This window comes from Homo sapiens, chromosome 13, assembly GCF_000001405.40.
Source record: "Homo sapiens chromosome 13, GRCh38.p14 Primary Assembly".
Lineage (NCBI taxonomy): Eukaryota > Metazoa > Chordata > Mammalia > Primates > Hominidae > Homo > Homo sapiens.
In genome coordinates this window covers 109575011-109647099 of record NC_000013.11, presented here as the reverse complement: position 1 = coordinate 109647099, position 72089 = coordinate 109575011, and the positions used below count along the sequence as shown (strand labels likewise).

The 72089-nt window shown below is 41.3% G+C and overlaps 2 long non-coding RNA genes across 4 annotated transcripts; one reads left to right on the top strand and one right to left on the bottom strand.

The window, feature by feature from the left end:
* The first annotated feature begins 39951 nt into the window (after positions 1–39951).
* On the top strand, positions 39952–64851 carry LOC124903210 (uncharacterized). The gene is made up of 2 exons (XR_007063870.1): positions 39952–40891; positions 54752–64851. It is a non-coding gene; the product is annotated as an uncharacterized LOC124903210 (long non-coding RNA).
* On the bottom strand, positions 48358–56658 carry LOC101927627 (uncharacterized). Of its 3 annotated transcripts, XR_007063868.1 has the most exons (5): positions 56582–56645; positions 55771–55835; positions 52561–52599; positions 49849–49957; positions 48358–48416 (listed from the first exon to the last, which is right to left on the bottom strand). It is a non-coding gene; the product is annotated as an uncharacterized LOC101927627 (long non-coding RNA). The 3 variants fall into 3 exon arrangements; XR_007063867.1 differs by lacking the exon at positions 55771–55835 and having other exon boundaries at positions 56582–56658; XR_007063869.1 differs by lacking the exons at positions 48358–48416; positions 55771–55835 and adding an exon at positions 49012–49092 and having other exon boundaries at positions 56582–56658.
* Positions 64852–72089: the final 7238 nt, after the last annotated feature.

Here is a 72089-nt window from a genome sequence, read left to right as displayed (position 1 = left end):
AGGGGGCCCAGGAATGTGACTGGGCAAATCAGCTAGGCTAGAAAATATCATTACTAGCGGTTAAACACATGCTTTTCTAGATTAGAGTTTTTTAGAGTACTGCAACTATTGTTATAAGAAAGAAAATGTTACATTGTCCATTTTGATATTGATATTTACTTTTAAAGCAGTGTTTCTAATCTTTTTTTTTTAACCCTTTGGGAACCTCCTGGCTATTATGATTGAGTCCCTAGAAAAATACAGTTACACACAGTTTTGCTTACAATTTTGAGGGATTCAGGCAATCTCTGTACCTCCAAATGAGAACCCATGCTTCAAAATCCTACTCGATAACTTACATTTTGAAAGGCATGTCTTATATACTGTATAATTGCTGCTAAGTCTTGTTTCACAGATGTGTACTCTGTTAACCATGACAGTTTGGTTTCAATGCTATATAAATCCAGAGTCAGCAAACTATGGCCTAGGGCCTAATGCGACGCACCACGGGAGACTGCGTAGCCTGCAAAACTGAAACTGAAAACATTTACTTTTTGGATGTTTTTAGAAAAAGCTGACTGACCCCAGCTATAAAAATGAAATCTGAGAAAATGGATGTTGTGGCTTTATATTTTATGCATTCCAATAATGAGCTATATTTGAGAGATTCTCCAAATCACATGACCTTGACATTTCTGCAGGAGGATGCTCAATGCTGCTTTTCCTGTTTTTTTTTTTTCTGAATTTGAAGTCTCCAACTGAAGATAATGAGTGCTCCCTCCCCATATTATGCAGAGAAATACAAAACTCAGGCATGCAGCACTTGCAAAAAGATAAGTAAATTGTTGTTATGGTCCCCACCTCAAAGAGCTTGTCTAAGAAAACACTCAACATGTATTTTGTGGGATAGAAACTTATTTATGTGATTTTGTAAAGTGAAACTCGCTGGGCACTTCTCTGCTCCCACGTGTGAGTGAGATCTTAGGCCTGTGAGAATCCCAGGGAGAGATCTGGGGGTTTGTGAGAAGCGCAGCATCACTGTGGTTGCTGGCCAGTCGCTTGCTGAGCTCAGTGGACTGCAGGCCTGCTCAGTGCTTGTGAGAAGCGCAGCATCACTGTGGTTGCTGGCCAGTCGCTTGCTGAACTCAGTGGACTGCAGGCCTGCTCAGTGCTCCTGCTGAACTGAGGCCTGAGACTGGTCTCAGCAGATGTGGAACTGTGTCCTCTAGTGCAGTGGTCCTAGGGACCAGTGCCTGTGCCTGTCCCTGTCCTGAAGGTAGAAGGATACCTGTAGCATGGAGAAGAGGCAGAGGTCAACAGGTGGCCAAGCTGTTTGAAAGGACCATGAGTTTAGAAAGGACCATGGACCATGAGTTTTTCTGTGGGTAGTGAAGGCCAGGGAAGAGAGTAGAGCCCATCCATCTCAGAAAGACCTGAGTCAGGAGGGAGGGTTTCTGGAGCAAAAGGACTGCAGCAAAAAGGACCTGCAGGGAGACCACAGGGCAGGAGCTGAGGGCTGGGAAAGGCAAGAGAGCTGGAAGTGCCTTGACCCTGCCAGCGGATTGTGGAGACGGGGAGCTCCCGGGTGAGGAGTCAGAAGGACCCTCAACTGCACGCAATGTAGAAGCCAGCCTTGAATGGCTGCCATGACTCGGGGCCTTGGCCAATGAGAGAGGGAGGCCCAGCATCAGCTAAGTGGAAATATGTTTTCAGGTTCCCTTTCATTCCTTTTCACACGGCCTCCCTCACCTCAGCCTCCAGGGGAAGCTCTGGGGTATGAAGAGTAGGAAGCCTCACAGGGGTTTAGGGAGGTTGAACTGCAGCACGAAGGACCTTTCCCTCTTCTCCCCTTGAGGTCAAGCCAGAGTGAATGGAGGGAAAATGCACTGAGACAGATACAAAACCTAAGACACTTGGGTTGAACTTTCTAATCCTGGAAAGTGAGTGGGAAGCTAAAAGACCCAGCCGGGGAAGGGCCCCTGGTTGGATCAAGTGCATGTGAAGATGGGGGTGGGGTGGAAGCGGAGCTGTTCCTGAAGGTGTCCTTCCAGTCAGCGGATTCCATCAGCAGAATCTCCCCCTAATTTTTTCTTTCCTCCAAGATCTACATTCAATAACTTAACAAGAATTGTCTATGCCACCCCTTTCATCCCTTCCCCCCTTTTCCTTAATTATATTATCATTATTATTATTTTTTCTGTCGCTCAGGCTGGAGTGCAGTGACACCACCACAGCTCACTGCAGCCTCAACTTCCCAGGCTCAGATGATCCTCCTGCCTCAGCCTCTCTGAGTGCTGGGACTACAGGTGCATGCTACCATGTCCAGCGAACTTTTTGTATTTTTAGTAGAGATGGGGCCTTGCCATGTTGCCAAGTCTGGTCTCAAACTCCTGGGATCAAACAATCCTCCAACCTCAGCCTCCCAGAGTTGGGATTACAGGCATGAGACACTGCGCTTGGCCTCCTTACTATTTTGCAAAGATTTCTTGTAAGGATTGCTGAATATCCTATTACAGATTCTTTCCACTAGACATTTGCTTACAATTATCCAATACTCCTGCACTTTTGTCCTTGCCTCTGGCCTCAGAATGTTCCCAGTCTCAGTACATTCTCCCCAGTGATGCTGGAGTGACATTCTGAACTGCAAATATGACTACTTTATGCCTTTTCCTCCTGTTTAATTAGTAGGGAGCCCACTCTTCTAACTGTGGAAAACAAGGCCCTCTCAGGCCTCCACATACTTGCCAGCCTCCTTTCTGTGGCACTGTGGACCTGGACCTGGTGACTCAAATGAGAACAAGTATCTTGCCTGTCTGGTTTCTCTCTATATATTCCTTGCTCTTTAAGCACAGCTTGACACATGATGTTTAACAAATAGTTGCTGAGTAAACAAATGGGTAAAATACGACAAGTCACCATCATCTCATATTACTGGGGTGTAACGTATGCCCGGCTTCCTCTCATAACTGCTCTGAGAATCCAGTGGGAGTATATGTCTTAGACCCTAGCCATCACTCTTAGCAAATGTTTCTCAAGGATCTAGAACCAGAACCACCATTTGACCCAGCAGTCCCATCACTGGGTATATACCCAAAGGATTACAAATCATTCTACTATAAAGAGACGTGCACACATATGTTTATTGCAGCACTATTCACAATACCAAAGACTTGGAACCAATCCAAATGCCTATCAATGGTAGACTGGATAAAGAAAGTGTGGCACATATACACCATGGAATACTATGCAGCCATTAAAAAGGATGAGTTCATGTCCTTTGTAGGGACATGGGTGAAGGTGGAAACCATCATTCTCAGCAAACTAACAGAGGAACAGAAAACCAAACACTGCATGTTGTCACTCATAAGTGGGAGTTGAACAGTGAGAACACATGGACACAAGTAGGGGAACATCACACACTGGGGCCTCTCAGGGGTTGGGGGGCTAGGGGAGGGAGATCATTAGGATAAATACCTAATGTAGATGATGGGTTGATGGGTGCAGCACACCACCATGGCACATGTATACCTGTCTAACAAAACTGCATGTTCTGCACATGTACCCCAGAACTTAAAGTATAATAATAATAATTTAAAAAGTAGAAACTGTCAGACCTCACCTCACCGTGGAAAGCACCGGGAGGTTGTGAGAGTTTCCTTCATTCATTTACTCAGCAAGTGTTTATTGAACAGCTCCCAGATGTGCAGCTCTGTGGTTGGTGCTGGAAATAGAAAGCGGGTTCCAACATTGCTGAAGGTCATTGCAGCCTGTGGGAGGGTCTGTGAGCTGTCATTCCAGGTTCCTGTCTTCTTTCTCTTGACCAAGCATCAGGATGGGGGCTGCCTTATTGGTTGGGTTTGCTTTCATCAGTGAATGAGGAAGGCCTAGTGCTACAGGGGTCTCGTGGGTGGGGACCTGGTCATTCTTGTCTGAATCAACTTAAAAGAGTTTAAATGCATCTGGAATGAGCAGTACCAATATGAGAAGTGAATCTGCCATTTTGGCCGGTTTATGTCTCATAGTGAGAGAAGATTCCAAACACACAAACTGCAGATGGTGAGAACCTGTAATGACAGGCCAGCCTCATGCGATTGGGCTGCAGCATCCCAGGAGGGCCCCTAGGTTTCTTAAAGGAACACACGTGTGGGCGGTTACCACCCTGCACAGCCTATGGGTCTTTCACCATGGAGAGTAGCAGCAATTGCCAGGAGATAGGGTAGATCACGGAATCCACTGCTATCCACAGACTTTTGCTGGAAGAGTGCTCTCAGGAAGGGAAACCATGATGAGCCCCTTCATCCAACCTCGATCTGTCAGAGCCACAAGAGTTGCAGCTGGAAGGAGTTTTTGTTCTGAACCTTTGCAGGGTTAAGCCAGTGCTCAGCACAGGTTAAGATGGCACAGCCCTTACCCCTCACGTGAGGATAAGCTGTAAGAATCACGCCTGTGACCTGCAAGGGACAGTTTTTGATTAATGATCAAATGAGCTGCACATACCTGCTACTGGACATATGCTTATCGTTTCGGCCATCTGCTGGCCTGGCATCTGGCCCACGCTCAAACTTCAGTCACAAACACAGAGAGCAGAGGCATCAACCGAGGACAGACACAAGTGTGCATCGGCAGGGAATATACTCTGTTCCTGGCCGGGCTGACTGCTTCATGGAAACAAACTAAGTGGGGTCTGCTTCCTTCTGCAAAAAGGCCAGGAAGCCTCCCTTGTTGAGGGGTGGTGAGATACTGTGAGGCTTGGCATTAAAAAATTAATATGTATTTTATTTATTAATTCTTAACACCTAAGATATTTAAATATTCTTTATCATGGTATTACATAGTGAATTTTCTTTTCTGATTCATGATGCAAAGTGACTAATATGGTACTTGTCACTTGGTATAGGCTCAACAACATACTTGCCTGTTCCTCTCCTTCTTATCTCTTTTGTTCAATCCCCAACCAAAGTCAGAGACAGGGAAGATACGCTCAGCCAGTAATACATTTCGAAACTCTTCCATCCTCCAAGGGAAGATGTTGACATTTCTATCCATAGGAAAGTACACACACATCTCACCAAATTTTAAGATCAGGATGATTGTATATTAAGAACTATTCAGTTGGAAATAGAAGACAGAATTTCAAAAGATATAGTTGATCCCCATGCACCTTTCCTAAACACAGAATGGAGAAATCATTGATTATGTAGATCATGCATTCTTCAAAGGTGTGCTATTATCCCCAGGAGGCAAAAGTTGATGCTTGGCTGGCAAGAAAACCCTTAGATTGTGCAGTAGTTTGTGGGCCTTCAAGTGACCATAGCACACACACAGATATACCATATATCTATGATATTAAAATTTCATGAGGAGGGTTAAGAAAAAATGTCTTAAAAGGCTCCTTAAGAAGGTGATAATGAAAGCAGCTGAGGGACACTGATGCAGAGGAAGAGTGCACTGGTGATACTAAGCCACATATACATTGCTGAAATGGAGTCCATATGCAAATGTTGCAGTCTGCACCTCTCTGTCTTCCAGGAATGGGTTAACCAGGACACAAAGATGTTTGGTCAATTACCTAACCATTGATTGATCCCAAAACTAATCAAAGGAGAGCTGCACCTGCTGGGCCATGCACTGAGATAATACAGTGAACACCACAGACAAATAACTGCCTCCAAGGAGATTATACTCCAGCTGGAAAAAGGAGAGGAAATAACAAGTAAAATGTCAGTTAAAAAAATAGAATGTCCTATCCTAAGTAGGTGAGCAGGAAATCTTCTCTGGAGTAGTGACACTTAAGTTGAAATTCGAACAATGAGAAGCAACCAGACACGAGTTGTGGATGGGGAGAACATCCCAAGCCTGGGGCCTATGGGATATCCTGAGGGGCAAAGACCACAGCAGGAGCTAAGCAGAGCCCAATGTGGCTGAATATGGCAGAGAAGGTGCAAATATGAGCTCTGAGGCTGGATAGTTGTGCTGGGTAGAATAGTGTCCTTGTAGAAATTCACCCATCCTGAACATGTGAATGAGATCTTGTTTGGAAATAGGGTATCTGCTGATGCCATGAAGTTAAAAGAGGTGGACTAAAGTGAGCCCTAATCCAGTGAGTGTGTTTTTATGAGAAGAGGGAAATTGGGCACAAGAGGAAGAAGAGGAAGGCAGACATTGTAGCAATGCACGTGCAAGCCAAGGGACGCCACATCTTCTGGCAACAGTGGAGGCTGCAAGAGGCAAGTAAGGGTCCTCCCTTGAGCCTGCAGTGGGAGCATGGCCCTGAAAACTCATTGGTTTTAGACTTCCAGCTTTCAGAACTGTGGGAGGACACATTTCTGTTGTTTAAGCCACCAAGCCTGTGGTGCTATGTGTCAGTCCCAGGAAAAGATGCAGGAGCTAAACAGTAGGAGCTCAGTCAGGGCTGACCCTGTAGGCTATGGGAAAAGTTTGGATTTTGTTCTGCAGGCAAAGAGAAATCAGGTAAGGATTTTCAAATAATGTGGTCCTATGATCTGATTTTTATTTTAAGAAGGCCATTTGCTGCTGAGCGGCAAAGTACTATAAACAGGGTAAAAAAGCAACGAGGAGGCTGGCAGGCCTCTGCCCAGACAAGGCAGTGATGGTGCTCTATCGTGCATGGGGTGGTGGGGATGGTGGGGGTGACTGCAGCTGTGAGACAGAGCTTGTAGGTGGGGTAGATGTACCTGTCATGGGAATGATGAGCTGTCGGGGGCAGCAGTGAACCAGGGCAGCTGGCGATTCTGGGGAGAGCTGGTGGAGTCACAGACAAAGGTGGTCATGGTGGGAGATGGACAGATGGCTGGGGATGGGCTGGGTGTGAGGGTGATGGTGAAGGAGGCAAGAAGGATGATTCCTGTGCTTCTGGCTCTAGGTACCGAGCAGACAACGGTGCCGTGAACCAAGCTGGTAGAGACAGGGGTGAAACAAGACTGGAGGAAGATGGTTAAGTGTTCTGCGTTAGCCTTGTTGATTTTCAGATGCCTATAAATGTCCGCATAGAGAGTGTTCCCTTTTCTATCCCACTCACTTCTCAATTTCCAATTGCACTAATTCCCCCTTCCCCCCACCCTTTTTTTAGTGTACCGAAGAAAGTAACTTTCCTCTTTGCCCTGACTTGTTTATTGTGCATGTTGTATTTGGTGTTCAAGGCTGGGAAGCATCTTTCTTATTCTCAACCTGGGGGAAGACAAACATGTGATGCTGCCCCAAGACATTAGCCCAGGCCCAGTGGGGTGTGGTGGCTCACACCTGTAATCCCAGCACTTTGGGAGGCTGAGGTGGGTGGATCACTTGAGGTCAGGAGTTCGAGACCAGCCTGGCCAACATGGCGAAACCCCGTCTCTACTAAAAATACAAAAAGAAAAAAAAAATTAGCCAAGCATGGTGGTGGGCGTCTGTAATCCCAGCTACTCAGGAGGCTGAGGCTGGAGAATCGCTTGAACCCGGGAGGCAGAGGTTGGAGTGAGCCGAGATCACACCACTGCACTCCAGCCTGGGCGACAGAGCGAGACACCATCTCCATAAACAAAACAAAACAAAACAGACATTAGCCCAGGCCCAGTTGCAAGGCAGGCCCTCGTCTAGCAAGGCAGGCCCTCCTCTAGCAAGGCAGGCCTTCAGTGGTGGCAGGAAACTGTGGTGACTTCAGTCTCGAAAATGTTAACTTCAGCTTATGGCCTGACTTAACAAAAAAGATCTGTCTCCCTTTTCATGCTTGTGCCCCTTTGTGTATGGGCTGCCTCACACCTGGCTGCTTTCCTTTGCAAGCCAGGATTTTAGCAGAGGATGTCATCACCAGAAACACCCTTCTAGAACCCTCACGATATTTGCAAATGTGTCTCCACTCTCTTGTCACAATCAAGATTCTTTCATGTGGAGGCAATAAGGAAAATTTATAGTTTCTAATAAATTGATTTTCTCCAGAAACATAATAATCACATAAAATTAAGTCAAACAAACAATGCTACATTTATAATTATTTTTAATGTCTTTGATAAATGTTACTTTTTTCAAAAACAGGAACATTTAAGTGCTAAAACATTCTTTAAGTTGCCAGACACCAATTTGCATTTTGTGTATCATGACTCAGGGGTTTCACCAGGCCAATTGTATGAGTCTGTTCTCACACTGCTAATAAAGACATATCCAAGACTGGGTAATTTATAAAGGAAAGAGGTTTAATTGACTCACAATTCAGCATGGCTGGGAAGACCTCAAGAGACTTACAATCATGGTGGAGGAGGAAGCAAACATGTCCTTCTTCACATGGTGGCAGGAAGGAGAAGTGCTGAGCACAGAGGGGGAAAACCCTTTACAGAACCGTCATATTTCATGAAAATTCACTCATTATCATGAGAACAGCATGGGAGTAACCACCCCCATGATTCAGTTACCTCCAACTGGGTCCCTCCTACAACACTTGGGGATTATGGGAGCTACGATTCAAGATGAGATTTGGGTGGGGACACAGCCAACCCATATCAGCAATTGTCCTCTTTAGGCAGTCATTTTCCACGTAGAGAGAAATTTCTAAAAATATCAGAAAATTAGGGGTCTTCTCATTTTCTGACCTAGAAGAGCTGATTCAGATTCATTTATGTCGAATTTGACTTATGTAAACATTAGTGTAAATAGAGTGCTCTGAAGTGTTAGGCCTGAAGGCAATTGCATAAGCAAAACAACTGCATCAAAACAAACCAAAACATTGTTTTGGTGTCTGTGACAACCTGTTGCACAGTTTGAATTCATTGTACAGACCATATAATCAGTTGTGAAAATGCCTGATATAAGAGATAATCCGTGGTGTGGGGGCAGGGCAGATGCAGGAAAGGGACTAATATCACTAATGAAAAACTGCTTGTTTCTGCATCACCTAACTTGGCCTTCATTTCTCCCAAAGAGTAGCTCATTTGGACAAATGAAATTCCAAACTTGCAAACTCTTAAGAGTTTGCCAATTCAGTGAAACTAAGAAAAATGGAAAGATTGGTGGAGAAAGGAAATTCAAATCAATTAAACAATATAAAGAGATTGAAAAAAAATAGGTGGTGGGCAGTGTGAAAAGTAGTGAAACAAAAGAATAATGTGTGACTCTAGCCATCTGTCTTCAACCTTGGTCAGCCTGAGCCTCCTTTTCGAATGTGACGCGAGCACTGGAAACACAAAAATGAAATATGGCAAATTGGTACCCTCTGTTTCTTCTGCTTCTGAACAGCACAGACTTTTTGCTTATGATGGAAATCAGTGCACGACAAGAAATCAATCTGTCAATATGTTCTTGTTTTTCTCTACCAGCAAGGAGCTCAGCTTATTTTCAAAGCCAAAAGGAACATGGGCTGCCTTTTATAATTAAGTCCCTCCAGGAAGCTTAGACTTTGGAAGTCACACTTTCTTGGGGAACAATCATAGCTACTTAGCTTGTCTGACCTTGTAATGTTGGTGAAAGCACAACCACTTTGATGAGATGTGCTACCTCCGGTGCTGCTGAAGCCGGTCCTTTTGCCCACTGTGGAGAGTGAGTCAGGCAGAGGAATCAATAGGACCCCATGCTGTCTAGAGGAACACAAGCTCCTGCACAAGAAGAGGGATTTCAGGGAAGATAGGTCACCAGAGATCTGGGTCACCTTCTTAAACTCTCTTCCGAGGAGCTGTGTGATTGACACCTGGCTTACCTAGACAAATACACTAGGTGACAATTATTAAGTCCCCTGAGAGTTGAGGGAGCAGAGGCAAAATGAGGCTACTCTAATGCCAACTCAATGGTTTATTTAAAAAAATGTAGCCTTAATCTGTCTTCTGTCTACAATTCCCTTTCTCCCTGAGTGCTATTCTACCACAGATTTCTCATCTTGAAGAAAGCAAAAAAGAATTTATATCAAGCTGCAGGGTATTCTCGCCAGACCTAGTAGACTCAGTGTTCAAAGCTCTTGGACTTGTGTAAAAAAACATGAAAAGCAAAACCATAAAACCTCAAGCAATTTGAAATACACAATAAATGAGTGACAATATTTATCTTTTGGAAAAGACCTTTAAATAAAGGCTCAGAGGAAAAACAAAGAAAAATAATCTTTTGGTATATTTTCCCAACATATTGCCTTTTAAATTGTCAGTGTGTGCATTTTAACTTTGGCCAAGAAATCTGCATCTGTGCTTATTACTAAGGATTGAGCATCCCCAGGAAAGTCTGTTACTATGGCAAACACTTTTTATCAGAAGAGGAATGGAAATTAGAGTAACGCTGACAAAATGTACGAGTAAACCATGAACGCAGAAAAAACCTCATCATCCTTGGGCCTTAGTATCTTAAAGGAGATAGTAACAATTAAATTAGAGTCACAAATATTTAGCAGTTATCTATTATTTAAACAACCCATTTTAAGAGCTGTAGGAGATACAAAGGCAAAAATAAGATCTGGTCTCAAGGAGCTGCGATTCTGATTGGAGAACGGAGACATAATCACATGAGAAGTTAAAGATAAGTTCAAGACAACGGGCAGACAATTATCTTAATGCAGTAGATCCATGATTAACGGAGAAATAAATTATTTAGACAATAGCTGCCATGGGAGTCCAGATGAGAGAGATATAATGGGCAATGTTTGATCAAGAAAAATCTCACTGGGGAAGAGGTGTAGAAATTGATTTTTAACAGTGGGTTGCATTGAGATATTTCTGAGCGATCATATGGATTATAAGGAGGTTAAAATGTGTATTTGGGGGCTCAGGAAGTAAGGTAAAATAGAGAATCTATGTTTTATCTAAGAGATAAATTGGGATCCTCGATTTAAAAGATAAACAAGTTTATATTCTAAGGTGTCCCTTTTGAAATGCTAGGGAATTTGGATGTTATCCTATAGAAAAGGAGTCAATGTTGATGGGTTTTGAATACATGTTGGTTTTCCACTTCTTTCTAGATAATGATGACTGTCTAATTATGACAGTTGGGTGTACACATCTGGAGTCAGCTCTACCCAGCCTAGCTTCAGGCAGGGCGATTGAAGGATGTCCTGATTCTGTAGAGCATTTGTTCATCATCCAGCCTTGTTCCAGGTCCTGCTCTGAGGCTGGGAAACTAACCCCCACACTGTATTGTACTTCACGCTTTCTAGGTCACTCTCCACATAGCTCACACTCTGCAGAGTTTAGGCTTGCTGCCAACATGTCCTATAGCACCCATAATGCAACCCTCAGTGTCTGCTTCGGTATCTCTAAAATTCCTGCCCATCTGCTCGAACCTGCCAGTTTCCAATGGTATAGACACAGCCAGTTCCCTGTCCCTGCTATGCTAACTGTCGTGGACAGCTCCTGGTTTTTATTTGCGAGGCATGTACACTTCACACACCTTGAGACAGTTTTCCCGTTGCTACTCAACTTCTCAGACTCATATTTCCAAGTGCCTATTGCTAGAAAAGTAGAATCTTAATCATAGTTCTGTAGCTAAATGCTTAGGTTTAGTGAGTACTCTGTTTCCACCTGGAATCTTGGCTTAGCTCTTCCCCCATCCAAGCCATCTTTTAGTTAACTAACCAGTGGCAAGGAATATGATATGTAAAGCAATGTGTTATAAGTATTAAATGTACAACATGGTGCAAAATATACTAGCAGAAGAAAAAATGGAAGCAAGGAAACTAGTTAAGAGGGTTTAAAAGTCTTGTGAGGTAAAAAGATCTGGGTTATGGAGGTAGTGCTGAAGTTGAAAAATATTGATGGATATAAGAGGTATAAAAAAATTAAAGATAATAGACAAGGTTTGGTTATTTCCTAGCTCTAAGTAATGTAAAGATAATGGAAGAGTTTGTAGGATGGGAGATGGACAGAATGCTAGTGCCATTAACCAAAATAGGGAAATGGATGGAAGGGATGGCCACCTTGGGATGGAAAGGATGGTGACCTTGGGATGGAATGAGTGGATACCTTGGGATGGAAGACATAGTCATATTGGGATGGAAGGGAGGGTCACCTTGGTGACAGGGATACTCACCTTGGGATGAAAGGGACAGTCACCTTGAGATGGAAGGGATAGTCATCTTGGGACGAAAGGAGGATGGTCACCTTGGGATGGAAGTGGTAGTCATATTGGGATGAAAGGGATAGTCACCTTGGGTTGGGTTGGAGGGGATGGTCACGTTGGGTTGGAAGGGACGGTCATCTTTGGATGGAAGGGATGGACACCTTGGGATGGAGTAAGTGGTCACCTTGGGATGGAAGAGATGGTCATCTTGGGATGGAAGAGATGGTCATCTAGGGATGGAAGGGATGGTCATCTTTGGATGGAAGGGATGGTCACTTTTGGATGGAAGGGATGGTCATTTTTGGATGGAAGGGATGGTCATCTTGGGATGGAAGGGACGGTCACCTTGGGATGGAAGAGATGGTCATCTTGGGATGGAATGGCTGGTCACCTTGGGGTAGAAGGTATGGTCACTTCTGGATGGAAAGGATGGTCATCTTTTGATGGAAGGGATGGTCATCTTTTGATGGAAGGGATGGTCAACTTGGCTTGGATGGATTAAATTTAAGTCACAATAAAGTAAAAATGGAAATTTTTTTCAATATCTTCAAGTAAGAAGCTGGCTTGCGGATAATTTTTCTAGTGAAGAAAGTATGAGAACAAACCAGTAAATGTAAATGAATTTGCTTGGAAAAATGTTAATATTTAAGAAGTTGTTAGAGGGAGGAAGCAGGAGGAAAGCCAATGAAGCGATACAGAAGCGAGAAGCAAATTGAACCAAGGTAATTTAGGGCCACGAAAGTAAAGTAAATAGCTCAACATTTTAAAATAGTTTAGCTGTGTCAAGTTCTGAGGGGTTATTGTGAATATGAAATAAACACAGGTTTTGGAAGTGAGAAATTCACTGATGATCATTGGTGCAGGCTGTCTCTAGTGGCGGAAACAGAAGCCAGGCCAAGCTAGCCAGGAAGGCAATACTTGTAAATACCTCTCCATGTTTGCCACCTAGATTTTGGTATAAATAAATAGGAATGATACAGAACTTTGTCAATGACAGGAATGAGGATGAGATAAACAGGGCTATTGTTCTGGGTGTGTGTATACTGGCCAAAAAATAAGTCACTGAAATCATGAAGACTGAAAAGACAAGAGCTAAAGAATATGGTTATTTAGAGAGGAAAAAGGAGTGCAATTCTTTTGTCTCTCCACTTCTGCTTTGTAAATGAGAGCAAAATATTAAGGAAACTGCAGCTGCACCCGACCAATCTGGCTCGACGTTTATGTAACAAAGTTGTGAGTTGTTTTTTAGCTGCCATAGAACCCCAGGTTGAAGGTCATGGAAACTGAGCATGCCCAGATGACCCAAGCTGGCAAGCATGGGCAGAACCTAAGCGTTCAGACTGAGGAGAAGGGACAGAATTTAGAAGTGGACACAGCGTGGCAGGATCCAGCATCCAATCAGATCAAACCCTGGTGTCACCACATGGCAGGATCCAGTCAGATCATGCCTCCTGGCATCACCTCATTTGAATATCCAATTAGATCATATGTCATTATCCTATGCCTGTAAAACCCAACACATCCTCCAGCTCTGGAGACAGATTTGAGCCTTTCCTCAAGTCTCCTTACCAGTCAACTCACAATAAAGTTTTCTTTTCTGAAAAGCTAGTGCCATGGTACTGGCTTCTATGCGGATGGGGCAGTGAGCTCATTGATGGCTTAGTGACAAAATTAAAGCGGTAAAGCAGTAAAGGTCAATTAATCCTAGAGAATATATATTCAGAGTGGGGTCAAGCAGCTTTGTAGAAAAACAAGCTGAGTCCAGCAGCCGAGATAAAATATATAACAATAAAGATCACACAAAGTTTGACGCTGCCCTTGCAGACATGACTGCAGTTCAGAGGGAAGGAAGCCATGGTTTGTAAAGGTTAAAGAAGTGACTATTCAGACGAATCTGGACACACTTGGAAGTGCAAGGTTATCAACTTGGGGCTAGAGAGTAAGGTGCACTTAGGTGATAGGAAGACAAAGAAGACACAGAGTAGAAGATCTCCTGTGTGGCAGAAGGTAAGGGGGCAAGGAGGAAGGGGAAATTGAGTTGGTTCAGATGGTGGATGTGCGGTTTCTTGGTTGGTGTGGAGTATTTGGAAGGGTCTGTGGAATAATGAAGTAAAGAAACACTTAGGTCGCAGCCCTAAAGCACTAAATGATCCTGTTTTTTTGTTTTGTTTTGTTTTTTGTTTTTGAGACTTTTTTTTTTTTTTGAGACTGAGCCTCACTCTGTTGCCCAGGCTGGAGTGCAGTGGCATGATCTCAGCTCACTGCAACCTCCGCCTCCCAGGTTCAAGCAATTCTCGTGCCTCAGCCTCCCAAGTAGCTGGGATTAACCACTCCTGGCTAATTTTTGTATTTTTTTTGTAGAGACGGGGTTTCACCATGTTGGCCAGGCTGGTCTTGAACTCCTGACTCAAGTGTTCCACATGTTGGCCTTTCAAAATGCTGAGATTACAGGCGTGAGCCACCATTTTAAAATGGGCCAATCCCATGTTAAATACGGACATTATAGATCAAGATTTCTCAACCTTGGGTGATTGACACTTTGGGCTGGATAATTTTCTGCTGTAGGGCTGTCCTGTGCATTGCAGGGTGTTTAGCCGCATCCCTGGGCTCTCCCTACTAGATGTCAGTGGCACCCCCCAGTTGTGAGAGTAAAATTGTCTTCAGAGGTTCCCAAATGTGCTGGGGGTTGGGTGAGAATTGTGCAGAATCACCCTGGGATTGAGAACCACTGTGATAGATGATGAAGGATTTCAAGAACAAGAAAAAGAAGTTACCTAAGTAACAGAAAGAAGTTAACAAATGATATGGTTTGGCTGTGTCCCCACCTGAATCTCATCTTGAATTGCAGTTCCCATAATCCCTTTATGTAGTGGGAGGAACTCGGTGGGAAGTAATTGAATCATTGGGGCAGTTACCCCCCTGCTGCTATTCTCATGATAGTGAGTTCTCACAAAATCTGATGGTTTTATAAGGGGCTTTTCCCTCTTTGCTTGTCACTTCTCTTTCCTGCCATCATGTGAAGAAGGACATGTTTGCTTCCCCTTCTGCCATGATTGTAGGTTTTTTGAGACCTCCCCAGCCATGCGAAACTGAGTCAATTAAACCTCTTCCCTTTATAAATTGCCCAGTCTTGGGCAGTTCTTTATAGCAGCATGAGAATGGATTAATATAACATATAAAGTGACTCACTGAGTGGACAAACAAAATTACACACACACACACACACACACACACACACACACACACACAGGAATATTATTCAAGCTCAAAAAGGGAGGAAATTCTAATACATATCACAACATGAATGGAATTTGAAGACATTATGCCAAGTAAAATAACCTAGACACAAAAAGACAAATATATAGAGTTTCATGTATAGGAAGTCCCTTGAGTGGTCAACTTAATAGGGACAGAAAGTAGAATAATGGTGACTAGGAACTGGGGTGAGGGGAGAATGTGGAGTTATTGTTCAGGGGATTCAGAGTTTTAGTTTGGGAAGATGAAAGAGTTTTGGAGATAGATGGCGGTGATGGTAGTATGACAAGATGAAAGTGCTTAATGCCACTGAACTATGCAGTCCAAAATAGCTAAAATGGTACATTTTATGTTATGTATATTTTATCATAATACAAAGTTATTTGCATGTGCCAGCCAGTCATTATACTACGTTTGCGATAGTCTCTGGTGTAATAATTCCAGAAGGACAAATAAGCCCCAGGATGGTGATCTGGGGAAAGTGGAGCAGAATGGTCATGCACTGGCCACGGGAGTGAGTGGCACGTCCACCTCTGCACAAGTGAGCCCCGGCTGCCATAACAAAACACTGCAGATGAGGGCTTCAGCAACAGAAATGCATTACCTCACAGCTCTGGAGGCTGGAAGTTAGAGATCAGGATGCCAGCAGGCTCAGGTTCTGATGCAACCTTTCTTCCCACCTGCAGCCTTCTCACTGTGTCTTCATGTAGCCTTTTCTCCATGCATGATAGCTCCTGGTGTCCTTTCCTTTTCTTACAAAAGGACACACACCAGTCTTATTGGGTCAGGGTCCCACACCAATGACCTCTTTTTACCTTAATTACCTCTTTAAAGGCCTTATTTCCAAATACAGTCACATTGAGGGTTAGGACTTCAGCCTATGGATTTGTGGGGGCACAGTTGAGTCTATAACAGCTTTCTGCCCCTTTTTCTTTTAGATTGGGCAGTGGGCAAAGGCAAACTTGAGAGCAACTGGCAGCAGCTACTTCAGCATGCTGGTGAGTGCAGCACAGATTTTCCTTCAGGGAAGGAGCTGCTGGGGAGCACTGATGGCAGTGCAAGGAGGACCACTTGAGCCCAGGAGTACAGGACCAGCCCGGGCAACATAGTGAGAGTGTCTCTGTGAAAAATAAAACAAAATTAGTCAGGTGTGGTGGTGCACACCTGTGTTCCCAGCTACTGAGGAGACTGAGGTTGGGAGGATTGCTTGAGCCTGGGAGGTCGAGGCTGAGGTGAGCCATGATCGTGCCACTGCACTCCAGCCTGGACGATGGAGTGAGACGCTGCCTTAAACAAAAAGAAAAAAAAGATAAAGCCGCTCTTATCCATGAGAGCAGAAACTGCAGACTTGCCCAGGCATGGTAATGAGAACTAAATGCTGCCAGTAAAATGCATCATGGTTCATAACTTCAGGAATAAATGATGACCAAGGCCATTTGTTTACATAGCACAGAGCAGCTTAAAGCCTACAGATATTTACAACACTCAAAATATATAATTCCTTCTAGGGGAGTAAGATAACCCACGATTTCCCAAAGCCATTAAATATTAATAAGTGGGAGATAGCCTACCCTTTTAAAGCACTCATGGAGATTTCTGCATAGCAGGTGACAGAATTTGAGTTAGTCTCTGACCAGTGAGACCGAAAGTACTTGAAGCAGCAATCTGTACTGGCCCGGTGTTTTCCCCTGTTTGTGCTAAAGGGTTAATCTTTCTATGCTTATATTCTGATGAAGCTATGTTGAAATAAGTGGTACTTAGCTGTTGAACAAGATGGAATGCTAAATATGTTTTATGCCAGATTTAATTGCAACTACAAATGACACCAAGACTCTGTCCCTTGGCATGAAATTGGATGGCAGCTTGGCTGGTCTCATTTTGGTCATTCCTGTGATTGGTGCAGATTGCTGCAAGATTGATTTGACTGGTATTGATCGTGACGAGAGCAAGAGTGAACAGTTTGGCTGGACTAAGTCTGGTTCAGATGTTCAGTACAAACACAGCCATAACGTAGATGTACATTTTAAACTACCAAATTTCAGAAAGGAACAATAGAGGAGAAAAGATTGTATAGAAAATCTATTTATTTAAATTTTCTTCTAGGCAAATTGAGGCATTATAGTGTTGACATTCCAGAGCGTGCAGCCACTCCTTGAGTGATGACCAGGCTACTAGGAACTTTCATTCATTCATTTATGCAATAAGCCCTGATTGTTCCCCCTTGAACATTCCCTCCCCTCCTAAATAAGCTATCAAAGCTGATGTGTGAAACTGTTGGCCCAGCTCCTCGTACTGCCACCCTATTTAATTACAGTGGGTTTCCTTTCATTCGGTCGTCACTGCTCACAACTCAGGTAATTGTCCTCACAGGCAAACTCCTATGTCTGTTCCCATTCATCTCTTCCTTTCCCAGCTCTTGCTCGCTGACATCGGGAACACCTTCCTTTCTCCCCCTGTGATTACGTTTCCCACCGACAATAGAAACTGGGTTCTTGGAACTGAAGAGCTGTGTCTCCAGACTATCATTGCCAGAGAAGCAAAAATTAGACTTGCAGTGGCCTTTCCTTCCCAGGGGAAAGAAGGGCTTCTCAACAGCCTGGGCTTCTATGTCCCTTCACTCAGGTGCTGAGAACACACTAGTTAAGTTACAGAGTTTCTTGGAAAAACCGGTTGGCATCTGTATTAGTTCCTTCTCGTATTGCTCTAATAAAGCTGCCTGAGACTGGGTAATTTATAAAGAAAAGAGGTTTAATTGGCTCACAGTTCCACAGGCTGTACAGGAAGCATGGCTGGGGAGGCCTCAGGAAACTTAAAATCATGGCAAAGGTGAAGGGGAAGCAGGCACCTCCTACATGACTGGAGCAGGAGGAAGAGAGCAAAGGGAAAGGTGCCGCAGACTTTTAAACAACCAGATCTCATGAGAATTCACTCACTATCACGAGAACAGCAAAGGGGAAATCCGCCCCCTTGATAAAATCACCTCCCACCGGGCTCCTCTTGCAATATTGGGGATTGCAATTCAAAAATGAGAATTGGGCAGGGACACAAATCCAAACCATATCAGCATCATCTTGTAAGTGCACAAGTAAAGTAACAGCTTTAGCTTATTCTCTCTCTTTTCCGAAACACACTGAATCCTGATTAGGTAAACATTTCTGCTTTGGCAATTAGGTCATTTGTACTTTATGTCATGGGGTTAAAATGACAACAGCTCTGTAAGAAACCTGTGGACACGTATTATGGTATCATTAGCAGCATTCTCCTGGACACATTTCCTGTGGTCTCAGATATTAAAAATACATAAGGCCTGTGAATCACTCAAGTTCTATATCTGTACTAGACCTCTGGTTTAAATCCATGAGGATATTAACTCTTCACCCTTTTTATAGAATGTTGCTTTTTATTGTAAGGATGTCATTTATTGGGCTTGAAGTTGCTGTCAAACCTTCAGGAATGAGAGCTCTGTGCCAGTGCAATCCGTGTGATTCATGGTAGTCAAATGGTCACAGGCTGAAGAGTCATCTGGAGCATTCCTTGTACCTATGACTCTCCTGCTTATTTATGTTCCTGTTCCCTCACCCCAAATTCTCATAACAAAGAGGAATGGCATCCATGAACCAAAATAGAAGTAGCAGGCACTGAGGCAGTTCTATCAATGGATTTTTGAGGGAAATCATGTGGTTCTGAAATTTGGACCTTGAGGTCGTGCCAGTCCCCAGTGAGCAGCTTTTACTCCTTCAGTTCACTTCCAGCTGTGTGCTGCTACTCTGCTAGGTCTGAGAGAGACAGCAGAGAGAAACCATAAAGGGCACTTGAACGCTTAGAGTGATAAGCTGGAGATTAAATAAACAATGAAAAAAGTGATAACCATAACTAAGGGGGTAAATGTTGCAGTGTGAGCCTATCAGTGAGGTCCTTGAAGGTTCAGAAAATGCCCTCCTAAGGAAGGGACTTTAAAGTGAAGACTTGAGGGTGAGAAGGAGTTGGCTGAGTTAAGAGGTGGAGAGCTGGCTGAGAGAGCACTCTGGGCAGAAAGACGCAGAGCACATACATCTCAGATCTGAAACTGTATGAGGTTCAGTTTCAAGAAAGTTAAAAAAAAAAATACAGTACCACTTAAAGCACAGATAGGAATGAAAAAAAGAGTGACATGAGATCATAGAATAGAAGAGTCAGGCACAAGATCATGGAAGAACTTGTAAGAACCAGACTAAGGATGTCAGATTTTAATCACATTGGAAAGCTACTGAAGAGTTTTAAGTAAGACATATTTGTATTTCAGGAAGGTAACTACAACCTGGAAAATGGACTGTAGGAATCACAGTGAACTCAGGCAGACCCATGCTGCCACAATCAATGAGGAAGGTGTGGTCTAGCCTGCGACAGAGACACTGACTAAAGAACGTGGTAGACTTGTGTTATCATGCTGTGCACAGTTGAAGTTGTGAGCATGAATTTCTTGTGGTCTGATACACGTGGTTGTGAGACGTTCTCTAGCATCACTCAATATCTTATACAGATGCAAATCAGATGGAAATTTAGACTCATCCCACCCCCACCGCATCATTTTCTAGTTGGATTGATGAGTAGAAATTGGTTAGGATATTGGGAAGAAGGCAACTGAAATTGCTGACAAGAGAGTATAAGCTGAAAAGGTGGGGAAGTGAAGAGGGAGAGAGATGATGGGGAGAGGAAGAATAGAAGGTAACTGTACTAGAAGAATGGTTTTTGTGGCAGAGCAGCTTCAGGAGCTAACAAGTGGAAAATGAAGTAGAGATGAAGAGGTAAAGAAACGAGTGGTCAAGATACTGACAGTCTGTCTGCACAGTCACAGAATTCCTGCAGACTGATGGCAAGATTAGTTAGTGTGGAGGATTCTGACTCAGCAAAATCTCCAGTCAATGAGCAGGATTGATTAGCAAAATGGCAGGAAGAAAGCTGCAGAGTTTGGGTATGCTGCTATGGTTACTATGAGCCTGGCATTATTCTGGGGGGCTTCACATACAGCTCAAGACAAGGCAGCTGATGCCCGGCTTGCATGGAGTTTCCATTCTTGAGGGGAAAGGAGGACGGTTGCTTGCCATGCAGATAAATAAATGGAGCGGCGGGAGGGCAGAAAGCATGCAGAGAAGCTAAATATGGTGACAGGAGAGCCAGTGACTTAAGAGTTACCATTTAAGCTGAAATCTAAATGACCAGATGGAGTTGGCCACGTTGAGTTTTGCATTGCTCTAGGTAGTGTGAGGCTCTTACTCAGAGACACTGTCAGTCTCCTTACAGGCTCAGCTGTCTTCCTCAAACAGCAGGAAGCTTGGCTTTCTGACAGTGTTCTCTCTGACTTAAGGATTTCCCTGACAAGAATTGCCCTTGTTGGCCCAAGGTGTTTCGTGGGCAGATGATCCCTCTTGCCAGGCTGGATTTCACGTTTGAGTGGAAGAACAGAGATGGTGACCATCCCTCTTTGGGTATTTGTCCTTCACTAAAATGGTATAGAGTAATAGGCTTAAAATAAAACCAGCAATGGCAACCTGCCTTTGTAGACAGATGTACCACTTGCAAATATTTAAAAAGACCCTTTTAGAAAGTTTTTTAAAAAGTGAAAATGTAGATTTCATTTATTATCCCCTTAAGAATTATCTTTCTAAAAATAAGCCTAACTTTGTGACATCCCTATTGATTCCAGGACAAGTCCCAGCCCCATGGCATGACATCTAAAAGCCTCCAGGTTGGTCCTATAAATCTTTCCAACCACTCCTACCAGGCACCTACACCCCAGGCATCCAAATGCTTATCAGTGATAACACAGCTACAATCTATGATTCAAGAAAACTGTCCCCCTGCCTGGAGTCCACACCCCTCCTCTTTCTGTCTAGTGAATGGAACTCATCCTTCAAAATCAACCCAAGCATCCTCACTAGACCTCCTCAGACCTTTCAGCAGTTAGTGCTTGCTCACTAGTCTGCTCTGCATGCACAATTCTGAGTTATAATTTGTGCTGCACTATGGGACCAAGACCACTCTTAGAGTGAAGTATGTGAAACTAACTCTTTGAAGATGAAAAAAATCAGATATTAGTAATTTCATATATTAATACTTCAACCTAGTGGTTGTTTCTTATTGTCTATTTTTCACCTTAATAGAAATGGAATCCCTAATTTTCATCTGAGCCAGTGGCTACCCATTAGAAAGACTATATTTTGTAAGTGTAGCCATAAGAATAAATTCTGGCCAATGAGATATAAGCACATGCATTGACCAGCAGCTTCTAAGAATCTTACAAGACAGCTCATGCATATCCTTTCATATTTCTTCATAGTCCTGACTGAATGCAGTAGCTCACACCTATAATCCCAGCACTTTGGGAGGCCCAGGCAGGAGGATCGCTTGAGTCCAGGAGTTTGAGACCAGTCCTGGTAACATAGCAAGACCTCCATCTCTACAAAATAGAAGAACTAGCTGTGCCTGTAGTCCCAGTTACTCTGGAAGGAGGCTGAGGTGGGAGGATTGCTTGAGCCTGAGAGGTTGAGTGAGGCTGCAGTGAGCCATGGTTGCCCACTGCACTCCAGCCTGGGCAACAGATCAAGGCTTTGTCTCAAAAATTTTTTTCTTCATAGTCCTTCCTCCATCCTACTGCCTGGAATGCACTTATAATCACCAGAGCTCTGGCAGCTTTTTTAGGACATGAAGTTAAAGGGATACACCCTAGAAATTATGGAGTAGAACTAGAAGTAATGTGAGTTTCTAAGGTCTTTGGTGGTAAAGCCACCATATCAGCCTTGGACAAATAGAGAATTTCTATTTAATAAGCCACATTATTTGCAATGGAACCTACTCCTAACTGATGTATAATGAATTTTAATTATTTCTGTGTATTTTGCTTTGTCACTGGACTGTGAGTTCTTCAATGGCAGGGGATACATTTTTAAATCTCTGTTCCATCAAGCGTCAGGTAGCAAGTCCTGGGCATGGCACATGCTGTATACTCAAAAATGTTTGTAATATAAAACACTTCATTGTCATTTTGAACAGAGTGAGTCAAGTACAGATTATACAAATAAAGGCAGCTTTTAAATAGTATAAAAATAGACAAACTCTCTCAAAGAATACCAGTAAATGAATGGGAAAATAGATCAAAAGTATGGTCCATAAGCATTTTTCGCACAAGATAATGTCAATGCATAACGAAGCATGACAATAGGTATTTTATATTGGTGGGAAAAACTCACCTAAGGCTCTTATTTTGAGACTCAAAGGATTAAGGCCAATAAATAATAAACAAAGTAATGATCAATAAACCCTTCTGGAGAAAAATGGAGGGAAAAAAGCAATGATAGTTGGCGATACATGTAACTTCTTCCGGTAATTGACTTTGATGGGCCTAAACCTAAGTATAAACTGCAGACTTAGCTTCAATGGGAATCGATAATGTCTGAGCTTATGTAACTCCAGCAACCATCATCTCCAAAACTGAGAAGGTTAGAAACTCTAAATCTTCCCTTTGTAAATTATGGCTTTGTGTTTAACTGCCAGGAACATTATAAACTCTGCAAATAACAGACCATAAAATTATTATAAATCAGAAATCAGGCACACAGCTTCTCAATAACCATATATTATCGGATATCGCAGGCTGCACCCGATTCAATGCAGTCCACTAGGCATAGGCTTAATAATGAAATTATAGCAACTGCATTTTCACTTGATGTGAAAAGTTTATTAGTACAACGAAAACTATCAAAATAATCAATTTATAAATCTAAAGAAACCATTAGGGTAAAGGAGCCCTAGCAAATATTAGGGTCAATGTCTAAATCAATAACATTGTACATAACTAGTGACAAGTCAGATGCACAGTAGAGCATCAGTTTTGCTGCTGCAAATAAAATCAGTAGCAATCAAATATAATTTAGTATCACAAAAGACATGTGGCAGGGCTAATAGATCTAGTTCCCCTCCTCTGATCAAGGAAGAAGCAGGAGCTCAATCATTATTCCAGTCACTGGAAAACAACCTGCTAAAGAAAGTATGTTTTTGCTACATAAGAGAGAGAAATGCAAAGATGGCTGTGGCAGTGTAGCATTACAGAAATGGAAATTGATGGGGGCAAGAGAACCTGAGATTCTAATTTGGTCCTTCTTCTTCCTAGCTGGCTGACCTTGGACAAACCATTTGACTTCTCTTGGGGTTAGTGTTTTCCTGTGTGAAATAAGGGAGTAATGGTTTCAGAGAAGAGAAAATTAAATGAGTTGTAAAATGTTTTAGGAGGCAGCACTTCACCTGGCTAGGAGCCATGTGCAGGATTTGGAATTGTAGTGAGAGGGCTGGATGTAGGGCAACTCAGAGCTCAAGTAGTGTCTGGAAAGTAGGAATAAGCACCTGTTTTAGAGAACAGGAAGGAAACCAAACTGGCCAAGTAACCCGTTCAAACTCCAGTGCAATAGCCATTAACATTTCAATGAGAAGATGGGCCAGTGTGCTGGATCCCTCTTGGGCACCATGGTGAAGGCCTCCCTTTCTTCCTACTCCTTCAGCAGCCTAATCTGCACAATCTTCAGGTAGCTTTGTAAAGCTTCCAACTAACAGCACCCCATCTGGGGCCCACACCATTTGTTTCCAAGAGATACTGTCACAAATGACCACAAACTGGGTGGCTTAAAACAACAGAAATTTATATTCTTGCAATTCTGGAGCCCAGAACTCTGAAAATCAAGATGTCAACAGGGCCATGTCTCTCTGAAGGCTCTAGGGAAGAATCGAATTCTCCCTTGCCTCTTGCTAGCTCCTGGTGTCTCCTGGCATTCCCCAGCTTTCCCAGCTTGTTGGAGCAGTGGTCCCAACCTTTTTGGCACCAGGGACTGGTTTCATGGAAGACAATTTTTCCATGAATAGGGGAGGGGAGGGGAGTGGGGGGGAGTCGCATGGTTGGGGGTTGGTGGGGAGATGCTTTGGTGATGATACTGTTTCCCCTCAGATTGTCAGGCATTAGTTCAATTCTCATAAGGAGCACACAACCTAGATCCCTGGCATGCACAGTTCACAATAGGGTTCATGATCCTATGAGAATCTAATGCCCGCTGATCTGACTGGAGGCAGAGCTCAGGTGGTCATGCTTGCTCACCCACAGCTCACCTACTTCTGTGCAGCCCAGCTTCTAACAGACCACAGACCACTACTGGTCTGTGGCCTGGGGGTTGGGGACCCCTGTTGTAAAGGCATCACTCCAATCTCTGTGTTCATTTTCACATGGTCTTCCCTCCTTGTGTCTCTTGGTGTCCCCTCTTCTTCTTATAGAGACACCTGGATTTAGGCCCACCTTTATCCAGTATGAGCGCATCTTAATTTACCCAATTACATCTGCAAAGACTTTATTTCCAAGTAAGTTCATATTCTGAGGTTCTGGATGGACACAAATTCTGGAAACATGGTATTCAACCTATTATGCCATGCTTTTTTTTTTTTTTTTTTTTTTTTGGTTTGTTTTCTGCCCAGTGGCTTCTCTGACACTGCATCGGATACCTGCAGAATCCAGGTAGACACGTGTGAAAGCTGGACATGACCTCTGAGGGGCTGGGCATTTGGAGCTTGCTCCTTAGGCACTGGCAGAGCTGTCAGATTGGCAAAGTCATCAGAAATTGAGCAGCAGGTGGCACTGGGCTTCCCTCCGTGTTCCTTCCTTCTTCCTGGAATCTTAGATCTTTAGGTCCTGGCTGCATTGGTTGCTCTGGAATGCCTTGACATTGGTATTCTTTGGAACTGTATTCAGCTTTTATAGTTGTTCTTGGAAGGATTGTCCTAATACAGGCTACTTGTCGTAGCTGGGAGCAGAAGCCTGATGTCTTTGCAATCTGTCCTTCCTTCCGTATGTTTTACTTTTAGAGAGAGACAAACAAGTACTTCATTAAATTTATATATACTACACCTCTCCCCAATTACCATAATTTTAGAACTATTTCCAATCTATAAAAATCTGATAAAGTAGTTACCGGTAACTTACTTCATATCACCATTCTCACAATCTGTTCTGTGGAGCTGTTAATGTAGGTATTGTGTCCTCATTTCAAACATGGGTAAATTATGATGCAAAAAGTTAAATTATTGTTGCAGGGACTGTCACTAATCAATGGAAGAGCAAATCCACATATCCATGCTTCCTAGCTTCAATACAGTGCTGCGGGGAAGATTTATTAGATGACATTATTGGGTGGCAAAATAAAAACTAAAAATTAAGATGGATTACAATACTGGTTTTATGCAAAATAACTTATGGATACATTTTTCTCCTGTAGTTCTGTACCTGTAAGTTTCCATTGTGTTTAGGACACATCTAACTAATTAAACATTATTTAGTTAACGTTCAGGAGATAGTGCTTCCGTTGGAAATAATGATTTATTCCTCCCCATAATTAAATTGGTTTTTGAGCACTTTTCTCATTATGGTCTAGGTAACCCAATATCTCCAGGGAAATGGTTCCATTTTGAGCCTACATTTTATGTGATTTTGGTAAATGTAACTCACTGTAAATTGCAAGTCAGCCATTTAACCTTTTTGCCTCAGTTATTCAATTTACAAAAGAGTGGTAGTGAGGGATTTGTTAAAAAGAAAGGAGAGAAGAGAGGAGGAAGAGAGGTGGGGAAATAAACCAAATATTTGATTTCATAGGAACGTGTGAGGAAATTAGCATGTTGAATGTATGAAAACACTATATATGTGTATAATGTTACCATGTGAAAATATTTACGTGAACTAACATTATGTTAAAAGTGGTATGTACTCATAATATGACTGAACTTTAAAGATAGGGGAAAATATAATTGATAATGATTTTCTTGTGCAATCAGAAAGTAATAGTAATATTCAAAACGGCATGGCTCTTACAGTTTATAAATACTATGCAGAAGTCCTTTCTCAGTCTCCTCAGTGGAAAGACCATTGGAAAAGGGGGGATGGCAAGATGAAGTACAAGTTTTTAGACTTGTACTTCAAACAGTTACTTGTAACTTAAAACAGTTACTTTTCTCTTTGAATAATTTCTTTAGCTATTCTCCCGTGACTGTGGAAACTACCTTTTTTCTAGCACTTCCCAAAATGTGACACAGCGTATGGCTTGCAAGGTGATTTTAGGTGCTTTTAGGGTTATTGGTTATGCTTTTATTTATATTGCTACCCTCTACTTATGGCAAGTGGTAATGCCATATGGCAATATAGCAATGAATGTGGAGGCTCCATTTAAATCAACCTTAAGTAAAACATTACAAATATAAAGAAATATATTGGCTGGGTGCTGTGGCTCACACCTGTAATCCCAGCACTTTGGGAGGCCGAGGCGGGCAGATCACGAGGTCAGGAGATTGAGATCATCCTGGCTAACATGGTGAAACCCCATCTCTAGTAAAAATACAAAAAAATTAGCCGGACGTGCTGGTGGGCACCTGTAGTCCCAGCCACTCGGTAGTCTGAGGCAGGAGAATCGCTTGAACCTGCGAAACAGGTTGCTGTGAGCTGAGATCGTGCCATTGCACTCCGGCCTGGGTGACAAGAGAGAAACTCAGAAAAATATAGAAAAAGAAATATATTAAGTAGGCCAAGTGCGGTGGCTCACACCTGTAATCCCAGCACTTTGGGAGGCCCAGGCGTGTGGATCACCAGAGGCCAGGAGGTTGAGATCAGCCTGGCCAACATGGCGAAACCTTGTCTCTACTAAAAATACAAAAATTAGCCAGGCATGGTGGCAGGCACCTGTAATCCCAGCCACTTGGAAGTCTGAGGCAGGAGAATCGCTTGAACCTGGGAAACAGAGGTTGCTATGAGCTGAGATTGTGCCATTGCACTCCAGCCTGGGTGACAAGAGAGAAACTCTGTCTCAAAAAAAAAAAAAAAAAAAGAAAAGAAATATATTAAGTAAACAATAGTATCAATGCTGTGTGGATATGGCAAAAATTATGTAGCCCTACTCAGATGATACAGCTGGGGAAGCATCGTTTTACCCCATTCCTGAGTGAGGCTCTACAGCATGGCAAACTGATTAAAAAGAAACTATGGACATTTTCAATATGAACAGTCTAAGAAGGAGCTGCACCCACTGCATTATGGGTTCAGTAGCCTGGAAATTCAGGGGGGCATCTAGAACTGGTTCTGGTGCCTTAGAAAAGAGATTTTAATCTGTAATTCTTATTGCAAAGATTCTACAGTGACTTTCTACAAACTTGAAAAGAAATACAAAGAGGAAACATGAAATGCAGGGTAAGTGACACAATTTAAAGTGTTTTTTTTTTTTAAGGATTTTTCTTTTGGTTTAGAAAATCGTATCTTTTGCTTATATATTAGGCGAGCTTGTTTTCAACTCTTTGATTTTAGTGTGGTAATTTTTACTTTGTGCCATCTGTTTCTTAAGATTCAACAGAAGATGAGCAGGTAGAAGAAAGAGAAGAATGGTGGCGAGTTTTGGACATGAGGCTTCTTCATAGTAGAGCATGGGTGATATGGTTTGGCTCTGTGTCCCCACCCAAATCTCATGTTGAATTGTAATAATTCCCACATGTCATGGGGAGGACCAGGTGGGAGGTAATTCAATCATGGGGGTGGCTTTTTCCCATGCTGTTCTTGTGATAGTGAATAAGTCTCATGAGATCTGATGGTTTTATAAAGGGCAGTTCCCCTGCACATTTTCTATCTTGCCTGCCTCCATGTAAGATGTGCCTTTGCGCCTCCTTCACTTTCTGCCATGATTGTGAGGCCTCCCCAGCCATGTGAAACTGTGAGTCCATTAAACTTCTTTTTCTTTGTAAATTACCCAATCTTGGGTATGTCTTTATTAGCAGTGTGAGAACAGACTAATACAGTGGGTTAAGTGCTGGAGACTGGCATAGGAAGGGGTGCAGTTTGGTGATGTTGGGGGATAACTAAGGGGTGTGACACAAATGGGAAAGTGGTGAATGCATTGAAGTGAGCTAAACATGAGAATAGAAACTCCAAAATCTAACTTGTTAAGCCACAGGCTCGTAGAAAGTCCCTAGTCTTGGTGTCCCATCTTTACTGGGGTACAGGTTAGGTGGCCCAAACATACAGGATGAGTTGAATAACTAAAGCATATAATCAGATAACTCTATGGAAGAAAACCCAAACCATGATCCATTTTGGTTGTAACATTCTTCTAAAGAACTGACTGGGAACTTAATTTATACATGTACTTAAACATTCATTAGTGACCTCCTGTATAGATGACATCAAGGTCTTTCTTATTTTTTCTTTCAATCTGTGCCTTTGTGCACGTTTTTCTTCTCAATAGACTTTTGTTTCTCTGTGGTCACCTTTTGCCCACATTCCTCTGTAACCCCAAAGGAAAAGGTGATAATGTTTTATTTACATTTTGATTTTTTAAAGTCCATCTAATTTTATCGAAGGTACACATAGTTCTGTAGTGTATTTCTCTTTTGAAATTTATTTTTTGCTGCTTGTCTTACTATAGTGGAGAGACAAATAATATGTTGGGTTTTGAATTTATTTTTTTCGATTTATTTTCTCAAAAGTGCTGTTTCCTCACTAATAGCCAATTAGCCAGGTTGATTTATTGATTTTGTATATTGAATTATGGAATGTGCTAGTCACTGAGCTATAAAATAAACATATAAAATAAATGAGAACAATGAAAAAGTTTATGCTTTTTATGTGCGCAAATTGGTCTTGGAGACAGGGTTAACATGCACTGAGTGACTAGGAAAGATTGCAAATCATTATGTAATCCACCACCACACTGTGTGAGGAGATTTCAGGACTGTAGAAACTGAGAAAAAATTAAAATCTTCAATATTTTATTAGATTGGAATTTGGAGTGGCAGGAATGGAGAAATGGGCATTTAAAATGAGAGCATTTGACTCCGTAAATACTAGGAATGAGAGAATAAGAAAGCGGGCAAAAGAATCTAAAAAATAAAGTGGGTTTGAGAAAGATCATGGTGTTTGACTGTGACCTTAAAAGGTCGTCCTTAAATGCTCGTCTGTGAAAGATCTTCCTGAGGAGACAGGTAGAGGGAATGTGATTAGAAGAGGTGGCAGCCGGCAGGCAGTTCGAGGGGTTCCTCCCTGCCTGGGTGAAATGTTAGATTTGCCTTGTGAACAGCTAAATGAAACTTTATTATCTTATCAGTATTTTCTGATATTAAAAGGAATGCCTATTGTAGAAAATTTGGAAAACACAGAAAAGCACAATGGAACACAGAAGTCACTTGTAAACTTGTCACCAAGGAAGATGCAGTAGAACAGTTTCACTGTTTTTTTAATCATGTCTTTTTTTGTTTGTTTGCATATAGATACATATAGTTTTGGCATAAAAGTAGAATTATTCTCCATATACTTTTAATATCCTGATTTTTAAAATTAATATTATCCCATAATTACCATTAAGCCACTATTCTTGGAAACGTGTTGACTAGTATTCATGTGTTCCATAATATTTAACTGTTCTTATATTCTTGGAGTAAATTTTACTTGATGATAATGTAGTATTCATTGACTATGCTCCTGGATTAAATCTGCAAATTAAAAAAATCTCTATTGATAAGGGAAGTTGGCCAGTAGTTTCTCCTTTTTATGTCTATAATTGTTTATTTATTTATTTATTTTGAGACAGAGTCTTGCTCTGTCACCCAGGCTGGAGTGCAGTGGTGCCATCATAGCTCACTGCAATTTCTAACTCCTCGGCTCAAGTGATCCTCCTGCTTTGGCCTCGCAAAGTGCTCAGACTACAGGTGTGAGCCATCACCGTGCCTGGCCATGAGTACAATTTTAAGAAATGTAACAAGATGATACAAGAGTCACTGAATTGATTAAGACGATTTTCATATTGCTATGCTGTGGAAAAGTTGAATACAAATTAGGCAAATATTGCCAGTATTGGGCCTTCTGGTTCCGGCATCATGTTTGGCAACATTAACATAGAACATGCCTTCTACAAATACCTAGATATGCTAAGTAAAAATACAAGCACAGAAATTTAATGCATTGCTAAGCTCCAGGAGACAAAGGGAACCTTGAAGATGCCGGAATGAAAGCCAGCACTGAGAAGACATAGCAGTAAGTAGGTGAGCCGGTGCTACAGAAGGTAGTTAATGGAGCCAGAGATGGCCTAGGCATTGGCGCTAGTGGAAATTCAAGGGTTGGAGGTTAAAGTGTCCCTACAGGGTTGGGGCTTGAAATTGTTTGCTTTGCATAAACCTGGGGACTTGGAATATCAATACCCCTGTGAAACGGGCAGTATAAACCCACATTCTCTGCATTTCAGGTTCAAATTATATATCCAAAGGAATAACAGAATTATTTCTGTTAACAGTAACAATATTAGGAGGATGATAATAGAATATCTTCAATGTTCTGGGAAAAAAATACTTTAGAATTCTGATCCAGAAAGATATCTTAAAATAATAAAGACAAAATAAATTTATTTTTAGAAAAACAAATGGTGAGAAAATTTGAGGCCAAAATACCCAAATTAAGAAAAATTCTAAAAAAAAATTACTTTAAGCAGAAAGAAAGGTATACCAGATAGAATATCTGAGATTTAGGAAAAGATAAAATTCTTGTGACTCATTTTGGACATGATGCCCCAAGTGGAAAATTCCACAGCTGACTTCATGTGACAAGTTGCAGTCAAAATGCAGACATTCCAGTTTATTCAGCATCCCCACGGGAAAGTAAAAAATGATCTTAGCCCCTTTCAGCTGTGTAATATCTTTTCCACACAAGCCCAGATTTCCCCACACTAGCAGCCCGCAAAGGGTAAGAAACTGTCATGTGTACAGGCTGGACTCGCCAGTGACAGGTTCCCCATTGCACGCCATGTGGTGCCGAGACCTACGTGCATTACCCACTGTGGGTTTATTTTTTTTTATTTTTATTTATTTTTTATTTTTTGCTTAGTTTCTACTCTGTGGTGTGAAGGTGGTGTTAAATATCTGAAGCTGGAAGCCATCATTCTCAGCAAACTAAACACAGGAACAGAAAACCAAACACCGCATGTTCTCACTCATAAGTGGGTGTTGAACAGTGAGACCACATGGACATAGGGAGAAGAACATCATACACCGGGGCCTGTTGGGGTGTGGGAGGCAAGGGGAGGGAGAGCATTAGGACAAATACCTAATGCATGCAGGGTTTAAAACCTAGACGATGGGTTGATAGGTGCAGCAAACCACCATGGCAGATGTATACCTATGTAACAAACCCTTACGTTCTGCACATGTATACTATAACTTAAATAAAATAAAAGGCCTGTAGATACCCCTATGGGTAACAGTGACTAAACAAAGAGGAAGCACTTATGTTTGTCTCTAGCACAGAAAGTCAAGCTGCTGGAGAAACTGCACAGCAGTGCCAGTGTGAAACATCTTACAGAAGAGCGTGGTGTGGAAATGACCATACAGGACTTGCCGAAACAGAAGGATAAACTGTTGAAGTTCTATGCTGAAAGCGGTAAACAGAAGTTAATGAAAACTTTTTAAAAAATACTGTGTAAAGCTAAAAATGAAGATCTCAATTGTGTATTAGATGATTGCATCTGTCGGCATGGCAGTGAACACATGCCACTTAATGATATTCTGATTATGAAACAAGCGAGGTTCTATCATGATGAACTGAAAATTGAAGGGAACTGTGAACACTGAACAGGCTGGTTGCAGACATTTAAGAAAAGACATGATATTTGATTTTTACAGCTTTGTGGTGATAAATCATCTGATCATGAAGCAGTGAAGAAATCGTTGATGAGTTTGCGAAGGTCATTGCTGATAAAAATCTGACACCATAAAAAGTCTATAATGCTGAGGAAACATCACTGTTTTGACATTATTGCCCCAGAAAGACACCGACTACAGGTGGCAAGATGACCCCTGGTCTAAGGATGCCAAGGACAGAATAACTGTGCTGGGGTGCACTAATGCAGCAGGCAGGCATTAAGTGTAAACTTGCCTGGTAGGCAAAGCTTGCATCCTCTCTGTTTTCAAGAAGGGAATTTCTTATCCATCAATTATTATGCTAACAAAAAGGCATAGGTCGCCAGGGATATATTTTATGATTGGTTCCACAAACATTTCATACCAGTGGCTCATGCTCATGCAGGGAAGCTAGACTGTATCACAACCGCAAGACTGACTTTCCTAGACAACTGTTCTGCTCATGCCCCAGCTGAAATTCTCATCAAAAATAATGTTTGTGCCATGGACTTTCCTTCAAATGTGACTTTATTAATTCAGCCATGTGACTAGGATATCCTGAGATTAATGAAGAGTAAACATGAAATGCTATCTTGAGCAGCATGCCAGCAGCAGTGAACAGAGGTGTAGGTGCGGAAGGTTTTCACAAGGAGTTTAGCATGAAGGATGCCCAATATGCTGTTGCCAATGGCTGGAACACACTGACTAAAGACGCAGTGGTGCCGCGATTATGTTCAGTGATGATGATGAATAAGGTGGTGACTTTGTAGGATTCTGTCTTTTGATCTCCTTACATATGCAAAAAATATGCTTTCAGAGTCCATCAGTAACGTGGGAGAAGTGAATATCAAAAAAGTTTTTAACATCAATAGTAAGGCTCCAGTTGTTCATTGTTTGACAGCTCCTGAAATAGCCAAAATGGTTCTGAATCCAGGTGGTTATGATCATGGTGATGATGAAGATGTTGTTGTCAACACTGCAGAAGCAATGCCTACAGATGACATGGTGAAAGTGTGTCATGGTCTCACTGAAGGAACAGAGCAGCATGCATTCACAGCAGAGTAAGACATCATGTTAGCTTATAAAATCAAAAAGAGATGTTGGAGACACAGAACATTGTTAATGAGGCAGATGACTCTGGTGGAAACACTTTGAAAAGCCACCCAGTAGAATGCCTCCTCATCCCTAGAGGACCCGCTTTCTGGTCCTTTAACTGCTTCTGAGATTTCTTCTGCTCTAAAAAAATAAAACACAATGTACAGTAACCTTTTAATCAAAACACAGCATTGTAGATGGAGGCTGGGAGCTGCGTTGTTTGTTGCTGCCGTTGTCTGACAGCTGATGCAGGTGTTCCAGGGATGCTAATGTGCTGGCTAGCTACCAAGAACACTTATTTTTTTCACTGTATTAATGGCATATCGTATTTTTTACTGTTAAATACTTACGTGAGAATAAGTGTAAGAAAATGGTTGCTTATCTGTAGCATGTAGCATGTAAATTTAGTCAGGAATAATGGTGATGCCAAATAACCACAGATTGTCCACAGTGGGGGAGGGGGTGGGTGAGGTGGACACCTTTGTGCTGGTTCACGGTACACAAAGTTTGTTTATGTACAAAATTCTTAAAAATGATGTATAAAATTACCTTCAGGCTATGTGTGTAAGGTGTGTATGAAACACAAATGAATTTATATTTGGACTTCATTCTCATTCCCAAGATGACTCATTATGTATATGCAAATATTCCAAAATCCAAAGCACTTCTGGTCCCAAGCACTTTGCACAAGGGACGCTCAACCTGTATTACTAAAGTGAATGAAGACATGCTGTAAAGAAGATATTTGTAAAATAGCTCATCAACAAAACACTCATGCCCGAACATATTAATCCATAATAAACAAAACTGGTGATCCAATAGACAAATGGTCAGAAATCTGAAGAATCACCTCAAAAACACATACCTGAATGGCCAGCAAACATATTCAAATAGGCTTGACCTTATAATCAATAAGATAAGTGCAAATTAAAACCAAAAATGAGAAGCAGTTAGCCACAAAACTAGCAAAAAATATAAAAAAGAAAAAGAAGAGAAGTCAGAGGCAACACTGTGAAGGAAGATATGGGGCAAAGGGGTCTCTGACACAACGTTGATGGGAATGTTAAACCTACTCTGGAAAATAGTTTGGCATTATCTAACATATTTGAAGATGTTCAAATCTTTTGACAAAGCAGTTCTACTCTTAAATATATATTCAGAAAAGCAATTGCTTTTGTGCATGAGAATACACATTTTTAAAAAACTGTACAAAGCAGTATTTTTTTATAAAAGCAAATTTGAAAATAACTTAGATGTCCACCAAAGAAAACAGATATAGTAAATTTGTCTGGACATGTGTTACGGAATTCTAGCCAACAGTGAAAATGAAAAACTATAAGTGTTTTCAACAAAATGGATCAACTTCACAAAAATAATTTGGGGTGGGGGCAACATCACAAAAGAACATGTTATGGACTGAACGATGTCCTCCCATCCTCCCAAAGTTCATATGTTGAAGCTGTAACCCCTCAAGGGGTTGACAGCAGTCCTCCCTTATCCACAGTTTTGCTTTCTGTGGTTTCAGTTACCTGGAGTCAACCAGGATCCAAAAATAGGTGAGTCAGAACAATAAGATGAGAGAGAGAGAGAGACAGAGGGAGAGAGAGCACATACACATACCTTTTACTGCAGTGTATTGCTATGATTATTGTATTATTGTAAATTTCTTACTGTACCTAATTTATAAATTAAACTTTATGATACATATGTATGTATAGGAAAAACATAGCATGTCTAGGGCTTGTTACTGTCTGTGGTTTCAGGCATCCACTGAGGTTTTAATACAAATTCCCCTCGGATATGGGGGTAACTACTGTATTGGGGTCTTTAAAGAGGTAATTAAGTGAGGTCATAAGGGTGTGGCCCAATATGATTGGTGTCCTCACAAGAAGATATTAGGACACAGGCACATGTGCTCACAGAGGCAGGACCATGTGAGGACACAGTGAGAAGTGGGCCATCTGCAAGTTAAGGAAAGAGGCCTCAGGAGAAACCAAATCTGCTGGCACCTTGATCTTGGGCTTCCAGCCTCTAGAATTGTGAGACAATACATTGCTGTTGTTTAAGTCCCTCCACCCGAGTCAGTGGTATTTTGGTATGGCATTCCCAGCACATTAATACAGAATACACACTTTTTGGTAATTGCATTTATATAAATTTCAGGAACAGGTAAACTTAAATTATCTTGTTTAGGAATGTAGATGAGGATGATAAAACAAGAAAAGGATTTTCATGAAGAGTCTAGATAGTGGTTTTCTCTAGAAGGAAGGAGCTGAATACAATGGAGGAAGAATTCATGGGAACTTCTGGGGTCTGACAAGGAACGAATTCTCAGCCTGGATGGTAGCTATATAGATTTCTCCTTACAATTCCTTCTGCTGTATATATGTTTTGTGTAGTATTACATATGGGTGGTAAAGTGCACGACTAAATGAAAATCCAAGGGACTGCTAAGTAGGCAATTTAAGATGGTTGTTTGATTTTGTGGGAAGAGCCAATATATATTTTATGGTGAAAATGCATTTTCTTAAACTAGTAGGCAGTGGGTATCAGAATGATCATCTCGTTGTTATTCATAAACCATATATATTTTGCATTCATTATGTAGGCACTTAGCATTTTAGAAATGCAATTTTTCTTTTAAAAAGGGTAAAAAGAACAGTGGTATCTAGTGTCCTCAGAATTCAATGACTATTTAGCTTACAAGGGTGCCTCACAAAGTGATTAAAAAAAACACAGAATACCCAGTGAAATTTTAAATTTAGAGAAAATGTGAAAAAAGTTTAGCGTAGTTGATCCCAAATGTTGTATGGGATATACTTATGCTTCAATTGTTCACTGTTTAGAGCAAATTCATGTTTAACTGAGAATCCTCTCTTTTTATTAATCCAATCTGGTGAGCCTAGTAAATTTCAGAGCTTGAACGACTCGCCAGGAATCCTCCCTCCCGCATCCTCAGTTCAGGGCAAAGCATCAGTATCCATCGTACGATTTAATTCCCTGACCACATCATCAATTCTTCTCTCTCTCAGCAAAGGGCTGTCTACAGATTTATGCATTCCTTGGGCATCTCTACCTAAATGCATTGAAGAACAAACTCATTATCTTTTCTCTAAAATGAGATAATGGTCTCCCCCGAACTTTCCTATTTATGTCAAGGATCCTGTGTTAGGATTCTTTGTCACAAGTGGTGGAAACCCAATTGGAGCAACTGGCAAGTGACAGTTTAGGGCTGGGTGTCATGGGCCCACCTGAGGGGTGGGAAGCAGTAGGGGCCTCATGGTACATGGGACAGGGACAGGAACCCCACTGCACTCCCCACCTCTGCCCTCTGCTGGCTATGTGGCCTCATTCTCATGGGGCTTCCAGCAGCTCTCGGGTGGGGCTCCCACAAGACAGCCTGGGTTTCATTCTGGCTCTGCCACTTAAGAGTGATGGCCCTAGCACAAGTCGTTGAGCTTTTCTGTGCCTCGATTTCCTCATCTGTGAACTCCTTTTTAAGTCAAGTTCTGTGGAAGCAGAGCATGAGATGGGTTTGGTCCACTGAGGAATGCTCTCAGGAAAAAGGGAGGGAGGGATGCGAGACCATCCTGGCGAAAGCGTGGTCTCAGCTGGAGTCTGCATTCTGCCTGGTTCCATGGGAGCTCTGGAGAACAAATCGCTGTATAAAGTTGATCTCAGCTTGTGGCACAGACTGGCCTTTGTAACCCAGTGTTAGTAGGCTGCAGCTTGTCAACTGCCTCTTGTGGGGGCCAGGAGGTATGGAAATAGCTTCCTAGGAAAAGTGTTTTAATTTTGTCCAGGGCAGTTGGGGAGAAGGGAATATCTCTGAGTTATTAACAGCCAGCTGTGTGTCGGGGGGTGATGAGTGCACCAGCCCAGTGTGGGGGCCACCAGCTTCCACGACGCTGGGCACGATTGCAGAACCCACCCCGGGGTTGGCTGGAATGACTGAGGGGATGAATTTATGTGAAGTGCTCGGATCATCATGTGGAATGCAGTAAGCCCTCCATGCATGTGATATGATGGCAATTATTTTTTATTTTCACTAGTAGCTCATGAGAGGTATTATGTCTAGGAAAACAAAACAAAACAGGAAAAAATAACCCAGACACCAGTATTTTCCCAGCAGTCCAGGATCCAAAGCTTAAAGGTCTGGTTGGTTCCCCTTTTGGTGTCTATCAGAGTCAACGGGTCCTAGGGCTGGATCTGGGCTTCACACGCTGGAGATGCTGTATTGCGTCCAGGCCCATGTGGCTGAACCCCTTCACTCAGCGATGTCCTCTACACGCACACATCCTCAGCCACAGTTGTTTTTCTCATGGCTCTCCCTCTGTCTCTGTCTCTTCCTCTGACTCTCTTCCTTTCTCCCTCTCTCCCTCTCTATTTGCTTTCTGAGGTATGCTATGATGTTGGTTTTAAATACTTAATTGTACCCAAGTAATACGTGTGTGTTTAAATAAAATCAAAGAGAAAGAAAGCATATGACAAAACCCAGCAACCCCCAGGCCAACACTCCCCAGGCCTTGATCCCACTCACTAGGGCCAATCACTTTCCACCCTTGTGGATGTTTCCTTTTTTTTTTTTAACCTCTTCCATGTATTTATAATCTCCACTCATCATTTATTAACTTAGACATGACCTTTTTTCTTTGTTTTATCATGAATGAGCTGCCATAAGCAACACCTCACCTTCTCTAGCACATCCTCACCAACACATTCTATCACTGTTAATAGATCAGGAACACGGGCACATCTGTGCATTTCCATTATCCCTTGCAGAGCCAGGTGGCATACTACAATTATATTTCCTTTCTTATATCACCATTTTAGCTGGAGAAAAATGTCTTCCTTTTTCTTTTTCCCCATTTCATTTGTGTTGAATTCCATCCCCAGGCCCTCACGTGTCTTCAGATGTCATTATTCTTTCCTTGTACTTGATAGGTTGACTACTTTTAGAATTCTAAATTGAAGATTATTCTCTGTCTGAATTTTAAATGCATTGTTCTCTTTTCTTCAATAGCCGACGTCACTGTTAGGACGTGCTGTACCTTTTGATTTCTATTTCTCAGTATGTTGTTCTTGTTTACTTTTGCATTTAAAATTCACTTGCATGAGCATGTTATAAAGAGGGTGTATATTGCAGGGGGAAGGGATCTCTGAAGCCACCTTCCACCCATTGTACACATTCACCGCAACTTGGATCTGTCCCTAGATGATGGGCTCACAATACAGCTTCTTTCTTACATCTCTCCCTGCTCTTAAGTCCTGTTACTTCTTCCTGTGAAACTCTATATGTCCCTGGCATGCAGTGCATTTTACAGTGAGTTACTTTTTAGTGAATGCCTCCAGTACGTCAGTTACGCCCTCCTGCTTCAGAGCTTAGGCAGGGTGCACTACACTTCTTTGTATCACAGCTTTTAGTTTTTGCTCATGAACCTATGGATGATCCATAGTCCAGCAGTTTTTTTTTTGTACAACTGTCAAAATCTCAGATATTCAACAAGGTCAACATGTATTATAATCTTTTAACTACTGTTGGTTTTTAAACGGTTTTAAACTCTATATCAGAGGCCATTTGTTTTTGTTGTTGTAAGTCAGGGTTTGATGTATGCACAAAGGAGGCGGTATTATCCTGTTCCGACTCATTCATCGACAGTCAGTCCTCAGTTTTTGTTCTGGTGACAGTCCTACTGTACACAAATGTGTTTTGCAAGTGGGATTTTGTGCAACACTATATCAAGTGTATTACAATCATCATTCTAATGTATCACATCAACTACCTTGCTTTCATCTGTAAATCTTGCAATTCCATCAAAAAAGCAATCAAGTTGTCTATGGGATGATTTGTGTCTCACAAACATCTAGTGATTATGGCTTCTGGTTCCATTATCCTATGGATGCTTTCAGAATTCCACATCTCCTTCCTCCATTATTTACTGGAGATACAAGTTGTGCACAGATAATTCAAATTTGCCAGGTTTCACTGATGATTTTATAAAGCCATTAAGTAGGAAGATGATATCGTATTTCACAAATGAAGCTAAAACAAATAAATGTGTGAACTGAAGAGCAATGATTCAACCATAATTTCAATCTTAAAAATCCTCGGTTTTCCTGGAATTGAAAATTCCGTTTTGGCAGAGCTAACTTTGTCCATAGCTTTTTTTGAGGTCTCTCAAGCCCTTCCAATTTAGCAAGGTTTGTAAAGAACCACCACATTTTATCTGCCTACGTAAAACCAGATAAATACATAGGGTTTGCTTCAAACTGCTTACTTATTTTGCAGCCACAATTTTTCACACACTCTCCCCTTTGTAGAATTTGGGAACAATCCCAATCTTGTAATTTACACAATCACTGAGCCAAAACACATGAATGTGCATGGGTTATCTGTGGCCCTCAACCTTAAATGTTGGGAGGAGGAAGCCACAGAATGGAGGGAACGTTTCTGTGTAGCCAGCTGTGCTGCCCTCATTCTGGGGACAGAGCATCCCAAGATGTGTGCATGCATCCACCCCTTTCCTGACAGATGATTAGGAGAGATTTAGGGGGATGTTTCCAGTTCTATTCACAAGAGCAAAGACATGAAATCCACTTAAATACCCACCAGCGGTAGACTGTATAAAGAAAATGTGGACATACACATCATGGAATACTATGCAGCCATTAAAGAGAATGAGATCATGTCCTTTGCAGGAACATGGATGAAGCTGGAGGTCATTATCCTTAGCAAACTAATGCAGAAACAGAAAACAAAATACCCCATGTTCTCACTTATAAGTGAGAGCTTAATGATGAGAACACGTGGACACAAAGAGGCGAACAACAGACACTGGGGCCTACCTGAGGGTAGAGGGTGGGAGGAGGAGGGAGAGGGGCAGAAAAAATATTTGGTACTAGGTTTTGTACCAGGGGGACAAAATAATCTGTGTAACAAGTCCCCAAGACACAAGTTTATCTATATGACAAACTTTGACGTGTAGCCCTGAGTCTAAAATAAAAGTTTTTTAAAAATGGCCATTCTAGAAATAAAAATATAAAAGAGTTGGGGGGAAAAAGTGGCCACAATCTTTTCCAGCTTGAATGGGAGGTGGTAAGCAGTACGGGCCCATGGCAGTTGCTGTCTTCACGGTAGGAACTTTGAGTACTTTTCATGTAAAACAGCTCTTTATTGCCTAAGGGCAGTAGAAATTGGTGTGGACAGTTAAGAATAGAGGGTTGAGCTGTATCAGTAAAGGAGGTTTTGCAATATCAAGTTTAGAGACTAAAGCTCAAATTTCAGTCAGAGCAATTCTAGAAAACTCTTGGCACAATTGCTTTATGACATTGTATTTTGTTGAAAGATGAAGGAGAGAGTGAAGTGACTATCTGGGGACCCTGAGGAAGTCCCTAAGATTCTGTTGACAAAGGAATCTGAGTGCAGGAAGCACGTGGCTTGCCTACCCAGCTCAAGTCTTATGAAGAGTACAGGTGTTGACAGTTTCTGAAGACAGAGCAGAGGAGGCTCTGGACCTGATGTCTATTTGATGGCAGAAGTGAGTAAGGGTACCTAGTCACATTGCTTTGTAAGAACCATTTTTACATGTGCCTGACTGTCTGTAGTTGCAAGTCAAATTTGACAAAACCACAGTGTAGGTTTATAGCTAGAACTTACATGTATATATTTACTGTCATTTGATTTTTTCCCTAGGAGAATGATATTTAATTTTTCTCATTTTCACACTGATCACAAAACACACACGCAATTCATGAAACTGAAGGCAGAGAAGAACTTCCAAAAGCACTGGGCTGAAGAGATACCATGGATAAAGATGTGATGCATGGACATCAGCTAGTATGTATAAAAAATTCTGCCATTTGTTGGGTTTTATTGGTGCCATAAGAGCAATCAATGGGTTACATAAACACTTTATATATTTGTAATGGAAGTGCTCTGAACCAAATATGCTAAATTCACTGTGGGGTCAAATATTTCCAGCTGCATGTGCTCTACTGCATGTACTTTGCACATAATTTGAACCATGTGCTTTTGAGTGTGTATAATGTATAACATATTTATTCTTAAAAACAAGAAGATTTGCCCCTATTTACTACAATTCAGCCAACTACAAGTTAGAGATTGTAAAACTGGAAGTTTCAGATTCCTCCTTTCATGTCCATAAAAGCAATTGCTTTATGGAAATGAAATTATCTTCCAGAGAGGGGAGAGCTCGTGGGTGACACAGACGCCTTTTGGGACTGGGCTCAGGTCAGGCCAGCCACAGCCTGATGGTGTCCAAGGATTAGGATTTGGCCCTCTGGCTATTAGGGTGAAGACATCCATGTCATTGGGATGACGAATGTCATTGAGAATGGGCAGACCAGTGTGCTGTTTTCTGTGCCAGTCTACAAGGTAGGGTTGGGAACCATTGGTGGGGGCCTGTGTGACACGTCCATTTCTGCTGTTTCGGTTTGTGGAAATGACGCCCCTGCACGTTCTTGATTTCTCTTCTCCATGAATGAACACAGTCAGGTGAAAACACTGTGACTCTGAAGTTAAACAGATATGTGTTTTAATCCCAGCTTTGCCTCTATGTGACGTTCGTCCACTCATCTAATTTGTGTGAAACCTGTTCTCTTCCGACTAAATCAGTGTTCATGACAACAATCTTGCAAGATTGTCAAGTGCATTATCAACAATGTACATGAAGTAGTTGGCATGGTGTGGTTGTTCTATAAATTGTAGTAATTATTGCTTTTTAAATTAAAGCAGGTAAATAAATAAGGAAGCATGTTAGATTTTCTGGACTTTTTCTGCTTTACTTTGATCTTTAGCACTAGGCACAAATTATCCTGAAGAGCAAAAAAATGAAAATAGCTTTGCAAAGCTGAGTAAGTTTATATTTCTTACAAAACCACAGAATCAAAAGGCTATCGATTAGCTCTGATGTCAGGTGACCTTTGACTCTTCGAATCAACATGCCCTACCTGAGAAAGGTCAACTTGGTCAGTTCTTTCACTAAGATCAAGCATGAAAGAGAGAAGATAGTTCTTTGGCAGAAGGCTATAGAGAAACTTTAAATGCTTTTTAACCCCCGCCCCCCCAACCCCGACTTTTTGTTTTACAAAAAAGAAAAAGTAGAAGTTATTCCAAAGAAATTCAAGGTAACTGGAAATTCAAGAGGATAGGAAAAAGGTGATTGCATCATTGATCAGGATCTAAACTTTATCTGTTTAATTTCTCTTCCATTTTATTAGTGCTAAGGATGAGAATAACTGTTATTTCTGATAGATATTTGCATTTTATTATAGTTGAAATTAGAGATCTTAGGAGGTGTTTACTGGTAACGTTGGGGGTGGTTCCAGTCTACAGAAATGTACATGCAAGGAGCACAGAAGCAGCCATGCATGCTGGAGTCCATGCGCATGTGACATTGGATGTGGAATCTCACAGGAACTGCTGCAGGAAGCCCAGTGGGGCAGCGTGTGAACAGGAAGGTGATCAGGAAGTTTCTGTCCATGCCGTGGCTCCCCTGCCTCCAAGGCTCTCACCTCCAGCCATCTGTGAATGTAAACATCTAGACCCTAGCCCTCTCTGCGCATCAGGATTCCTTGCTTCTACCTGGCTTGACCAGTTTATAGTTGATTCTCATTCTTCACACTAGTTATCCTCTATAAAGTTGCCATGAATGCTAAATTAGTGAATACTAAATAACTGCTTCCAGGAAAAATAGAAGGGTATCTTCCTGTGAACCTCCAGTCACAAGATTTTTTCATTAACTGGTAAGTAATAAACTTGCTTTATGTGTGTTTCTGTTTCACGACACCATATTTATTATGTATTCGCTGATTCATAAACACTGAGCTCACGGCCAGCAGGGCTGTCACTCACGCTTGAACCAAGCTCCTCTAACTCACATCCATTCTCCATCAGCCACATCACAGCCTTCCCCAATGCAGGAACATTAGACAGTTCTTCATTACTACACTTGGGAGCCATTCTAAACAGCAAAATAACCAACAAAAAGCACAAAAATGCAAAAAAATGTGGTATGAAATGAACTGCAAAAGCAAAAGACACTTATTTATATAGTATGACCAATCAAACAAGAAGCCAGGGTGTTGCTCTGTTTGACCTCAGGTGAGATCATGAGCAGCCAGTGGCTAAATGTTTTGTTGCTCTGTGCCCACCCTCATATGGTCAAGAAAGCACCAAGGGTTTTGATTTTGGGGCTCCAAGCAAATTCAGTGAGTAGGAGGATTGGCAGATAAGGAATCCACCAACAATGAGGATTGATTATCTCTGACTTCATAGCTCTCATGGCCTCAGCCTCTGTATTTTAACACCAAATTTGTGGTAAAAAATCTGATTTGCTCCACTTGGATCAGGATGCAATCAGCTGTGGCTAGCAGCAGGCATTGATGGGCAGCCTTATAGGGGAGGGCCCTTTCTCCAGGACTGTTAAGGCCAGAGCTATACTTCAGCAGGAAGTGTGGCTGAGGAAGAAGAAACTGAGATTCCTGGCACATGGGTTAATGGAAAGGCCCTTCATCTTTTTACACTGCTTAGAAAGACATACTTAGCACCCTAAACATTGAGTGCGTGTTAGAGGCCAAAAGTGACAGGACTGCGTTTTTGTAATTGACAGTGCAGTTAATCTTGGAACAATGCAGGGGTTAGGGGCACTGACCTCCACACAGTAGAAAATCTAAGTATAAGTTTTGACTCACCCAAAACTGTGAGCAGCAGCCTACTGTTCACCAGAAGCCATACCGATAGCATAAAGATTTGATTTACACATATTTGTATTTACATGTATTGTACACTGTATTCTTACAATAAAGTAACCTAGAGAAAAAAATGTTACTACGAAAACCATAAGGAAGAGAAAATATATCTACTATTTATTAAGTGGAAGTGGGTCATCATAAAGGTCTCCATTCTCATCTTATTCATGGGGAGCAGGCTGAAGAGTGGGAAGAGGTCTTGCTGTTTCAGGGGTGACATTCACGGAAGAAAATTCACATATGAGTGAACCCGCACAGTTCAAACACGTGTTGTTGAAGGGTCAACTGTAGTTTCTCACTTTTCCTTGCCACGTATGTTGTCATGGGAACCAAGAGAAAGGTAGCTCACAAGCTGTACAGTTGAAAACAATGTGCCCACTTGTCTGGGACCTTGGCGCCACATCTGTAGGATGCTAATGCCAATCCTCTGGGTTGCTGTGAGGATCGGTCGAAAGCTTTCCAGCTTCCAAGTCTATATAGCTGTGAGACATGGGACGGGTGGAGTTGGGGCTTCTGACCACACCACCATGACAATATTTACGTATAGCCTTGGCAGCAAATAAAAACAAAAAGGCACTAAAGATACTTCCACCCTGAGAGTCTAACAGGAGTACTTTTATGGACAAGATAATGGCCATAGCTACACTGTGTCTGACCCTCTCTTCTTTGACTGGGGTGTGGCCAAGGCCTCTGCGTAAGGCACGCTCTGCACCCCAAGGGTGGAATGATGAATGAATCACCTCTCAACCACAAAGATGAGGAGAGGGTAAAGTAAGAGAAGTTACGTCTTTTTCTTCCTTGCATCAACAAAGAGGCTTTTGAATTGTCAAAGTAGATTTCTTTCTGGGCTGTGCAGGTAGAGGAATGGAGCGAAAGGCCCTCCTAGGGATCCTCCAGGCTCTCAAGCCTGAGATTTAAACATGCAGGCACAGATATAAACACACACATTGACTGATGCCACACACCGTGTCAGGCAGCCCACCTGTGCAGAGCTGGGTGGTCTGGTGGGGAGGCACTGGGAGGGGCTGCCAGCTCACTGGGGTCCTGGCATGGTGGGAGAGTTCACAGTGGGATTTCATCCCAGAACTGAGATCCTCACACATAATATGAAGTTATAAATGAGACCATTAACATGCTGAACTAGTCACAGTCCAGCAGGAGTCTGCAAGTTTTGTTTGTTCGAGTCTACTATGGTTTGAATGATGGTGTCCCCACCAAAATTCACATTGAAACTTAATCCCCAGAATGGTGGTATTAGGAAATGGGGCCTTTTGGGGAAGTGATTAAGTCATGAGGACTGGAGGGAGCTAGCTTGGGACCATCATTGCCCTTGCATCCTTTTGGCCATGTTGGGACACAGAGTTCACGGCGCCATCTTGGAGGCAGAAGTGAGTCCTCACCAGCCACAAACCTGCTGGTGCCTTGATCTCAGATTTCCTGGCCTCCAGAACTGTGATAAATAGATTTTTATTACTCATAAATTGCCAGCCTCTGGTGTGTTGTTGTAGCAGCACAAAAAGACTAAGAGTCAGATACTTGTCTCACCAAAATCTCAGATGGGATGACAAAACGATTTAAAGAAATCAAGTTTGATAGCTGCTCAGAATCTTGAAGGTCCACCCTTAGTGACAGAGGCAGTCCTCAAATTCATATGAGATGAGATGTACTGTTCAAAAATTGTGCTTGAAGGCCACTGGCCAAATGTTTATAACAGATCTATCTACATGTCATAAAGAGCGTGAAGCCCCATTTTTAAGAGGGAGCTCCAGCTATCATTAAGTTCCTTCTCCCAAGACCCCTCCCCACTTCTGGGGGTCTAGGTCCTCTGCTTCTTCTGCCCTGTTAGCTGTGATCTGCTCCTCTTGAGAGGGCTGGTGTGGCAATAGCTTCCCCAGGGACTCAGCCCCACTCAGCTCCTGCCCATCCTGAGAACAAGGTGGCTTGGCCTCTGAATATTACACTTTTCTTCTAGAATTACTATGTATCTGGAGTTAGAGGGAAAAAAATATTGTTGTTCTCCTTTCAAAAAGCAACGCTCATATTTGGGCTTGATAATCCCAAGGCACGTTTTCAAGCTGCCAGCCCACAGCCCATGGCACATCTGAAGCAGTGAGGATGCTGGCTGGGCACGGCTGGGAATAGAAAGGTTCTGTGAATTGAGGGAACATTGCCTTCCTTGTTCAGGGGACCCAGTGAGCAAGCGACCGCCAAGTCCCTGGGCTGGGGGAGGGAGGACGCAGTGACCAGTCTCTGTCAAGCCTATTCTGAGAGAGGGGATGTGTCTGGGTTAACATTTCACTGAGATGCCTTGAGGCCTGGAGCTGGATATGCTCAGTTGAGAGGCTGGAAAAGAGAAGCGGAGAGGACCAACAACAGATTTTGCTACCTGCAAGGCTGATGCAGTATTGAAGCACTTTTAGCATGGCCCCGAGTACTTGGAGCTCTCCCAACTTCCACGGTCTCAGCATCCCTCTTCCTCTGTAGGCAGCCCAGAACCTGAAGACCCAGTAACTAAGGGATTAAGAAGGATTTAGCTGGAAACTGTCCTTTCTCATAGATCCGTTTCTGGGCCATACCAGTTAACTATTGTGAATATCACCCTTGTCTCTGACAAAATACTGCCTTGGAGGGCAGAGGTACTTAATTCACAGAACACATTGCAGAAATCGAATTGTTAGCAGCTGAATGATGAGAAAGCTGGAAATAAAGAGTCGATATTAGGGGCATCCATGGACTGGGGGCTTGGCAGTCATCTTAACTGAGATGGTGTCCCTGCTCTCCATAGTGCTCCTTAGAGGACTCTCACCCAGTCAATGACAGCTGAATGGGAAACAGCAAAGGGGTGCCACAATCACTTGGCAAGGATGGATGGCACAGGGAACAGGGAATGATTTATAAATCCTTCTGAGAGCAGAAAGCCGTCTTCCCATCATCTTTATAGCTGACTCCCCCGGCTCTTAGAGACCTGTGATAGCAGCATCATTACCACTTCCCTGCATCCATCTCTTGCACTTTTGTAATATGGGAAAGAGAGATTAATTGTATGGTGAAACTCTTCAACAATTTGCTGAACCTCTGCATTCCTGACATTAATCTTTCCCCAAGTGCCCTATCATTAACTTGAAAAATCAACCGGGCAAAACCTTAGAGTAGGTTCATGCAAATGAAAATACATAAATAGTGTGCGGGGATGGTGCAGGGATGGAGACGGGGAGGGCTGTCGGCTGCCAGAGAACCTATAGCAAAATGATACATTAAGCTGTTTTCCTAAATGCTTCACCCATGAAACATGTCGTTTATCCACAACCCTGTACTATTTCATTAGAATCGTTTACTTTGGGCCTGGACCTGCTACTAGCAAGAAAACCACTTCCGCCTTCAAGTTTTCAAAGTATGCAAATAAAAAAATCACTTCTCTTCCTCTGTCTCCAAAAGAAAATCTCTATTCTCTCTTCATTCGTGCGATTCAGCAACTAGCCGCCTTTTCCTAGGTTTTCTTCAATTTGAAAAGAAAATAAAACACACTTGTTTTGAGATTTTCCCACATCATAAATGTTCTCATTATGCCAAATTTGACTACTACTCTTATCAAATATAAAATTGGCTAGAGAAATATATTCACTTTTGAAGTTTTGAATTCATTTTTTAAATAAGACCCCTCCACATGTAGATTTGTTCTTATGTAAGAGGAGGTCTTGATCTGTGCTCACAACATCATTATAACCAGATAGAGAAACAGAGATTCTATCAAGGAGAAAATGGCCCTTGAGTAGAGTTCATAAGTGTGGATTTTGCCCATGAGGTGCCCCTTGGTGGCAGAAGCCAATGTGTGGCTTTGCCCTGGCCAATCCTCTGTTTTCTCTCTTTGTAGCCCCAACTGTGATTTAAGTCTTATGCTACATCATGAATCAGAGTTCAATCATGAATGTTAGTAGTTTAGGAATGAAAAGTAAGAATGCACCCATTTTTCTACTGACTACTTTTGAACTAGATCTTTAAAAAAAAAAAATCGGCACTAAGCTGAATCTCCCCAGAATGGAGCGTCATCTACTTCCCCATCCATAACCACTGGTCACCTGAGTCAGGCAGAGGGAAGAATGCATGATTCAAATCAAACCAGGTTAAATGAACAGACAGAATTAGAGAGTCCTCAAAAGGGAAACTCAGCGATTTTCTAAGATGGTTTTCTAGATTTAGTTGAAAGTTAAATACATAAATCTTATAAAATCTGCAATGTTTGTGCTAGGAACAAAATGTAAAGTGGAATTTAAAATGAAAAGTGATTCACCACTTATTATACTTTTTCCTTTGTAAATTGTAAGTGATTGTAGGATCAAGAAAGTTAAAACTTAGCAAAGGCTTGGATTTAAGTAAAAAGGCAGTCAGGGTTTTTTTCAATTATTCATTCAATTAATATTTATTGAGAGGCTTTAGCGTGCACATCTCACTCAAGGCAAACAGTTGAGAAGCTTATAATTTAGACAGCACAAGACAAATACTTGAGTAATAGATAATATAATTACATATAAACAGGTCACATGTAGAATCTCCCAGAGCAAACCTTCTTTTCTCGAGTTTGCTGATGTCTGTAGCTAGGAAGAACAAAAACAAATGATTAGAGTCTTCATGATTACGGATTTGTTTGGACTTTGATTACTAACTAAATTAATAATTTATTTTTATAAGCTAACTTCAGCTTAAAATCATTTGAGCTTATGTGCAAGGTAAATATGTTTGAATTTTTAACACTTTCTATGTAATACTAGGGAACCCCATTTGACAAATTTAGTAGAACCATCATTAATCTACATAGATTATTTTATTGAACTAAAAGCAATTATTAATATTCGTTAAGTGCCAGGCAGTTTACACACACACACACACAATTTATCCCTCTAACCTTATGAAGGGCATACTATCATCATCTGCATAAAAGCTAACAAAGTTTATGATGCATTGCAGTGAAAGTGTAAACAGAATTTTTCTTTTGCAAGGAATTTAGGGGATTACGGTGCTCCACAGTTACACATTTATCATTTACTTATTGCACGGTAAGCCGTCGGGATATAAAGATGATCGAGACCTGATACTTCCTCTGCAGCTTACCTTCTAAAGAGAGAGATGGACATGTAAACAGGGGCGCTGAAGGAGGTGAAGACACTGTGCTGGAAATCTTAAAGGTGGAGTGGGGCAGGGAGTTCCACCCGGAGCCTTCACGGAGCAGTGACACATGGACTTTCTTGGTTTGATCTTTATCTAGAAGGCAGCCTGGACAAGTTGAAGCCATGTCTAAGCATTCCCCAAGTTTTAACAGTGTACTTGAGGCAATGTGGTTATTATTGTTGTGATCTCACAACCAGACAGAGTGGTGATCTACAGTACCCTTAGCAAGTAAGAAAGTGCATTGCCAGTTTCATTGCATCTACTGTAAAGATCTTGGCCAGTACCGTAAAGATCTTGGCCATGTACTGCAAAGATCTTGGAAGCAGAGAATAGCAACAACATCCTCATGTTAAAAGCAGAAGACACTAGAGGTCTCTGGAGATAGAATAAAACCTCCTTCTATTTGCCTCTTATTCTATCCAACAAATAAAATCCATCAGCAACCTTTCATGACATCGACTCAATACCCAGAGTACATTTTGAGGGACTAACCACACCAGGACCTACTAAGCACTTCATGACAGCAGTTTGTTGGGAATAAGAATTATGGATGGTGCAGTCCAATAACATGAGTATGTGCATGTGATTTAACAGCTTCAAATAGCAGTGTGTAGTGAATACATGCCAACATAACTTACCTAGGACTCAACCTAAACTCTTAAGATGCAACACGCATTCACACACATACTTGTTTCTAAAGTTATTACATTCTATAGTTGTTCACTTCTGCTAGCTCTAGAATGAGTAAGGCTGAATTCTTTCCCCAAAGCATACTGTAAATTATCATATCATAGACTTTTGATAGAATTTCAAGTATTTGTGAATCATTAATAATTGTCCTAACTTTAAAAAGGTGTCTACCTTGAACATGATATTCAAATCATGAATTCCTGAAGGCTCGTTGAGTTGGTTGTTCTTGGCCATCATCTTGAAGCATACTGTGCATCTTAATTTTCCCTAAGGAATATGTCTGAGAGAAATATTTGGTCATTTACACTATAAAATTTGTCAAATGACTGAGCATAGGCTTGGTAAAAGGTACATAGTAATCATAGCAAGAGTCAAAATTCCAGTTAGGATACATAAATAACTTCTATGAGATGGGAACCAAATAAAAACTCTTCAGCCTTGCAGCCCTAAGGAACACATGCCACTTGATTGCTCACAGCTTGGACAACATATTCTTTATCTGCAGGAGAGGTGTTCACTGAAGACCCCCCAATGACGCTCCTTCCTGCACCAGGGAAAGTTTAAGAATTACTCTGCCACAGGGAGAATATACAATGGCTGCAAGAGATTCTCTTCCTAGAATCCTGGTGCGGGGATTTGAGAAACTGTCAGGATGAAAAATGATACTATTTTAATCTCCCCATAAATAACATTGGTATAGTGTGCTTTTATTATTTTCTTTGAAATGAATTTATTCTATTCTTAGAAATTAAGATACTTTATTCACATGCCTGTATAGAAATCTTTCTGAAACAAGTGTTGGTGAGGATGTGGGGAAATTTGAACCCTCATACTTTGCTGGTGGGAATGTAAACTAGGGCAGCCACGTTGGAAAACAGTTTGACAGTCCCTCAAAATGTCAAGCATAGAGTTAACATATGACCCAGTAATTCTACTCCTAGGTATAGACTCAAGAAAATTGAAAACTTACATCTGCACAAAAACTTGTACACAAATATTCTTATCAGCTTTTTTCAGAATAGCTAAATTGGAAATAATCCAAATGCTCAACAGATGGGTGAATAAACAAAATGTGGTATGTCTGCACAATGGAATATTATTTGACATTTTATAGAAAGAATGAGGTTCTGATCCATGCCCTAACACAGATGAACCTTGAAACACTGTGCCAAGTGAAAGAAGCAGTACTAATGGGCCACATATTGTATAATTCTATTTATAGGAAATGCCCATAATAGGTAAATCCGTAGACACAGAAAGTTGAGTGGTGGAGGCCAAGAGCTTTGGGGAAGCCTTGGGGAAAGTGAGGAGGGACTGCTAATATGCCTTATTTTGGGATGATGAAAGATAGTGTCAGTGGTTTTACAGTTCTGTGAATAAACTAAAAATCACTGAATTATACCCTTTAAAGAATGCATTTTATGATAGGTGAATTATATTTCAATAAATTGCTATAAAAATCTTGTTGAGCTCTTTTAGATAGTTCAAGCCTTTGTCCTGATTAATTTCTGTAAATGATCACTATCTAACTAGTTGTTTTGGGATGTGTTTGGCCTTCAGATGAAATAAAACCAATTTTTAAGATAAACAAAGACAACCAAGTAATAAGAAGTGATTTTTTTCACGTGTTGAAACTTTATGTTTGCAAACATCTGAAGAAAATCATCCATAAATGAATCAGAATGATAATAGATATGTTTTTGCAATACTTTCACAGATGGTCTTATTTAAACACATTCCAATGATGATAAATACAGAAGCTTATGGAGTTACATAATACGAGATTCTGGTTTGGATATGAGATCCAGCTGAGCAAGTTATCTGAGGGAACATTTCTTATTTGTCTTTGTATTTTCTTGGGCATAGACTATGTGATAGTTAAGGGAGGATTAAATGCATTATCTCAAAGCTGTGCCTTTTTGAGGAGCACCTTCAACCAGCAATAAAAAAAATCCTTTTACTCTGAGTTAAGACAATTTTAAAGGACAACCCATTCTGGAATGCAGCTGATGCTTGATATATGTTTCATGAACGAATGTCTGAAGTTATATATATATAAATGGATCAATGCGGAGTATATAAACTTGGATTTCAGAGCTGTCCCCATCCCTAGTTCTAAGGTTCGCTTCTTCCTTCATTTCCAATATAAGCATTGAAATTTTGAAGCATTCTTAACAAATAAAATATCTAAAAATATTTGTGGTTTGGTTTAAGTACAGAATGCATCCCAAAGGATTCTTTTGTTACCTAAGTCTATAATGAGTGATGTTAAGAACTTCTAATAAGACATGACACCATGTAATAGTCCTCTGAACCAAAAATGAGGACAACGCTTCCTGAAAAGTAATTATTTTGGAGTGAAACCTAGTTCTTATTTACCTCATGTGACTGTAAAATACCTTTATAGGAATAAAGAAGTATTGAGGCAGCACAGGGCTTTTCATCAGTCTATAATGATTGGTTTTCTCTCATAAGCTCCATTAAACCAATATTCTATATATATGTACCTATGTACATGTGTGTGCCTCTGTGTGTGTGTGTGTGCCTGTGTATATTTTTCCCAATAGGATAACACTTTGGGAATGTCTATTGTTTGCAGAGGGTAAAGAGAACTGAGTGGAATGCCGTTACTGAATATTATCATATTCTTTATTGATTGAGATTCCTTTGTCAAAGGAATGTCAAATGTCATTTGGGGTCACTGTCCATTTTTGAATGTATTTTGGCAAAATGCAAAAATCGCCAGGCTTCACTTATTTCATTGTATTGATTTGGGTGATAGTTATTTGCATCTGACAATTTGCTTATTTAAAGAACATGAAGGTCATTATCGTTGGACTTTTTCTGAAATAACCAACACACAGAGACTGGATTCATACTTACTGTTGCCTCCATCGGCTTGATGAAATCAGTGCTCAGAACCTGAGAGGGTAGAAATGGCAGGTCAGATTAATTGACTTTTAAAGGTTTTGAGAATTTCTCGATTTATTTACATGGATTTGCACACTCTAAGGTCAGATAAAAAGAACATCAGATTTCTCATAGGGAAATTCTTAAGTTCAAGTATAAAAATGTTACAATATTGGTCAATATCACATTGTTTTATTTATATATTATTAGACTTTAAATTGTAGGGTACATGTGCACAACATGCAGGTTTATTACATAGGTATACATGTGCCATGTTGGCTTGCTGCACCCATCAACTCATCATTTACATTAGGTATTTCTCCTAATGCTATCCCTCCCCACTCCCCCCACCCCATGACAGGCCCCAGTGTGTGATGTTCCCCTCCCTGTGTCCATGTGTTCTCATTGTTCAGCTCCCACTTATGAGTGAGAACATGTGGTGTTTGATTTTCTCTTGTGTTACTTTGCTGAGAATGATGGTATTATACTGTCTGTTAATCCTTCTTGAGTTTAAACAGGTATTCTAGTTTTGCTTCATAACGTAGCATGCCCTTTCCATCCTTTGATAGCTCATCATACCTCAAAATAAAATCAGAGACCTTCAACTTCATTCTCAATCCAATCTCCAACTAATCCTGTTCATGAACTCTTCTGTCTAGCCAACCTCTCTAAATTAATTCTTGACCATCTGATGTTACTGCCTCCCTTTCCTCTTCTTGGCATTTTCTTTCCCTGAAAATCTTACTAGCCATTCCTTAATCTCAAATCCACTTATTTCTGTACAATGGCTTCTGAACACTATTAAGTATCTATCCTTGCTCTGAACTCCTAACATTTATTATCTGTATCAGACATGTGGCATGTGCATTTACAACTTTGTTTTGAAGTTAAATGTGGGCATGTTTGTGCCCAGTGCTAGATTATGAATTCTTGGAGGTCATCGACCACCCAGATTGATATTTTCAAGGTACTTCACACATAGCAACCTTACAATAAATGTCTGTTGACTGAATGAGTGAATGAGAAGAGATTAAAATTGAAGCAGTTACTCATCTAAGAGGTGTCCAAATAGTGAATGATTAAACAAGGAGCAGTAACTCATACTGTTCTTCCTTTTGACCTGTGCTGTTGTTTTGGTAGCTGAGATTCTCTGGTCACTAAGTAATCAGATATATGGATATACTCCCTTGAGGTGTGTTTGGGAAGGACTTTGATTGTCCCATAAAGCAGAATATAGATCTGACGCTAGATTGCTCTTGTTTTTTTTTTCCGTTTTTTTTTTTTTTTTCAAGGAGGCATACTATTCATGTAACTCTGGTCACCAGACAGTCATACATTTCTTAAAATGTTTTTTAAAATTTCACTCTAGAATACTTACAACTAACTGGGTATGAATCTATTTATCCTGGCGTAACAATAGATTTGATATTGTCACTAAAATTGTAATTTTGGTCTCTCCCATGTAACAGGATGTCACAGCAACAGAGCCATGATATTTCAGTAAGTGGCATGAGCACATTCAGCCTGGTAGATTGTTTTCAAAAGGTTCCAACACAGACCACTTCGGTACAAAGGGTCAAACACAGTCCAAACAAATGCTTGACAATAATAGGTACAAAGGACTCGTGTCCTTGGTGAATGATTAATCATAAACTGTCATAAACAAAAGTCTTCTATACATTTGATAAACAGGTTTGTAAAGAGCACAGGAAATACGGAGGAAAATCACATCTTTCAAAATTAAATGTCAGTCATAAGACAGCTGGTTTTTAATTTTTGAGAGGTTTTCATTTAACACTTTGAGTGAAGGCAGAGTAGCAGGTGCCATGTCTTCTCCCCCAAGTTGGTAATATATATGCACCCATCATTAAAATGTACCCTTTGAATTCTTATGTGTTGCTTTCATTCTGTGCTCCATTCAGTAGATTATTTTATACACATTCATTCCTAGAAGCTGCTGTAAAGGGCCATCACGTTCCCTCTCTTCTATTTTCTCTTCTCATGCGAATGAAGGAGCAATTAGCTGTGACAATCAGTAGGCAGAAAGACTGTCAAACCCATTTTGAAAAAATAAAAACAAAACACCTTGTTGCATCTTTGGAGTAGCCTAAGAATAAACGTATGACTCCGTATTTTAAAAAAGAAACTTTTTTTCTCTCCACAGATGTGCAGGAATGTAGATAGCCAAATGCATGTGGCCATCCCAAGACCTATGTGTTCTTGGAAGATTTTGCCAATGTTTCCCCCCAATTTTGCTGCAGCACGAAACATTTCTGAAGTTCAACTTCAGGGATTATATTGAGGATCACTTTACACGTCACATAAGAAAATAACTTTCTTCTTCAGCTTAGGAGTCAATTGTGATATTGATAGGATTTTTAGCACCTCTCTTGGTACAAAAGAGGAAGGAGAATTAAGCCTATAGTGCAGGCAAATAAATGATTGCAATAAGGAAATCCGTGGACCAACCAGAATGTGGGCTTCCTCAGTGACTACAGAAATTACCAGGAAAATGGAAGAGAAATGGGCCCAGGTAATGACAGTGCTTTCAAGCTGTCCCAGTCAATAAAAATGCTTGATAAATGGTTTCTCAGCCTTGCCATTGGGAAAAGGAGAGAAGGAACTACTCTGGCTGTTACTCCCTACACCTTCCTTATCCCCAGTACTGTGGCCCATGCCTCAAGTTCTGTGGACAATAAGAAACAAACAGCAACAAAACATATCAACTCGAGCTTTTGGACGTGAGGGCCAGATATATGGTTGAAGCCTGGAAAGCAAAGGGAATAAAGAAATAAAAAGACATAAAATATGAACCCACATGTCCTCTAAAGTCTTTATGTTTCAGAATAATCCTTTTTGTTTCTTTAAATTCCAGAACCTGTACTCCCTTCCTTTTTCCCTCCTAAGAGTACAGGCCTGAAGGAGCTATAGGTGAGCTTTCTGAAAAGAAGCACCCTCTGCTTTACATTATGGCCCTGCAATAGGAACGAGCTCTCCAGTGGGCACACAAACCCAGGCGCGGTCCCCATGAGGTCACTCTTCTGCTTGGCCTCCACCATGAGCCAGACTCTTGACCCCCTACCAGATACTGCTCTTACCACCCTTCTGTCCTGCCAAGGCTAGAACATGGAGGCCAAAGCCCATGAGTTTCAAAAAGATATTGCAGATACTGTGATTTATCACCGTTTTAGGCTTGAATTCTCCTTACAACATTCCTTCGCGACGTCTCCAATTCCCTAGGACTCTTCCTGTTGGAGAGAACGTTTAAATAAGAGAATGCATGTAACTCATTCAGTGCAGGGCCCAGGGCATAAAGAACTCATTTGATAAAGTATTCCTCCTTCTGAAAGCTCAGATAAGCATCAAATGATACTGACCTCACTGATCTGAGATTTATGCCATATAACTTCCACCCGTTGATTCTAGATGTAGCCGCTGCAATCCTACAAAACCAGAATAACCCCTTAAAATTCCTCCGTGTCCACTTCTCTCCATGGAAAATAGACCCATTTTCAGCTGCTCCTCAGGAGATATGATTGTTCTCCTCTGATTGTGTTCCAGTTTATTTTTACCTACCAGCCAAGTGTTTTAAAATTACCATTTTGGTGTATTTCTTTTTAAAGTGGGTGTGTGTGTGTGTGTAATCACACTGTTATACTATTTTGTAGCTTACTTTTTAAATGTATGCTTCCCTTCCTTAAATGCTCTTACACTATGGTCTTAATTATTCTAGTTAATAATCGTGATAAGAGCAAATATGTGATGAATTCTCGCTACAGTCCACGCACTCCACCAAATATATTTCATTCACGTCAAACCTCTGAGGTAGGCCCACGGATCATCAACATTTTACAAATGAAAGCCACACTCAAGTCAAGGTGTATGCAGGCTCAAAAGCCACCCAAGTTCACCAGGAAGTAAAGGACAAAGCCAAGATTCAAACACAGATACAGCCAGCCCCAGAGCCCACACTCTTTCCTGCTTTCTGTTTTACCTTTCTGGTTCTTCTTTGGCTAAAAAGTCCTTTGCGTTGTCCTTTATACTTTTGTAACTCCAGCACTTTGGAACTTGAGCCTATGGCAGTATTTTCAGAGCCCTGTCTTTCTCTCTTGTACTCATCTTCAGGGGTATGTCTTATGTCTATCTTTAAAAATTATGCACATGAACTACAAACAGCCTGAGCCCGTGGAGTCGCTGGCAGGCAGCCTCCTGTCTTCGGGCACTTCCCACTCTTCTTGATTTGCCTGATAACCTCGTTGGGAGGACTTCCTGTCCAGCCTCATTTCATGGGATCTGCCTCCCTCTCCCTGTCCTTGGAAACTCTGACAGCCCTGATAGTGCCCGGTTGCATGTGTGACTTTGGGAAGCCTTTGTTTTCTTGATTGCTGCCACCTGAAGAACCTATTTCTTCCCCTTTGTCAACTAGCAGTCAACATCAATGCTTTTTCCAAAACCTGGGAGATAAATGGTCAGCATGATGAGCTAATAACTGGCCAAATACTCTGGATTCAGCCTCGCAGGTGGAGAGTTGGTCTCCAGTCATTCCTCCATCTTGCCTCTGTGTGGTTTACAGGTAAACCAGGATCACGGCATCAAACTTTTCCCTTTTCCTTCTTCCAGTGAGTGATTTGTGATGCACTCTCTTCCAAGTTAATATAACCATCCATCTTCACCGAGATCTGACGAACTTGCTCAACCCTCCAGCTTGCAAGTTTTCCAAAAGCACAGCTCCATCCTCTCCCTCGGTGCTTGTGTCTCCTAGGGCTGCCATATGTACCATGAACTGGGTTCTGGGGGCCAGGAGCCTCAAATCAGAGTGCCAAGGGGGCCATGCCCCTCTGAGACTGATTAGAGTCCTTCCCTGCCTCCTCCCTCCCTGGGCTTGCAGCTGCAGCTCCCCAATTCTGCCTCTGCCCTCCCATGCTATTGCCCTTCTCTATCATCTCCAACTCTTCTACCTATAAGGACACCAGTCCTTTTGGGTTCAGACTCATTCTAATGCCCTCTTCTTAACCTGATTACATCTGCAAAGATACTGTTTCCAGTTAGGTCACATTCACAGGTGCTGGGAGTTTTAAGGTTTCAGCATCACTTTTGGGGGGACACAATTCAATTCATGACACTTGGGAAACCTGCTTCCACTTAACAGTGCAAACCCTTCTGCCACCATTTTCTAGTCATAAATCCCACCAGGCCAAAGCTCAAAGTACTTTGTAGGATTGCATTTATTACCCTAAATTATAGTCTCAAATTCGCATTATGAATTATGCATTGGGTATTGGACAATAGACATATGGGTCCACAGGTTTTTTGTTGTTGTTGTTTGATTTGATTTTCCTTACCTAAGTATGTCAAGGTGTTGTCAATTCACTCTACACATCTTTCTGCATTACACTGAGCATCTGCTTTGTGCCAGGCAATGTTCTAGGTGCTCAGGGATCAATGAGGACTAGAGCTGATGCAGTCTTTACTCTCATGGGGGTTAGGGTCTAGCAGCAAAGACAAACATTATACAAATACTAAAGACAAATGCAGAGAGTTTTGGATGTGGCCTTTTGAAACTTGGCTGTACTCCTTCCTAAATCTGTGACTATGGATCAATCACCTAACTTCTCTGTGCCTCAGTTTGCCCATCTGTTGAAAGGACATACTATCGGTAAACATTTCACAGCATTATTGGAAGGCTTGACTAAGTGAATTCATGCGAAATTCCCAGAACAGGTCCAGACACAGTAAGTAGTCTCTAAGTGTTAGTTATTATTATGCTAGAAAGGCCTTAACCTCACCTGGGGACAGAGAAACCCTTCTTGCAGAAATGTAGGCAAGCTGAGCCTGAAGGCTAAGTGGCACTCGGGGAAAGGTGGAGGAGGGGAGAAGAGGACTTTTTAGGTAAACTGATTAGGAAAGGAAGTGACACTGGGGTATTTTCCAGAGTTGTATCCTAATGCTGTGTTTGCTGCCTCCTTGATCCGTTCACAGCCCGCGGAGATAACCCTTTCTTCAGACACACACTCCCATCTCATGTGTCTCTAGCAAAATATCACCTAAAGCTACCCTCTGACTCTTCTCTTTGACATTTGTACAACTTCACCAAGCACTAACACACCTATGAGAGGCCACTGGCCCTTGTTTCCAGCCTCGGAATTCTCCAGGAATCCTGTGTGGAGGAGAGAGGACCTGTATACAGTCTGAATATCACCCTCTGGAAATAGTCCTCCCAGGACACACATTGGTAAGGCCTTCTCTTGACCTCGGGTTCTTTTCTCTTCTTGCATGATGGTAGATGCCTGCAGCATATCAGGTTGAGCTGTTTCATCCCAGGATTTCTCCCATTTTGTGAAACGCTGGCCGTGGTAGGACCGCTCGGTCCTCTGCTCTGTGGTATCCCACACACTTCATCTCAGGAAGTCTTGTCTTGTCTGAGGACTTTCTTCAAAAACCTCAAATCTTTCCTGCTGATTTCAGCCCTCTATAACTTTAACTAAAGATCTGCAGCCTTTTTCTGTAAAGGGCCAGATAGTAAATATTTTAGTCTTGTGGGCTATAATGATCTCTCTCACAAACACTCAATGCTGCTGTTGAAGTGAAAAAGCAGCCAGAGGCCACATGTTCATGAAGGGGCAAGGTGTGTTCCAATAAAACTTTGTTTATAAAAACATTCAGTCAGCAGGATTGGCCTGTGGGCTGTAGTTTGCCTTCCCTTGCCTTAGACTATAACATTTCCTTTGGAAAAATCAAAGCTGTGATCCAGGGTGGAACCATTGTGGATTCATGCTTAAGTTTAATACAGTTAAAACCAAACTCCCTTTTCTACTAAAATTAGCTCCCGCCCCAGATTTCCCTATTTCTGGCAATGACAGCAACACTTTCCAACTCATACACGTTTAACAACATGGAGTTGAATATTTGATTCCTCCTCTCCATGAACTGCCATATTTCTCACATCTGTGTATTTCTATTTTCATAGCTGTCATATCTTATCACTTCACATGGGATATTTATTTTCTTGGCTTTGGGACTGACAGATTTGCCTTCAGTTTTTAATTTATTTTTATTTTTTCATCTTAGTATGGTTTTGGGGTCAATCATTCCTAAAAATGTTGCTGTTACCAATCCTTTACTCTTCAGTCTTCCTCACCTACCAAACTCTGACTGCAGTCTGCCTTCAGTTTCTACCTAGGTCTCACCATGGGGTTTTCCTCTGACAAGGAAGTCCACTTTGCTTTGTTCCCGCACCCTGTTCTTTGGCTCACATTACTTCCTCTGTTCAAGATGACCTTTCATCCACAAGGCTCCTCCCCTGTGTCCATTCTCAAAAGCCGAGCTCAGTTCTAGCCTTCTCCCTGACCCTCATCAGTCCATTCCGTCCCATACTCTCCTGTGCCGACGTCTCCCACCTGTGGAATCTTGAGTGCAGGTCGTCTCTTAGACTCACTTGGCACCTCATCACACAGCACCTTGCATCCTTTTCTAAAGTTTCAGAAGTGTTTGTGATATGCCCCTGATTAGAGCAATGTTTGTCAAGACCAGCAGCATGCCTCACAGTGCCAGGATTGTGTTTGCATAGACATTCTTTCCTCCACGATATCCTGTCTTATCTCCTTATCAGTTATTGGAGTTTAAGGGGAAGTAGCTTTTTAAAAAAAAAAAAAAAAAAGTTAAATGAACTATCTTTATAGGCAATCCTAAATTTTTAAATTGCCTGTGTAATAGACACTATTAAAACTAGAGGGTGATAAGACCCCAAATCACTCTATCCAAGCCCATTGTGCTAGTAAAACATTTGAAAATCCACACTGATGCAATGGCCACATGAAAGAGAACAAGGTTTTGCAATGCTCAAAGTTGAAACAAAAATGAATTAGAGCGTTGCCTCCTCTACTTTTGAGGGAAATACTCATACTTGAGATAAAGAAGATTAAGCCGATTTTATTATGGGGAAAATGAAATGATAGGCAATTTTGTGGATTTTCCAAAGGAGATTTATTAATACATGTATCTTTAAAAATATTAGATGTTGACTAAGAAATTTTCCCCTTAAATATCCAATTTTCCTTAAAAATTAATGGCTTTCATTTTCTTTTAGATGTGGGATTATTACCGCCACTGCTTTTATATATCAGCTTTAATAGAAATCTTTTTTTGGATCAAAACTTGAAAGAAAACATTTGCGAAGAGTAGAATGTATAAATGAACGATGGTATATTCGTGCAAAAGAATACTACACAGCATGAGTCTGCAAACTCCATCCTGTAGGTCGAATCTGGCCCATCGCCTGCTTCTTAGAGCCTGCAAACTAAAAAAGGTTCTTACATTTTAGATGTAAAATTTTTGAAAGTAGGAGATTTTATGCCATGTGAAGGTTATATAAAAGTCAAATTTCAGTGTCCATAAATGCATTTGTATTAGGGCACAGCAAGATTCATTTCCTTATGTATTGTCTGTGGCTGCTTTTTGTGCTATACTGCCAGAGAGACTTTTTCGGCCTGAAAGGCAAAATACATACTACATGGCTCTTTAAGAAAGCGCTTGCTAACCCCTGCTATGCAGCAGTAAAATTAGCAAACAGAAAGGGAGACTTTCACAAATATGATGGTGAATGAATAAAGCTAGTCTCTAAAGAGTAGGTGTCATATAGTCCAGGCAAAATTAATCTACAGTGAAATAAATCAGAATGGAGATTTGCTCTGGGTGCGTGGGCTCTGTATGCAAGGGAGGCTTCTGGGGTGCTGGCAGTGATTGACTTCTTGAGCTGAATTCAGGTTGCACAGATGTATGTTCCCCAAAATTCTCTGGGCACTTGCAATTTGTGATCTTTTCTGCATTTATGTTATACTTCAGCCTTAAAGGTTTACTTAAAAGAGCCTAGGAAGAATAAAAAAGAATGATTAAGAAGAGAAATGAAAATAGAGGAAAGAGGATGCACGCTGAGGAACAGTTATGAACTGGAAGACGGCAGAGCTGCCGGGATGTGCCTGGAGCCGGGTGAGGCTGGGAGGAGGGGAAATAGCTGGGAAAGGGGCCGGGAGAGAGCCCCCGGGATGTGTTAGGACTTGAGCAGATCCTACCTAGCTTTGTCACCACCATCACCCTATGAGGCAGATATCATCTTTGTTGTATAGAAAAGGAAACTGAGGCTGAGAAAGATTCTGCATCCTGCCCGAGGACTCACAGCTTGTATGTACAGGGCACATTTCAATCCAAGGGGAAACCATGCTTTGTTCATTATTCTTCGGAAAGAGAAGGAAGGAGTTAGTGTGGATGAAATACGCAGATTCTCTCTGTGGCTATCAGGGATTACTGAAGCCCTAGAATGACTGTTACCCCCTAGAGTGGGGAGCTTATGTGGGGAGGGGCGTTTGAAAAGAGCGTTGGGAGAAAAAGTGGTTTCAGAAAGGATAGAGCAGTAGAGATTCTATCTGCTTTGGAATGTTTATGTCAACATTTTGGCATTCTTAACTCAAGAGGCACTCATGTGTTCACAGTTTTCTATTTCTTCTACTTTTAGTGCAGATATTTTTCCAGTCTTGAGGTGAGATGGCTTACCTGTGTGTAAACTATGCAACCAGTTTAATGAACTATGATGTGAAGATCAGTTTCTGATAATATAAAATATACTCCTAGAATTCTGTGGCTTGCAAACTTTTAAAATTATTCTTGGCTATACAAAGAAATCAAGAAAGCTTTTCTCTTCTGAAATGTCATGAAGTTTCCCAGATTCTTTTTCAAAATCAAAGCTATGTGTGTCTGAATTTATGTCGCCAAGTGATTAGCAGGTGACAGGTTGGCCTAAATAAAACACAGATTCTGATTTAGCTTACAGGAAAATTAAGCAGTCTAATTAGGTATAATAAACAAAATGAACAAATTAACATCAATCTACCTGTGCTCAGTTCGTAGGTGAGCCTAGAGTGAATATTTATGTTTAGTTAGTTTTTTTTTTGGTACATGTGTGGTCTGTTCCGGTATGAGATTATGTTTGGTACAAATTCCAGGTCAGATCCTGTACATTAAGAAAGTCAGCTATAAGGGACAGTTAGAAACATTTGGACATTCCGGCACTTCCATAAATTATGCATGTGTTCTCATTGCAGAAACTGGTAATGCTTCTAAACAAATGGAGACCTCCTCAAATGTTGGCTTTTAGTCTTTAGATTTATTTTTCAAAACACATGCACACAAACAACAACAACAACAAACCTCTCATGTTTCAGTGGTTAGCCCTCTCTTCTTCCCCTTACGCCTCTTCTAAGCAATTCAGTGTGGCATACTCTCATCACATGCTAAGGCTCAGAAATACTGCTTGAGTTGTAAATTCCAATTTTCATCTACCTATCTTTTGCTATTGAAAACAAACCCCAAGTCTGCTTTCAATTGTTGCAATATCTTCATGAGTCTTTATTAACTTCTCTAAGAATGTGACAGGGGAAAGCATACTATTCAGGTTATTTCAAAATATTTTATTCATGTAAATACTAACCTATAATTTCCATCGCTTTCTCCATGGATCAATGACACAAAACCAAACTGTTAGTAATTCTGTATTTTTAGAAGGACACATTGATGGCCATCTCCCAAGACAGACCTAAGAGCCAGGGGAGGACATGGCTTTAGGCTTATAAGAGCTAGCTCATCTGGGGAAGGAGAGAATCTTGTCTGTACCACTGACAGCTGGGGTGTTTGTCACCTCCGATGCTGGCCAGTTGGGAAAGGGTAATAAAGCTGTGTATCTATTATTGTTGAAAGGAATCCAGGTATTGAATAGAAATGGAAAGACCTTTTCTTTCATCCCAAGTAGGTCATTACAGCAATCCAAACTGTGGTGACTAGTGAATGGCAAATTACATTTTCCAGATGGGATTACTCAGGAAATGACCTCCGAAGGAGCTAGAACCATCCAAAATCAATAAACCAATGCCAGCCACGCCACACATTTGTATTTATACTTCACGTATCAATGACAAAAGTACTATTCTGGTAAGAGAGATCTGTAGGCATCACACATTCAGTCTTATAGACGAACTAATTCTGGCACTGAAAAATGATACCTTGGACACGGATTAATTCCTGGGTACAGGTGTGGCTGTACCTGTCAGGTGAGGCACCTGACAGCCCTAATGTCGTACAGGTGCATAAAGAATGTCCTTTAGGTAGTGGTCACAGCCCTTATTTGCAGATCTTGAGTTTTAACCATGACTCTGATCCTTATATTATTGGCAGTAAATTGACTTTTTTTTTTTTACCCCGGTTGATTTGGTTATAGAGTGAGGTGTAGCATATTGATGATTGATGTTCATGTTGGGAGATTAAATTGAATGCACTAAAATACAAATTGGCTGTTAATGTGTAGACATAGGAACATTTAAAAAAGGAGAGAAGGCATAATGTGAAAGCCAGTGGCTCATCTTAACAACCACTCCTTCATCTACAGTAGCAGAATATTTATTTATTTTATTTATTTATTTATATTTTTAAGATGGAGTTTTTCTCTTGTTGCTTAGGCTGCAGTGCAATGGTGCGATCTTGGCTCACTGCAACCTCTGCCTCCCAGGTTCAAGCGATTCTCCTGCCTCAGCCTCCTGAGTAGCTGAGATTACAGGCGCCTGCCACCACACCCAGCTAATTTCTGTATTTTTAGTAGAGATGGGGTTTCACCATGCTGGCCAGGCTGGTCTCCAGCTCCCAACCTCAGGTGATCTGCCTGCCTCGGCCTCCCAAAGTGCTGGGATTACAGACGTGAGCCACCACGCCCAGCTAGAATATTTATTTAATCTTCCAGTTGACCCCTCCCAACCCCCAAACACCTTCTGCATCTCCTTTTTGTTCTTTCAAGTTGTTCTGTTCTTCCTTGCTTTCTTCTTATATGCCTTCTGTGTAGGTACTTACTCCATCCTTAAACAAGAACATACTCCTGTAAGTAAGAGCTCATTGGTATTGATGATAACGTATATTTACTAAGAAGGTCTTGAAATTGCTTTGATGTTCATTGGAACCCTTGCCCCAGGCCCAATCAGGGACTACCAGAAAGGGTGTTCAGAAAAAAAATGAGAAATCTTCAGAAGAAAACCAGCATCTCCCAAATCCTGGGAAGCATTGATGGTGACCCTGCATGTGGGCTATGAACTGGGAAAAGCCTGTTTCAGAACTGCTCTGGAACAATGAAAGAAAATGATTCTGTATTAGACTGATACACTATGTACGTGTGTATAAATGGCCTTTGTGTATATTACTGTGATTTATTATTAAAAATGGAATCAACAAGAATCAGGAAAAGAGAACCTTTCTTTGGCATCTCTCTGACATTCATCAAGATGTCCCCTACTGATCATGGTATCCTGTTTTCTCTCATTTCTTAATATTCTTTAATACAGTCAGCCTTCCATATCCGCAGTTATGCATCGGTAGATTCAACAACCATAGATTGAAAAATTCAAGAAAAACAATTAAAAAATAAAAAGTACAACAATGAAAACTGATACAAAAAAATACACCACAACAAATATTTGTATAGCATTTACCTTTATTAGGTATTATAAATAATCTACAGATGATTTAAAGTATACGAGAGAATGTGCAGTGGGTTATATGTAAACACTACATGATTTTATTTCATTGATTTGAGCATCAATGGATTTTGGTATCTTTGGGGGTCCTGAAACCAATCCCCTGCAAATACTGAGTGAAGACTGTACTGCTCTTCCTTTGGTGGGTGGCAGATCTAAGGACAGAAAGAAAGTTTGTGGTGATGAACATGTGGTGTTGGGAGAAGGTGGTTGGGGAACCACTGGTTAGGTTTTCTTTACACCTAACACAGTGTGGAGTACTGATATGGTTTGGATCTGTGTCCTCACCCAAATCTCATGTTCAATTAAATCCCCAGTGTTGGAGGTGGGACCTGGTGAGAGGTGATTCGATCATGGGGGCGGATTTTCTTAAATGATTTAGCACCATCCTTCTTTGGTACTGTACAGTGAGTCCTCATGAGATCTGGCTGTTTAAACATGTGTGGCACTTCCCTCTCTCTTTCTTGCTCCTGCTCTGGCCATGTGATGTGCCTGTTTCCTCTTTGTCTTCTGCCATGATTGTAAGATCCTGAAGCCTCCCAAGAAGCTGAGCAGATGCCAGCACCATGCTTCCTGTATAGCCTGCAGAACCGCGGGACAATTAAACCTCCTTCCTTTATGAATTACCCAGTCTCAGGTATTTATTTATAGCAATGTGAGAATAGACTAATACAAGTATCTAACAAGAAATGTAACATCTCATGTAAGCATCAAAATAATTATATGATTTAGCTTATTTTTTTCATTTTATAACTAAGGAAATGTATCTTAGTTTTACCCCTTACTTCCTATATTAGTCAGGGTTCTCTAGAGAACCAGAACCAACAAGACAAACACACACACACATACACACATGCACACACACATATTTATTATCGGGAATTAGCTCATGTGATATGGAGCCCAAGAGGCCTCAAGTTCTGCAATTGGCAGAACAAGAGAGTCCACATGTGGTTCCAGTCCAGGTCTGAAAGCCTGAGAACAGGGGAGCCACTGGTGTAAGGTCCAGTCTGAAAGCTGGCAGGCTCGAGACCCAACAAAAGTTGATATTTCAGTCCTAGTCTGAAGTTCAGAAATGACTGATGTCCCAACTCAGCAGTCAAACAGGAGGAGCTCTCTCTTACTGTGCCATTTTGTTCTATCCAGGCTGTCAACTGATTGGACAACGCCGACCCACATTAGGGAGGGCAATCTACCGTACTCAGTCTCCTGATGCAAATGCAAGTTTCTTCCAATAATACCCTGGCAGGCAAACACCCAGAGGAATGTCTGATCAAACGTCTGGGCACCCCATGGCCCAGTCAAGTTGAGGTACAACATTAATAATCACACTCCCTAAATACTTAGAGATGTGATAGTAGTTTAAATGCTTAAAGATGCCATAGTAGTTGAAAAAGAGGGTTACATCTGCCCGTCATATCTCTTTTGGGGTATCTTTGGTATATTAGGAAATGGGTGGTAACCCCTTGGCAGTCCAGAGTGTGAACTATGGGTAACAATGTCTGTGAGGTTTAATGAAATGTGGGTATAACAAGTAAGTATGCATACAGTAGGCTTTTGTAGCATTTTGCACACTGAATAACACCAAGTATATCATATATAATTTGCCTTTCCAAATAAACACAGCTCTCCATGCAACCTGAATACACAGACTTCTCTCTGAAACAGCCTGAGGCTCATTCCAAAATCTCAGTGACCCAAGTATTAAAATTATTCTTTATACTATTTTTTTCTTTCTGGGAGTAAATATCGCAGGGAATTTATCTATTCCTTAAGCGGCTACCCCATTTCAAAAGATAAGTCTTCTATGTTTTAAAGAAAAGAGTAGGTCTTGTATTAGGAGGGTGCAGGCTTCAATTTTCCTACCGCTGAGGGAAATAGGCTTTCCTTTAAGAGAAAATCTCCATGGACAACCTCCCCGCCCCCACAAACGTGTACACACACATACACATGTGCATGCATACATGCATGTACTCACTGTAAGTAAAAAATGAAAAGGGAAGGCAAAGATTCAAGTTGAAAAGCAGTGTGCCCCTGGGATCTCGTCTACTTTTCTTAGGCAATTTTCATGTCAATGGGAAAATAGAAAATGTGAATAAGAGCTTGTTTTTCAAACCTGAGGGAAGATTCTATCTTTACCCCCAAATTCCAGTGCATTCTGTGAGAGCTGTCAATTTAGGTAGGCTTTTTAAGTAAAACTCCCAGCTTACCTTTCTTTTAGATGGGGCTTGGCTCGCTGTCACTGACATAATATCATCTCCCCCCTGCCATCATCAATGCTATAGGTATCTACAGCTTTACTATTTTACAGGTAGAACTGTTACCAAAAACTCAAGCCTTTTTCTTTACGTGAAACAACACATGGTTCCATTTTAACTATTTGCTTGCTCATGATCGTAGTTGATGGGAAGGACCTCCTAGGATTGTACTAATTTAAATTAATTTATTTTGTATAGAGATGGTGAAGGCTAGATCCTATCTTTTCATTATTTTCAATAGTTTCTAACTTTTTGCTAATCCCTAAGCCTTTATTGGCTACCAACCAAATCTGAGGCAGTGATTTCTTATCCATTTCCATACTGTTTAAACAGCAACCTCAAGACCTTACCATTGTCTCTCAAGATGCCCCCATCAAATTTTATTGAACATAAGTTTGCTTCTTGTCTTATGATTTGATATTAGCTCAGGCGTTCCCCAGGGTTCTGTTTCAGTATGCGCCCTTGTGGCTTGTCCCCGAGGGCTCTGTCTTAGATGGGATGCCCCATGACAGACCTTGACTATATTTTTGAATGTGGCTATCAGAGCTCCCTCAATATTTCACACAAATACTGTCAATTATAATGAAATGGAATAGTAAAGGAAAATCTCATTATAATAGATATCAGCCAGACTTAAAAACAAATAATATAATATTCAACCATAAAAGTATTTATTACTTGAATTAACTGTTATCATGATTTATTGACACAGTTCCCCTCCACATCAGACAATGGTTCCAAAGACATCATGGCGTACGTATTGCTTTTTAATCAGCATGCCAGATGGGCACCAGCAATAGCTCTCTGAGGAGTATGCTGATCCACTGCGGGGGTCCAGTGGGTGGAACTAGGGTGCACTGTAGAAAGACATTTCTGGGCTCCATCCCTTCCTCATGATGGTCTCAGAAGCCTTATCATTTCTCTGCTAGAGGTGTAAGAAGTTGCTCTACTTGAGCATGAATTTGTTTCCTTTCTTTCTTCAGCAACCCCATACCATTTCTATGCATACTGTAAACTTGGTGGTGGTAGAGGTTGCAGCTGGGAAGAGGCTATTTTACCAGTATCTATTATGGAAAGGGTAAGTGTCAGCATCTCATAAAATGCATGACAACTACAGAGTAAAGTAACAGAGTTAAATTTTTGGCCCCCTCAAAAGTTTACTTTGGGAAGCCATTCAGTTATCCCTGAGGATGCTGCCATCAGTAAAATCTAGCTCCATTCAGAGCCATTTTTATAATCACTTCCAAAAATATCCCTTGACTTTATGATTGCACTTCCTTTAACACTATGAACAAATTGTATTTAGCTTTAGACCTGACCACATTTACTACACTAGCATCACGGTCTTTAACTGCTTTCAAAAATCATACTTACACTAAAAGTTTGAAAACTTCATGCATTCAGGATATCCAGAAGATGCTACATTCTCTGAAGATAATTTTTAAAAAATGAGTTCCAAGGATGTTTTGAACAGTGGAAGGACAACTGAATTAAAGGCATGGTCTACCAGGTGATTACATTGCCTTTGGTGAATTAGGTTGAAAGCATTTGAGTTCCTATGTTTGTAGTTTTTAAAAGACAGCTGTATTAGTCCATTTTCACACTTATATATAAGTAACTTAGAAAAGAGGTTTAATGGACTCACAGTTCCACTTGGCTGGGGAGGCCTCAGGAAACTCACAATCATTGCTGAATGGGAAGCACACTCCTCGGAGAAGTATTGCTGGTGCCTATCTGGCATGGAGGGAGGGGAGAGAAAGAGCAAGGTGGGAAGTGCCAGTTTTAAACCATCAGATCTCATGAGAACTCACTCACTCACTGTCATGAGAACAGCATGGAGGAAACCCACCCCCATGATCCAGTCACCTCCCACCAGGTCCCTCCGTCAACTCATGGGGATTACAATTTGAGATGAGATTTGAGTGGGGACACAGAGCCAAACCACATCAACATCTTATATCATGTAGTTGTCTACCTACGTGAGTAAAGAGAAAGGGGTGGGTACCAATACCTACAGAGTGGCCAGGTGTGTAGCTCTCGTTCTCTGTCAGATTTTGAGAAGCCTGCTTATGACTGGACTTGTGTAACTGTCTCCAGCCTGTCCCAGTCATGGGCCAGTCCAGCAAGATTCTGGGGGCAGCCAATGGCTGGATCCTTCCCACTTTCTAAAAATGAAATAAAAAACAGATTGCCCCTCCACTGGGTTCCTGGGAAGACATCCAGCAGCCCTTTGGGATGGCCTATGGACTGGCAATTGTTGTAAAAATAAGCACATGCTGTCTCAGGGCATGAATGGAGTCAGGTTGGCTTAACTGGAAATAAACACAGTGAACCTTGAGAAATCTTATATCCTCTTCCTCTTTTGGTTTTCCTTTTGGCAGGTTTTCATGGGAATCTGTATTTATTTGTTGAGGGCAGATCTTTCTGTTCATAGTGAATTGAGAAGGATAAATAGGAGGAAGAGGTAGATAAAAGGGGCAGGTAAGATCTCACCGATAAATGTCGGTGGGTCTAAAATTTTGATAGCCCAGTGCATTTTTATCTGTGGACTTAACATCCTTTCAAAATAAGTTTTAATCTCATCAGGTTTTTTAAAAATCAAACAATCATATATGATGATGCTGAAGCTAGTAATAATGACCAACATTAGTAATCATTTTAAGAGCAGGCTGCTAATTCATGGCTTTATATTTTTTTCTTCAGATTTTTCACACTTTAGCATTCAGGGGACATTATCTCATTTTAACTCAAAGCAATCTGAAGGAGTAGATGGGAGGCCCATTATTATTTCTTGATGGTGGAATGTAACTGAGACTCAGAAAAGTTCAAGGACTTGCCCAAGGTCTCAAGGCTAAGGGGGATAAGCTGGGAAATGAAACCAGGACTTTTAACTCCAAACCCAAATTGCCTCTGTTCTCTCAAGATAGAGGTTATCTAGCATGCTTTGCCAAGTGGAATTTTCTAATCCACTCTGGTCCGAACACAGATGGATTATGTCAAGTCAATGACGTGTCTCTCTCTTAAACAAAACAATATCCTTCGCACTTGTCCCCTTGTGCGTAGATGGTGGCAAATGATTGTTTGCCAAGCCTTCTACCTCCTCCCTTTCTGTGTTCCATTGAGATCATGGAAATGCAAAGTAAATAGCCATGGAGTAAAATGCCTCCGAGAGTATTTATTTAAGAGTATTGTTCCAGGATATGCACGAAGATAAAGACTTTATGTAATGAATGAGTGACTCAGGAGGCCAAACACCAAGGAGTTATATTCTGTACCCAGCAATGTCCTGGCCAGAGTGAGGTCACTATGTGCTCCCTCTGGACATGCCCTTAAAAAAGGATCACCTTGCCAAGCTAAAAGCCAGTCCTATCAATCACAGGGGTGGGCATGAGCTCAGGGAAAAGAGCATAGGAACAATTCTGGGCCATTGCTGGTTTGTCAAAATGTCAAGGTGGGAAGCAGGCAAAATGAAATCCATCCAAGAGGAAGCAGCGAGGGAGACTGCAGCCCACATGCGGGGCTCTCCTAGCAGAGAAGAGAAAAGGAAATAAATATCCTGGAAAGGGCAGGCATAGGTTTAATGACTGGGCCAGATGGTAGGAGGGACCAGGGCAGTGATGGTGGAATTCTGGCATTGGGAAACCCTGGCAGCAGAGAGCTTGCTCTTCATTTGGTTCCTCAAGGGCCCAGTCAAGGAATAGGGTTGGTTATGCTGTCACACAACCTCTCTATGAGCGTAGGAAAAGCACTACCTTCTGGGAGTCCAGTGTAATAGGTTTCAACATCACCCAGATCCCTATAGATGCAACAAACAAACAAACAAACAAAACACTAATAGCCTAATTTGGAAGCATGTCAAATAAAATGCTACAAAGCAGGAAGCACACAAATGTCTCTGCATATTTAATAATTATTGACTTTTTAAATTGGTTTTAAAATAAAAGCTTTCTGGATGAAATACAGATTTAAAAGGATTACTAGAAAGTGTGGCTTCAGTACCCCTACTTATTTTACATTAATTCTCCACTTTTATGCATTAAGCTCTACCATTCCGCTAATTTCCCATAAACATATATCTGCAGTGCAAATTGTTTTACCACTGAAAATGCCTCAGATGCAATCTACTGGCATCATGAACAGAATTTTTCATAAACAGCCCTGTTTATTCACTAACTGCATATGAAATAGACTGTAAGGTGCTCATGAAAAACGCAATCAGACAAGACACTGTCTTCTTCAGGGAGCCTGGCTTATTGTTTTACATAATAAGAACATAAAGAATTGCATTTTATTGATATGGGAACACATTTTATTGCTTTCTCTGATTTAACATCTTTACAAAATGTAGTGGATTAGACTCTCCATTTCATTAAAGTAAGATTACTGGCCCTGTTTCATGATAGCTTCTGATTTTTGAGGAAAGAAATGATCTTCCACATAGCTTTTTGTTAGTTAATTCTTATGGTAAGTAGCAATCATAAAATTGGCGTGGCACTCTCTTTGTAGAAATACATTAAAAAGCATGCATATTTTTATCTTTTTAAATTATTGTAACATCAAATCAGTATAATTAGCAAATTTACCACCTTGAACATTTATCATTTATTTGTGTTAAGAAGATTCAAACTTCCTTTTTCTAGCTATTTAAAAATATATGGTAAGTTGTTAACTGTAGTCACCA